This window comes from Mchenga conophoros, linkage group LG16 (genome assembly GCF_057382185.1).
Source record: "Mchenga conophoros isolate Kocher_MC1m ecotype Shallow Benthic linkage group LG16, M_conophoros_male_GT1.1, whole genome shotgun sequence".
NCBI lineage: Eukaryota > Metazoa > Chordata > Actinopteri > Cichliformes > Cichlidae > Mchenga > Mchenga conophoros.
In genome coordinates, this window is record NC_140541.1 from 13,483,197 (window position 1) to 13,555,285 (window position 72,089).

Below are 72,089 nucleotides of genomic sequence, written 5' to 3' on the forward strand. Positions count from 1 at the left end.
TTCCCCAGTTTAGGTTTTAATTCAGCATTTGAAGTTTGTTTTGTCACGTTTGTTGTAATAATGGATTGCATTTATATAGCACTTTTCGAGAACCTCAAATAATGTAATGAGTAATGAGGTTTATCCAGCAATAAAGCTGCACCCTAAATTAACTCTCTGTTTCCTTGTCCTGCATTTTGGGTCCTTCATCCTGCCTGCCGCACAGCACAGCCGTGACATCCTGAGCAGCACAGCGATTGTCTCGGGTAAGGGGCCCACAGGCGATCTGCTCCTGGCCGTGCATAGCAGCAAACCCTATGCAGGCAGGGGACCACCGGTGTTGGTGGCCGTGCACCAGGTCTTGGAAATCAGGCAACAGTGGCACCTCCATTCGAGAGCCCTGCAGCTCCATGATATCAAATAGGTCAAACCAATATAGGTCAAACCTAAAGGGAGCCAGCCAGAAGCGGGCCAAGTGGACAGACCCAGCGTCAACATCCTCCTGGTGATATTCACTCTTCACCAGCTCAAGCTCAGACGCGGGGCCAAGGGAGGGGCAAACACCTGTGAGGTAGCCACTCTCCCTGCTTTAGCCTTATGAACGTTAGTGAGTGGGGGGCCGGTGTGCTTAGAGGCAAAAAAACGGCCTCTCTAGTCCATGCTGGCAAAATAAACAGTCTAAGCAGGACTATGGAGCTTCCCTGGCTAATAAGGAATCTTCAGAACCAACGCACAAAATGCATCTATCTTGCCCGTCCTCCAACGGCATGGATATGCTGCACTCGACACCATTATGGCCCATTAGGGTGGCCATACTCTGGTGTAACAAGGGGGCAGGGCCAGCCGAATCCAGAAGGAAAAAACAAACAAAAAAAACACACTCTCCTCCAGCTACCAGATAAGCAACAGCTACAAGCTACAACACTTTTTCCCTCTTGTTATTCTTTATTCGTACTGAACTGTGTGAAGTGCTTTACAGCTAGGAAGCTGGGCTCACTGAGCTACCGAACGGGTCCCTGCTGGCTGCGTAAACTGGCGAAACACAGGCAATGCGCCAGGGGAATACAGCGTGCAGAAGCAACTCTTCCCTGGAGAGAAGGGACCCAATGACTACGTGAACCTGCGAGACCACAGGCAACACGGCAGGTGAACAGCTGGCTGCAGGACCCTAGGTGAGCGCTACGTGTGCAACCCATGAGACCGTGAGACATGGCACCAGCAGCTAGAGCCACACACAAACACTCTCACACAGTACCACACAGAGGCACCACACACAAGCTGTCACACACGCTCACTCTCAAGTGGAGATCAAACGATCACTGGTTTCACGTCTGCACAGCTGATTTATACATACCTGGAGTGTCTTAAAGTAGTAACTACATGCCATGACCAAGGATCATACCCCGCATTGGAAGTGGTGGAAAAGGTAAGTCTGATTTCACGTTAATTTTTGTCGAGCATCAAACATATTTGTGGTCTTCTTTTGCAGCTGGTTCAGTGAATTTTGGTCGGAGCGTGATGAAACTTCCAGTGTTGGAATCTGTGAGATCTCTGCTTTTAGAAAATGTATTGTTCACTTGGTTAGCCATGGTTCTGTGCACATAAGGCTCGGTTGTTTGTGTTTATGGACATTTTGTGAAGTGACATACCTGCTCTTTTAATTGTTGTTATTTTCACTGTGTTTGGTGGTCGTAGAAATGGTTTATATGAGCTTTTAGCTGAGATTCTGAGGTTTCTGTGGATATTGTACATGCCTCCCATACCGAGGGCGCTGGGGCTCAACACCTCAGGGACCAGGAGGCAAAATATGAACTTTAAAGAGCCATGATATACTGTGGGGCTGATCCACATAAATAATAATAAAACCTTTTTGGCCATTTTTAGACATCCACAGTAGAGAGCAGGCAGAGGGGTGGCTTACAGGACTGATCCAAGGCAAATGTACAACATGCAGATCACTGGCTGAACCAACTGAGCTATAGCAACTCCTTGGAGGGGTAAAAATTTTAAATTAGCCCAGTTTCACAGGTGGCCAACTGAGCTAACACAGGAGTGATACCTTAGGGGGCAATTCTCTCTGTAGTAACTTAATGGCTTCTGATTAACTTTCTTTCTTGTGTTCACTCTGTACTTTGTGGGGGTTTTCCATTTTGTCAATCTTGTCAGTCTTAATTTGAAGATTTACTTACTCTGTGCATCTCCATATATTTATTTATTTTTAATTTCAGTTTTTGTTTCCTCTGGTGCAACCCCCTCTCTCCCTCTTTAAATGGTGAAGAGTGTATATACTCCTCAGCAGGAGTACTTCCTGATCTCCCTACAGAAACTTCTAGTTCTTTGTATTTCCCTTGTTTTCTCCAGTGACCAATTTTGGCTTTCCTGTGCCATAGGCCATCTCTCTTGGATGAAAAACTCAGTTCTGAAATATCTACCAGCTCACTCCCCATTTCCCCCAACCTGACATGTTTTCTGTAATAAAACTCTCATCATTGCCTCTTTCGGAGATTTCCCTATCCCATCAGAACGCTCAGTTACAGACTGCAGATAAGTCAGCTGGCTTTACAGTCCTCTCCCATCTTCATGTGAGGGGATTCTTTTGAGTCCAAAAGGAAAACTTCTTTAGAAAGAGGATGGTCTTGTTTTGAAAGTTTTGAGCTGCACTTTTTCACTTTCAGCAAGATGAGGTCTGGAAAGCAGATGATAGGGTGCAAAGAGAGGAACTGTGCTACTGTATGAGGAAGTCAGGAGTGGCAGAGAAGCATGTTAATATGGTGCAGGACATGTATGAGGACAGTGTTGAGGTGTAGGAGTAACAGATGGTTTTATGGTGGGAGTGAGATTACATCAGAAATTGGCTTCAAGCTCCTTGTTTGCCGTGTGATGAACAGGTTGACTGATGATGTTACGCAGGAGTCTCTGAACTGTGATGTTTGCAGATGACATTGTGATCTGTAGTGTACTGTAGTGAGACCTGCTATGATGCATGGTTTAGAGACGTGGACAGGAATTTAAAAGATCTTCATTGGGAGTGACCAGGCTGGACAGGATTAGAAATGAGGACATCAAAGAGACAGTTCAGCCTGAGAAGTTTGGAGACAAAGTTAAAGACAAGGCTGAGATGTTTGGACATGTGCAGAGGAGGCTTAGTGGATATATTGGACAGAGGATGTTAAATATGGAGCAGCCAGGCAGGAGGAAAAGAGAAAAATCTCAGAGGAGGTTCATGGATGCAACGAAGGAGGCATGCAGAGGATAGGCGTAACAGAAGAGGATGCTAGAGACAAGGTGAGATAGAGGCAGACTATCCACTGTGGCAACACCTAAAGACAGCAGCCGAAAGAAGTAGAAGTTGATGAAAGGTGGTCTGGAGGCAGGCAGGGGTGGAAGATGTATTTCAGGTTCAGGTTCAGAACAAACAACAGGGTTGATCAAAGTCCTTAACAATCAGCAAAAAAACAGCAAGAGATTAAAAGTTAACAAACAAACAACAAACACACCAACAAACATCAAAGGTCACAGACATAAAACAGGCCTGATGATAGTTAAAACTAATTTGATCCAAAAGCCAAAGTAAAAAAAATGAGTTTTAAAATAATGTATAGACTCAGAAGTGCGAATAGAAGCGGGGAGACTATTCCAGAGTCTAGGTGATGCAATTGCAAAGGCCCGATCACCTCTGGACTTCAGCCAGGATCTAAGTTGTTCTAAGAGCATCTGACAAAATGATCTTAGTGCCCTCCTGGGGTTATACAAGCGGAGGAGTTCAGTCAGGTAACTGCTAAATTAGTGCAAATTAGCCAATGCAAATTAGCTAGAACTGGGGTGATATGATCATACTTTCTAGTATCTGTCAGAAAGCGTGCAGCAGCATTTTGAACTAACTGCAAGCGGTAGAGGGAGGATTGTTGGAGGCCCAGGTATAGAGAGTTACAATAGTCCAGTCTAGAGGTGACAAATGCATGAATAAGTTTTTCAAGTACTTTTAAAGGAATATAGGGCTTCGCCTTTGATATTGTGGTATTATAATATTATTTTATGCCATGTTAGACCCTTAATTAAAGATTGTGAATTATTATGTAGTTTTGGTTTGCATTATTCTCCTGAATTAGAAGAAGCGGATAACTATTGCATTTGTTAAACTGATTTGCATTACATTAGACTGCTGATTTATTGTGAATGAATGATATTGTTTTATGATGCATTATACTGCTGAGTTATAAGAAATACTGTTCGCAGAAAGTCATCGCCTTATTTGTCTGATTGGAAGAGAACAGAACATACTGGAGTTTTCTGCCCCATCTCAGCAGGAGCAGATAAAGAAGGAGCCAAGGTCGTAGCTTAGGCGCCGTGTGAGAGAAAGCATGTGAATGTTTAGGTTTTTATGATAAGGTGGGGGCCACTAGAGGCTATAAGAGTTTGATCAATGCTCCACCATTTCGAGATCTGATGCTGTCTGCGTACGGTGTCCATCTCCCACGCGTGTGATCATTAAAATCATCGTTTGACTCAACCCGGCCGGACCAGTGTTGTTATTGTGGTTTTTCCTCTTGTATCCATCTCCAATATTTGAATCCGTAACAATATCAAACGCAACTGATAAAAGCTAGTTTTTACCACTGAGGACACTTGCTTCTCCAATTTAAGAGAGCTATCCAAAAACACTCCAAGGTTTCTTACCGTGCGAGAGAGATGGCTGGCAAGAGGACCAAGGGTGTCTGTTAACTGACCCAGAGGGGTATGACTATCAAAGACAATTACTTCAGTTTTATTTTCATTCAAAGTGAGAAAGTTTTGTGATAGCCAAACTTTAACATCATGAAGACAATTGAACAAAGGTTGTAGTGGGTCAGAGACATCCAAGGTCAAGGGGAAGTAAATTTGGATGTCGTCGGCATAGCAGTGGAAGGAGATGTTATATTTGTTGAAAATAGAGCCCAAAGGCAGCATATACAGGGAGAACAAAGTAGGACCAAGAACAGACCCCTGAGGCACACCACAGTGGATAGGGGCAGAAGAAGAAAATTACTGGCCCATAGCAACAGAGAAAGTCCTCTCTGAAAATATGATTTAAACCAAGCTCCAGCCTTGATAATAATATCAAGAATTATTATAGAAGAAGGGAAGAATATCATGCGGGGAGTTCGAAATTCTAAGGTGACCAATTATCTCCTTTAAGGTGGAGAAAGACACTGGCTCAAACTGCTGAAAAACAATCTGAACTTGAGAAGCAGGAACTTGGCCAGCCAATGTCGGCAAATATGGAGCCCTTAGGACTAAGATTTTATCAGTGAAATACCTAGGAAGTTATCACAGAGTGCGGGGGACGCATCTCTATGAGTAATGACATCAGGGTTAATCATAGAGTTTAAAAAGGACTCGAGGCTTGGGACTGTTTTTTGTAATTATACCTGACAGGAAGGCAGACTTGGCAGGAGGGAGGGAGAAGTTCCGAGAAGGAGAAGAACTCACCAGGACGAAGCCAGGTTTCCGCCAGGAAAAAGTAATCCAACTCCGATGAGAGAAAAAGGTCGTTTAAGACAAAAGTTTTATTTGCCAGTGATCTTGTGTTTAGCAGGGCCATCCGGAGAGGGGTCGCATTATTGCTGGCTGGAACATATCTCAGTTGACGAAGGTTGCTGTGGTTCACACCGCCTCTGGAAGACCGTACCCAACTCTGAACAGGTGGAGCCTCAGCCGGCAGGTCCACGGGAGCATGAGCTCCAACATGGCGAATCCAGCGATGACAGAACAATCTGTGGCTTGAGTGATCCCAGTGAGCATGGGAAGGTGGCAGGGTATCCATGAAAGCACTGCGAGTAGCCACATTATGAAAATTTAGAAAAGCCTTGATTAACACGGAGACCGCCTCGTTTACCCCGTCTCCTAGATCGCTTCTTGTGTGGAGGAGAAAAAGGTAAGCGGCATAGGCAGTTAGAAAAGTCCGGCAGAAGCAGGGGAAAATTTTCTGAATTCCACTTCAGAGCAGGTGTTTGGTGATGCAAAGGCCTAAGATTCAGAAGAGTTTGATATGTGAAACCCGCGTACACATCAAGACAACACAAAAAAGAACAAATAACAAACAGCAAACAGAAGTTGAAGAGACGCTCCGCCGTGTGTTTCGTAAGTAAACTGTGTATTTGCTTAAGAAGTCCAGTCACTTTTCTTTCCAAGCTCCCTACATTACCATGACCATGACTGAGAACCTTACAGACGATGTACTTGCTTGTTTTACTTAAAGCCAAAAGCCAATTTAGAGATGTTTTCCAATTTGAAGGAAACCCTGCAGGATCACTCTGGTTTGCCTTCTGCCAATCAGCCTCTCTTCTCTGTGCTTTCCATCCCAGTGCTATTCTGTAGTGAGGTGACGTTCTGTATCGAGGCTTCGAAGCTTGTGTCGAGTAATTGAGGGGCGTTTCCGCGATGCGCATATCGAGGCTTGCTTCATTTATGGGAGCTGCCCGGCTGTACCACGTGACTGGTTCATGAAGTGGTTCGAAATTTGCCACGAGCTATGACAGCAATATAAACCCCTCAGACTTCATTCAAAATGTGGGTGTTTGATGGAGAGTTGCGGTTAGTGAGAGTTTGGAGACAGTTTGGAGGTTTATGAGAGTGAGGAAAGTCAGGAGAGAATGGAGGCAGCTAAGAAGAGGAGGATGTCCTCCCCTGTGTGGGAACATTTTGATCTTATTCCTCCCAACAAGGTATGTAAATTTCTACAGAAGATGTATTTTCATAATACTGATGGTGCAATAAAACTTATGTTAAGCAGCTTTTACTTTTGTACAAGGTGAAGTGTTTGCTATGTGCCAGGGAGCTGGGATATAACAACAACACCTCATCCATGCTTAGGCACTACAGAGCTTTGCATGAGAATAGGGGGAACACCGATTGTGGAGCAAGACCAGGTGAGCCATCAAATGCAATGATAATATAGCATGCAGTAATGTTACTAAATGATATAACAATATTATACAACTGTAATAAGTTACGTGTGTGATATTTATATTTGTGCTTTGTCTTTATTGTCTTTCCTCAGGAGAACAATCTCAAATAGATGAAGACCTGGTCAGCATGGTGATTGAGGACTCCCAGCCATTTAGCATTGTGGAGGACAAAGGATTCAAAAGATTTGTTAAATCGTTAAATCCTAGCTATGTTCTCCCCACTAAAAAGGTCATAAAAGCAGTGAAAATTTGGTTTTTACAGAATAAAATGTGAACAGGCAGGACAAAGCCTCAGTGTGTAGCTGTCCATACCTCAACGTTACTAAAGCACAACCACTGTCCACACCCCAACCACACCTCACCTCACAGTAAATGATCGTTTCCATTTTAAGCATTTCCAAATGATCATTGTCCATACTGCCAGTGTAAATATACACAGTATACTGCCATCACTACAATATAGATGTTTTACACACTCCTTTTGTTGTTGACATTTACAGGCTGTGTGCAAAAGGCCACACTCTTCAAATTCATGCCAACTAATATTTTTACGTCCAGTAGGTGTCCTGCTAGAGCAAATGAAGCTTCAAGACGCTTTGCGCTGGGGTGAACCAAATGGATGAAAAGCTTCAGTGCTTCATGAAGCTTCATCTGCCCATCACTACTATTCTGTCTCTCAGTCCTTCAGACATGTTTGTGGTGAACCGCTTCCTCACCATTTCCATCTCAACCTGGTCACTCACAAAGCCTCCAATCCAAGTCTCCAGCTGTCAGCTGCGTGCGTCACTACCACCAGCAGTGCCCAGAATCAGGGGCTCTTCTATTACAACCATCCATTGTTGGGACACCACACTGTTGCTACATCTGACTCTAATCGCCAAACTGATTATTTCTCAAACTTCAGTACATGTTATGTTCTTTCTTTCAAGTAATCTTTCCTTAGGGAAATGCAGCTGGAAAGTTTAATTATATTATGCTGTGATTTATTGTGGACTGCAGAGAAAAACAACCACAGCTGTAAAATAACTGTAATGAGCTCAAAAGTATTATATTTTCCTTCCTTGAAATGCAGGGAAAATATAAAGCAGCATAAAAAAAATTACCCACATCCTTCAAATATGTATTTTAAATGACTTGTTAAAGAAGACTTTGACTTAAATGTGAAAACTGTCAAGAACATCTCATCTGCTAACCTTGTGACAGCCACTAGGTCACCTGTGGCCATTTAGGGTTAGGATTTAACAGGTTTCTGCATGTTTTCAACACATGCATGGAAAATATTTTAATATTCAAAATCCAGAATGTAACTGACAGTATTTGAAGTGTAGTCTTCTGAAAAACGGTCTATTTAGCATGAGGACAAAACGTCTTCTTTCTTTTTTTCCCCAACTGTACTAACATGGTTCTACTCACTAGAGGGCAGCAGAAGTCTGGATATTGGGGACTGATCTGCTGTGACTGTACTATGAGCACAGATACACAGGCACTAATAATCTACATACATGTCAACAGCCCACATTTCTGCTGCTCAGTCTTCTATGTGGACCCAACTTTATTATCTTCAGACAGGAATTTCTGTTGTCCTGCTGCAAACAAGTGATTCTTATATGCTGTAGCAAATTCCTTTAGTGGAAACAAGGAGCCATGCCAAAACCACAAAAAATAAAAACAGCCACAGACCATAAACCATACAAAAACTCTTTTGAGAATGAAAGACGGCAATAGACTTAAAGTTTTAGAGAGAGATGCAACAGCACACTGGGCGTACATTCAGCCTGTAATACATTGAATAAATCATTGAGAGGAAGCACAGCTGACAGTGCAGCGTGCGCGTCATACAGTAGATGAGAAGATGGTGTTACCTTTTGTTTTGCCTGTCACAAGCCTCTTGCTAGTTAAACAGTATACTGTAATGTATGAAAAATATGCAGCTTTGCATCAAAAGCTAAATCTCACCTAAGTCTCAGATTGGCTGACAATGACAGTCTTCAGGAGTGGAGGTCAGAGGTCTCTGATATTTTCCCACTTGGTTCACACAGTTTCACTGAAGCACGTGGACAACAACAAAGAAGAGTGCTGACGAGTGAGCTGCTTACTCCCACTCATACGATCTACCACCCACTGAACTGTCTCAGCATCCAGACACAGATCTAAACTAAACTCAGCAGTTTACACAAAACATTTACATTAGAGACAGATTAACGCTCCAAGGAAGGCACACACAACGCACTTGTTCTTTTTTTAGTGTTAAGGGAAAGATACATTTGTGTGTGCAGAAGGAGAAACCTGTGGCATAACTTAGTCTGGGAATCTCTGACAAGGCTAGCTGTTACCAGCATTACTGAGGCATAAAAAAAAAACCCAACTGATTCAAATATCAATGCAATAGCACTTCAGTGTGAACCGTTATTGCCAAAACATCGAGCACTCAAACATTATCAAGAGAATAAATCCAGTCTGGACCATACCTGCATGAAACATTTGGGTCATTAGCCCTTAAATGGGCCACTTTTCAAGACACGGCTGCTTAAAGGAATACTAGAATTAACTATTTGTGGAGTTGTGAGGTGCTCATGGTTGTTTAAGGATGGAGTCTAGCTGATGATGCCTCTAGTAAGATTGTGCCCAACGGATTTACTTTACCAAATTGACCATCCCAGGCTTGCCGTAATGGTCCATTTGATTCACCTTTTGTTTATTTTATTTTCACTTGCTGAATATGGGACAGACTTGGTACATTCACTTTGTATGTCCAGCTTTACTCTTTATTGTAAGTGTGGGATTTTATTCCCCCCGTTTTTCTTTTTTAAATGACTAAGCATACAACATGAAACAAAAGCAGTTACACTTTTCCAGCTGCAGCAGATCTCCAAGCTGTAGGTGTCAGTCTGAGAAGGACAGTGAAATGATGCAGGGCGAGCACAAACACAATGTTTTGTGGCAATAAAGCAGAAGGAAGCTTGTTTTTCATACAGGAAAGATGGCAAAAAAGGAAGTGAAATATTCAAATATGACCTCGGTTAGCTGTCCATTATATCAGTGCATTAAAGCCATATTAAAGCAAACGCTTCCATAAAGGCCTGTCAGAAAATGCTGGACGGTTTAAAAACCACATGGATCCTGCTTCACAAATATAACCAGTGGGATGCGCCAGGGATCACCATACTTAAAAATGATAAAATGTCAGTTTAACAGAACTGGAGTAAATAGACCATCTATCCCCCCGAGCTGTAGTTCATCAGAACATGAAGTCAGACGTCTGTTCAGCAGTAATTAGCCTCCATTATCATCTTCCAGCTGTTAACACTTTATTTTCCCATGTTTACTCTTTTTGTTATCTACACTAAAGTTCCCCCTCCCTCCGTCCTCTGGCAGCCATGCTGAACCTAAGCTCTGTGACTCCACGAGTGTCTCACTGGCCGGACTGGATGGAGCTGAGAAAGACTCACCTACATACAGACAACACTGTATCAACACCGACAACACTACACTGTCCTCTGTATTATCGACAAGGATATCAGCCCTTTGTAAAACTCTGTCCCAGGAGCATGGAGGTAATCGTGAAAATATGAAAAAAAAAAACCTCAAAAGAAAAAAAGTATTTTCTTTTGTTGCATTTTAAGATTTTTTTCTGGTGTGTGTACATACAGCATATCACAGACACTTCTGGGGACGGGGATAAACTGAGGACAATGCAAAAGCAGTGGAGATTAACAGCTTTGTTAAAGGGGTTCCCCTAAAGTACAAAGTGTCTTCAATCCCTTTGTAAAATTTTTAAACACATTTCACTTTATTGTGAGAGACAAAACTGTCATTTATAAGATCTTTTATAATCATTTATCATTAACATAAAAATAACAAATCAAAAAATACTGACTGTTACATGCGAATGTTCACATCTCTGTATGGATTCTGATGTGTGGACATGTAATTAACTCTGCACAAATGTGTAGTGCAACATTTAGTGACATATTAAACAGAGAATGAACTAAATTAGCTGCTGTTCTTTAAAAATGAAAAAAAAAAAAGTTAATTTGAAGCACATGGAATAAACCTAATTACAGAGTCATTATGATAATGTGTGGGAGGAGTTTAACCAAGTGTAAATTACAGCATCAGAGAAGCAGTCCTGTCTGAGCAATTACACATCAAACATGTAAGAGCAGAGTTAGTGGTGCAAACAGATGTTTTACCAAACTTTGAAGTGTGCACACACGCATGTGCGATGTCCTGGAATAGAACTCGGATTCACAACGTTCGTCCTAAAATAGCCTTTGAGAAAATTCAACAATGGACTGAAGCAAACACAAGAGACTGACGGAGTTTTGACAAAAGCAGATTTATTGTTTTGCTGTGTGTGCGTGCAGTGTTACAGGGAGTGCTGCGAGTCCTGTTTTTCCATGTGTAAATGTTCAGGGCTGTACAAAGAGGAGGAGCTGGAAAAGGTAGTGGTGGGAGAACTTCAGTCAGCTGTGCCAAGAAGCACACCCGAGCCAAGTGAAAACTGCAAGGCACTTTTAGCCTCGCATGCCCACATGTAATATTATTAACATTCATCACTCACTCACGCCAACTCCAAGTTCCTGCCACTTACACTTAAGATTGTTACCAAAAAGCCCACAGAGCACCTTCTTCCCCCAGGCTCACCCCTCCCTACACGTCCTGCTTTCCCTCTGACGGTTCAGACAGAGCTTCTTCCTGTGGGAACAACGACTGCTGATTTATGACCCTGGACACTTTGCTTCCACCCACTCCCACAGCTGGCAGGGCGAATACAGAGTCATATTATAAGCCAGTCATATTATGTGCCCAAATAACATTAACACAGCACCGCACATGTCACAGTCACACTGATCTGTGTCTCCACTGCACGTGAACGTAACCGTTGAGAACGTCATTACCACAGTGCTGGCTATTTCACACAGCGCAGACCCCTAACCCTGTGTTTGGGAGCTGGTTTTAGAGAATCAGAGGCTGGTGATGTTTGAGATTTTCCTTACTGTCAATACATTTAAAAAGACACTGTTGATTATAATTAATGTTTTTTTTCTGCATATATACATTTTATTCAACTCAGCGGCATATTCATAGACTGAAAAATTAAACAAAAGTGAAAGGACCAAACTAGATAATGGGTGAAAAATGTATCCTATTTAACTTATCTATTTGGATTTTGTTAAGGCTTTTCAGTAAAATTATCTCACAATATTTCCAAGAAGATTGTGCTTCATATTTGGTGAATGGAATTCTAGCACTTTATTAGTTCTGTCACTTTGTAACAGTGACATCATCATATTGCTTGTTTTGTCTAAACAGTCAAAAAGATAATTGTGTAAGAAACACTTTATCCAAATTATCTGCAGGAGGTTGGATTTGGCGGCATGGCTCTGGTACCTCCCACCCTCTCGTTGTCATACATGGAAAGCCTAAATAGAAGGACGTTGCAGAAGCAAGATACTGAACCAGGTATGTCTGTGAAGGTTCTCAGTCATCCAGGTCAGTGTAGACTAAGGAGCTTGGAAAGAAAAGCGTCTGGACTTCTTTAAGCTGCTTGAAGAGGTTTAACCTCTCATCAGAGTAGCTTCTTCAGTTCTAAGAGTCCCAGATTTAAGCCCTATGGGAGTGTCCCCCCCAAGAGGGACAATGGACCCCCTAATGATCCTCTACATGAGCCAAGGTGTGAAAATGGGTGTAGGTCACAATCAGCCAAGGTTTCGGGTGAACTCACTGTGAGACCTAGCCCCACCCTTTCATGCGATGTCCTGAGGTCAAATGGCCCAGGATGTGTGTGGGCGTTAAGGCGTCTGGGAAGGGATCTCAAAACTGGATTATAGATGGCAGACAGTTGGTGTCGTAAGCCACCGCCTCTATTCAAAGATGGCCGCTCACAGTGCACATAGATGGCTTCTTTTACTCCTCTTTCAAACCATCTGTCTTCTCTGTCCAAAATGTGACCGGGTACAAATGACATACATGATAAAGAGGAGCTGAGGTGAGTTGCAAAAACAGCTTTTGCAGTGGCAGCAGCAACTCAGATTGGCCAATAAAATACACAGATGGGTATGAACTGATCTGGACTGGCATTACCGTCAGGCGATAGCTGACTGACCTTGACCTGTGACCTCCCAATACTAAGCTTATTAATTTATTAACACTCATTTATTTTACAACATAAAATAAACTGGGCAGGCTAATGGTGACCAGGGGCCAAATCTGGCCACTCAGCCTCCCCGACACAAGATAAGGTTTAATAGTCGTGTTTAAAAATATTAACACTGGGCTTATATCAATAAACATAACCACATTAAATCCAGTCCTGCCTATATTCAAGGAAGTTAATAAATGAACCCATAATATATACTGTATATAAATATACTAAAGAGCCCATGATTGAATACTTGCTGACCCCTGCTGAATGTGTTTTAACGTATAGAATGTAATGCATGTTATTTATTTAGTTGTACATTTAAAGAAAGCTAAATGTTTGGGAATGGGTTTTTTTAGCAGTGTCTTAGAGGTGGTAAGGAGGCCAGAGCAGCTCTAGAAACAGACCAAAATGTTGCCAGATTTGTTCTTTTCTTGTTACAGAGCAACACCAGACTGAAACGTCAGTGTTCAGATGCTGAAGGGTGAGTTTGTACCCTGCAACTGAGTGCAACTGGAGCACAAACACACACACACACACACACACACACACACACACACACACACACACACACACTTAAGACATTAAAAAAAAACTATGTAAATCTTTCCAAGACTTGACTCAATAACTTCTGTGCAAAATGAAGGTAAGAAAAGTTGCTTAGTAAAAGTTAGTAGTACCAAACATTTTAATAGCCCCGGCCCCCTCAGAAATATGTGCTTTTTAAGAATCATGTGAATTGGAATCATCTGCAGTTCAGAGTCGTGCTGGGTGCGCAGTCTGTGCTAAAAATGCATCTTCAACACCTACAAAAATATACAAAGAGAAGCCAATATCTTGCCTGATCTGTACAGAATGAGCAGTGCTTTTATGTGGCTGGAGTTATGGTTTCCATAAGTTGGTCTATGATGAATAACTGCAGACGAGCTCACTTCTAACCCTAATCACTCTGTATCCCGATCACGACGAGGGTGGTGTTAATTTGTTCGGTGAAGCACAGACACAGGTGGTTTGAATCTCCTGGGTGAAAATAAAACAAAAAAAGGCCACAGACTTCTCTTTGAACACACTAAGTCATTTCTCTTCTGCCATCGCCGTGGGTGTGCACTGTGCAGACGGGTGAGTGTGCTCAGTCCACCATCCACCTCAGGCACGTCTCCTTGATCTACTTGTTGGACCGGTCCCGCCGCGCCCTGTACTGAGGGATCAGTGGAGCCCTCCATTGTAGGACTTACTGTACATGCTGAAATCTGTTTCCACAAAATGTGTAGAGATGGGGTGCTTGTACAGAGGGTTAGAGGCCTGAGGGGGAGAGAGATGAGACTTTTAATACCTGAAGGGCCCATTTTACTTGACTGGCTTGGTTTATCTCACCTACATAGAAGGTGCTGAGGTTTTTCAGCCTCAAACTATGAGCCTCAGTTTATTGCTAGTATACATGATGGGGCTGTAATACTCATGAGTTAGGCTCATCCTTACCATTTCATATCGGGCACGCGAGCGGGCGCTCTGGAAGCGGGCAAACTCACGCCGGTCGTGGATAGTGATGACCAGCTTCCAGGCAGCGAGCAGCAACAGTCCTACCAACAAGATGCTCCCAACCACTGCCACCAGCACCATCAGGGCATCTGGTCCCCTGACGCACTCTGAAGCAGGCACAGGAAACAACATTTAACACAAGCTCACTTAACTTAAGTCACAGCTAAGGCGGCACTGAAAACACAGCAAGAGGGCCAGGGTGTCACTCTGCCCACTTAAAAATAGACGTGTGGACTTTCTGGAGCCAGTGTGTAAATGGAGACAGCGAACTCAGGTAACATGAAACAGTTGACATCCCCCACTGCAGTCAGTCTTTTATTTTGAGTAACAGTAATGTTAACAAATGTTTGTATTGAATATGACCGTTTTAATCCACCTGTACAGCCTGAAAATTTCTAGTTGTTTTTGGTTCAATTTGTAAAAACAAATTAGACCAAAAATAATAAATTCGACACCCCTGACTCTGGACATAGAATGACAGTCACTCAGTACTACACTCTTAAGCTTCCTTTGTAGTGACAGGTTCATTGTCTGTAACCACTGAGGGGGAATAATGTGAGGTAAGGTTGGGAGCAATGAACCCAGAATCTTTAAAGATGGTGGTGAAAATCAAGCAGCTGATACCTACGTACAATCCAAAAGCACCTGATCATTACCAGCTGTCAAATTTACCAACAAGTGCTGCTAAAAAACAAAACAAAAAACCCAGGAAAGACAACATTATGTATTGTTGTTTGTAGCACTGACCTGGCTCTTTAAGAGCTGAGAGTATAGATTGTCCGCTGGCGTGCTCAGAATATGTGAACTTCATGACACAATCGTCGTCTGTCTTGTACAAACAAAGCACAGCGCCGGGCTCGTCAGTTTCTAAGCACGACAGAGAGAGATGGGAGGTGGGAGAAAACACAGACACATTTTTCAATAAATGCAAGTTTCTCACTTTCTACTGCTGTTCTAACAAAGCGAGACTTTGATATTATAAAAAACTATTAAGGTTTGGCTTCAGATACTGGAACAAAAGACATCCAAGAGGAATCTCACGCTCAGGGGCAAACGGAACCACTTATGAATGTTTAACACATCGGTCAATGTCTCTGCTGTGAAGTCACAATTTAAAAACAACAACAACAAAAAAGACAGCCTTGACTGAAATGCTGACATTCTGTTTGCCATTGTTTGCATTCGATCATCATTATCTGACCAGATTCAAAACCTCACAAGGGAGGATGAGGTCACTCCGTCCTGGTCCACCCCTCCCATCAGCCCCTGCTCCTCTAGTTCATGCACAAAGTATCTGGAATGTACATGTGGAGACCATTAAGGGCAGTCAGATGGCTGAACTAGCAGAGAATGCTATGAAACACATCAGACCTGGGCCAGGGCCATGCTGGGCCAATATGGAATGCTAATATAATAGTCTCTATGGCTAAACACAGACTCAGGCCATGCAGTGTCACAGTCCCACTTAAAACATTTCACATTTCCCCCGAGTGTTCAGCACCAGGCTGTGAGGAAAAAAAAAGATGCACTGCCAAACATTTTGGATGGTGTCCCCTGGCTTTTTACAATGAACCACGAGACAGGCAGTGCACTGCAGGTTTGGTTTGTTTAGCGGGTGGATTCTCCCTGTAGAGAAGGTAGGTGTCAGCGGAGGATTGGATTCTAAAATAGACTGAACTCTGAACCAAATGAGGGGTTGTAGACGAGATGGTGTAGCTGCCTGCTGTGTGGAGCTGCGACAGGTCCAGACCGCCGTCTTCCACATAATAACATAAACACGAGGCCAAGCCTGACCGCTGAGCACTGGGTGTACTTTCATTAGCAATCACAGAGGTGTGAAAAAAGAAAGGGTGCAAGCAGCAAAGCCTCAAACAACCACAGAGAGTGGAACAGAGGTGACAGCCATACTAGAAAAGAAACTCAGAGGCTGTAGCACCTGTAGATGCTAACAGGGGATTTCTGTGTTAAGCTACTGGAACCAGAAAGCTCCAAAACCCTGCCACATAATATGATGTAAGCTGACGTGGAAAAGTAACTACACTGTTTTTAAATTTATCAGTAAAAGAATAACGGCTATCGTCCTAGTACAGGAAGAACAATCACAGCCTCGATAAAAGAATTCCCAGTGGTCGGCATATTCCTCGAGGGAGATTGCTGAAACGATCAGAATGCACCTGAGGGAAGTACAAATGTGTCTGTCTCTGAAAATGAAAAAGAGCCAAACCAAAACAACAACAAAGAGTGGGAACCAAACATTTTATTTGTTTCTTATCGAGGCTGCACCACACATGAAACAACACGCACAAGCATGAATGCTGGTAACAAAGTTGGCTACTTTTACAGGTTATTGCATAGAGTCAGAGACTCACAGCACAAATCTAAATCAGCTGTGACATGTCACATGTCCATCCAAAGTACCTGGAACTAAAAACGTTACTTTAGACAATCCCGTAAACACCTGTCAGGACTCGACATGTACTATACTTCATCTGTCCATGCCGAATGCACTCTTGGCTGAAATAAAATACTGTAGGTCCAATCAAACAGTCCAGTCCCCCCATTTGCTAAAATGGTCACTTCTGTTGCCAAAATACAAACTTGAATTTTCCTATAATTTGTTTTTAAAATAGACTGTATATAAAAGATGGCCAACTATTTCACTTTCAGCTAATCAGTTAAGCCGCTTCAAGCTCTGCTGCTTCAGTCGTTTCTGTCTGGTGTATGTATCCTGCTTCTCATGAAAGCTTAAAGGTAGAAGATCACTTCGAGCTGTTCTTCTATGTATTGATATTTAAAATATCGTTTTTCCTGGAATGGAAAAGTCCTTGCGCGTGCATTCAGGCTGTTGAGCATCTGAATGTACTTTATTACATCAGGTGTTAATAGTGCCTCATTAGTGGGAGTCAGACAATTACTTTAGCAAAGTCCCACAGTAACAACAATAAACGGTATGCAGAATGTGAAAAATGAAACTTTTGCAGATGCTACAGATGTGAATACTTTTCTCTGCCAGCAAGTTGGTCTCTGTGTTAGCGTGTGTGTGTGTGTATTTGTGTTTACTCACTGAGAGTCTCCACAGGGATGATGTGATCCTTGCACTGTCGCTGGCAAGTCTCATTGTCCGCAAGCCTTCCAGAATTGAAAAGCCGGCACTCAATGCACTCCCTGAATCAGAGAAGGGCAAAGACACGCTAAACATATGCATACATTTTTATATCTACATTCAGGAGGCAGAGATCACTCAACCCAAAAGCCAATCATATGACATTGTTACTGTGCTTCAGTTTGTTATTTTTGCTCTGCTACATCAGCTGTCGAAAGTGCCCCACTGTGCTCTGCTAAAACACTGGAACTGTCTCTACTACAAACTGCGACTAAACAGCAAGTGAGCCGTGCAGCACACAGAACAAAGAACCTGATGAGTGCATGAACTGTTGCTGGTGCAGGTTACAGGAACCTTTCACAGATGCTTCAAGTTTGTTAAACGCTGCTTTTAAACTTGATTTGGTTCTTAAAAGAAATGGTTTTCTATTCTGAGAGCTCAAAGCGCTTTCTTACTACAAGACACCCATTCACAAAGAGATCGATACAACACTATTCTTATATGCCTCTAAGCATTATGCCCAGCAGGCTCCAGTGGATGGCTCCAGTGGATGGATTAGGCAAAACTTGTTCTATGTATCATGTCAGAAGATGCTTCGACACAGAGGTTGAAAGAAGCAGGGATTGGACCACTGATTGTCCAGTTATAGAAATGTCATCAATTCTCTGGCACAGCAAATGCACAGTGATGCCTTTGACTTCCACTATGGAAGCAAAAATCCTGTTTTTAAATCAGTTCTGACCAGCACTTGCGCTTTTGCACAATAAAAACAACATTAGTTTGTCAACTGAACTTTATCTCTCACAGGAAGCCCGTTGAGAGGAAACTGTAGTTCCATCAAAAGCTCGAGCTGCTACACGGAGTGATCCGAGTTCAAACAGCAGACAAATGGTTTCATGTCTTCAGGTCACAAATGACAAGAGAGTTAGCTTTGAAGGCATGGGAAGAGTTTTCTGATCAGTCTTCAAGTGAGAGAGGTATGTGAGGTCTTGGTTTTAGACTACTTAGAGCTTTTCCTGGAGCTTACAGTTGCAGACAGCCTGAAGGTTTCAATTTTCCACCTTATTTCTCATCTATCAGCGGATATTAGCAACCCAAACAAGCAGGTAAAGCTCCAACTTGGACTGTGTAAACCACAGGTATAAACCGCAGCACGGCACTTACCTCTTTGTGCCGCAGGCATCGGGGCAAGTGGGGCATTTTTCACAGGTTTCTCCAAAGGCTCCGGGCTCAGTGCACTGACAGCGGCCGCACACACAGCTGCCTCGCCCGCTGCACATCTGCCCGTCATCTGAAATGCAGCCCGATGTCTCCGTCGAGCAGTTGCAGTTGTCGCCAATGTAACCGGCATGGCATTTACACTCCCCACAGTGACACTCACCATGACCTGCCGTGAGAGGAACACACAGCAGGTCAGCAGAGAAACAATGTTACAGCGAGGCAGCTCGGACACTGTATGTGATAAGAGATATTTTTAGCAGATGCTCTGAGTTTGAAACACCTAGGTCACATTCAATTTTGGGCGTCCATACCACCTGAACGCCCAGCAGGGTGATGACAACACCCCATTGGCCTCTTAGAGCTGTGGGGTAAAAGGTTTTCTGGACATAGATCCCTATAATTAGCAACCCTCATAAAAAGCAAAAATTGGAGTTTTATGCGATTCATTTCATGGCTTTGGAAATATATTGAGATGCTTTTGTTGGCAAACTTGAATATCATTGAAGAGTGGATTACTGGCTAAGTCTAAGAACTGAAGGACTTAGATTTAGCTAGAAGCCGCTGGCTAAACTTCACGTGTGACATGAGATTGAGCAACATATACAGAGTCTAGCTGACAGTTCATAGAGGTGGTTTTGCTTCTCCTTTGCAACAGTGGGAAACTGAAACATCTGGAGTATTGCAGTGTTGATCATGCTCTTCTCCTACCAGCACTGAGCAAACTGCCCTGTTTGTACTGCACTCATTGACTTATCAACACTGGAATGAGTCCGAGAACGGGCTCTAGCTCTTGCTATAACTCTGATTTGGTTTGGTTGTCTAAGAACAGCCTGTGGTAAAGAGAGAGCAGTCAGAGACAAGAAGACTCCTTGATATAAGGAGGACAGCAGCTGCAATCAAAGAAGCCTTACTGACAAGCTGATTTCACACCCGCTGTTCCAAGACCCTCCACAAAGACCAAATTCATGAATCTGCTCCCAGAGAATGATAAGAAAGAGGAAGGACATACTGTAGGCAAACTATACCAATACAGACTTTATCAACAGAAAAGGAATGGACTGGTTCTTATGTAGCACGTTAATCGAGTAGGCTGGTACATTAAACACTTGACTTTTCCAGTCCTCCTATTTCAAAGCCGTTAAAATGGAAAAAACACTGAAGACAGTTATTTGTGGAGACTAAGAAATAACTGGGTCACTAACAAATGAAATCACTGTAGGAGTGGTTCCTACTTCTGTCAAAGGGGCTCTCCTGGCAGTCAAGAAAGACAATCGCAGTATACTGCCAGTCAACATCAGACACTACCAGGAGGAAAAACTGAGCCTCTGATTGCAGCCAGATCCTGAAAGAGGACACAGAGACTTCTCAAAACCAAGAGGAAACATTTTTTCTAATCATCAAGCAAGTGGTCAGGGTTGTGCAACACACTGTCTGGAATCACAGACATGCAGTAAATTCTTCCTATTCTTGTCTAAACACTTCCTAATTATTCAGTGCATGCTGCAGAACTGTGCATGTTTTTTTCTCTCAAGGTTGAAAACCTGAGACCAGTCAAATGAAATTTGTTTAGAGCACCACTCCTAGCCCTCAGTCACTGGAGGCTACCACGATGAGTGGCATGTGGCTGACTCACAGTACCAACACTGGGAACGTGTCCTTAGATGACTGCGCTGCTTTGTGGGCATTCAGAGGGCACGAACTGGGATCTTTTCCTGACAGTATGGGGAGGATAAAAGAAGTGTAGCTGTGTTCTCATTCAACATGTCCTGGCGAGCTGCTAATAGATCTGCTGTGTGCAAATACTCCTCTAATATTTATGTGAAATATTCATGTCTGTGCTCTTTCCCAGCGCTTATGACTGAGCTTTTGGAATTTCCTGTTGTATACAAATGTTGTTTTCTGCATCACACTGCATGGCTGCAATTTTTTTCTTTAAATAAATAAAGAAAAGAAGAAGATCAGCTATGTGGGGATCTTTTTATAAAAGTCTATGCAACAAGACAAATTCATGCTAGGAGATGTTCATGCTCAACTTAAACAAGCTTAAAATTGGCCAAACTCCAAGTTAAAGATGTCTTTGTTTCGTCATATGTTAGGCACCGCTTCTTTTCCTAGATGCTGACAGTCTTTAAACCACTGCACCAATCGTGACATGAACTGGCGTGCCGACAGAAGAAAATACCAGCGATCAACACTTCACGAGTCTACAACAGCTAACCGTCACCATATGCCTTGAACCAGATGTTTGGAGCAAGTGCACATGCTCTTTATCCTGCCATTCCGTCTTGTGATTTAGCTGGTAAGTTGTTTCACTTCTTCTTCTCTGCTGTGAGATTAAGCAGTACTCACAATAAACACAGCTGTAGCGGAGGAGGGAACATGGAAAGTGTTCAGATCCTTCAGAGCTGTGACCTTCCCCTTTAGCTTGCAACTTTTCCATGACGTTTCTCGAGACATTCTGTCAGCCTGGAACAGCAGCCAAGATGAGTTAAAATGAGGAAGAGGAAGGAGTTGTTCTGGAGACATCCAAGACTTTTCATTTCTGACATTAGGCTGCTTTCTGTTTCGTTACCACCATCTCAGGCCGTCAAATACTTATTACTTATACTCCCTTATGTTGCTCGATTCCCATAAGAAGATTAGAGGAAATTCAAAATGGAAAGGAAAAACAAAAAATGGAAAGAATAGTGTTCTAGTCTTCACACTACTGACTATGAATACCACATGAATGAATGAAGCATGAACGCATACTACATATGTCTATATCTTGCTCACTGTAATGCACTAGCCTAAAATCTACCATACATCTTTATTTTCACAATTTTACCCATCTTTGCAGTCAACTGCTGCAGTAAAATCAGCGAAAGCGTCTGCTTTTCAACATTTCTCAGGTCCAGCTCTAACCAGTGGTTAGTGAAGGCATATTACAAAGGATCTAAGTTTTTTTCTCTTTTTGTGAACTGACAGGAAAGCTGGGGAAGCTGCAGATTGGCACCTGGGCCTTATTTCTGTCTACATCTAGGTGTGTTTTGTCTTCTAACATTCAGTCTCTGACGAATGTGTAGCCCAGCTAGAAAAAAAGAGCAGTGGAAAGTAGTTTTTTTTCATGTATAATGTAAACAATTTAGTCATTTCTTTTTTTCTTTTATGTTTAAAGGAAGATGTGGACCAATAAGATTATCTGTTGTCATTTAACTTGGCCAATCAGCAATGAGCTCCCAGTGACCCTTGCTGTTGACCTTGATCACATGATTTCCTGTGTTGCCATTTTCGTTCCTGTTCATATAATGCCATGTGCCAGAGAAACTAATGTTCCCGAAGTCGAATCGCTAGGAGTTAAAAGCAAGTCTGCTGCAGTTGTTTTTGGTTGTTCAGAGTTTCACCCTGTCAACGGATGACTCGACAGACGGACCCAGTCTGAAGCAAGCCCCATCGAGGAGCAGTGATTCCACAGTTCCAGTTAACTGGATGGCGAGCCAACCCGAAATTGAAAAGGATTTGCCAAGGTTTTATTGAAGCCAAAGTTTCGTTCCCATTGAAGCTTCAGATACCTGCAGGACTACGAACTTTCTTCCTTCATCGGAGTGTGGTAGGACAAACGTTAAACAAACTGAACGGGCCCCAACGATCCATCAGTTACCAGACATTGTCCATTCATACAATTGACTCAGAGAAAGCTGTATGCGCGCACTTTTATTTAGTTTGTTATTTTGAGGGAAATATTTTGTATTTTATTTTATTGTTTTTTCATTACATTGTTGCAGCTGCTGTGTGTCAAATATAATAAATTTGTGAACAGTCTATTGTGGTGTGGTCTCTCCTTATTGGTGTTTATACCTTGGACTCCTGCCGATCCTAGATCTTCTGCTACTGGCTAGTGGAGTTCGGTCATTCTTAATGATAAGTCGTAAGTCCGGTTACAAATGCATTGGGAGCAACTCAGGCTTCATTATCTTGCCCAATGATACTTTGGTCTCCAAGCTTTGGATTAGTACAGGACGCACTCTACCTCCTGATCCACAGCCATTTAAAAAAAAAAAAAAAAAAGGAATGTGTTGATTTGTGTTCTATTCTGCAAGACTTGAAACTGGTGATTGAGACTATAAACTCATCAGAAAAGTGTTCACTGAGCTCAGAAATCAAGGGCTGTTCTCCAATATTTCCCATGTTTTCCTATATTTCTATACAACAGTGAGTCACCTCCTTCTGGCCTTTTGCTTCAGCCTCACCAAAGCAAACCAACAACGTAAGTTCATCTTTTATGTAAATGCAAAGTGTTTGAGGTCTGAACAGATCCGCATAGCATGGTAATAACACTGCCATCTAGTATTGTATAGATATACTTGCAGAGTGGTGCAGAGACATAAGCTAATGTAGCATGGCCTAAGACTCACTCGAATTTATACAAAAATGCTATTACAGTTCTTAGTAAAATATTAGACAGGTAAGAAAGAAAAAAAAAAGCGCACCTATAATTATTCTTTAGAAATCCTCAAAAACAGGAGTATACGATCATCTCACACCACAATACGCTGCATTACATATTCTCATAACACTGGAGCATATAATATGCAGTATAAACATCAGGGGGATATCTTTGGAAGGATTACAAAGGCTGAAAACAAGCAAATAAAATAAATAATTAGTCCCTTCTGTCAGACTGGTGGCTTTTATAGGCATGACAGGATCAAGAGTAGATCCTAACATTGCATGTAGCCTGTGAGGGCCTGTGCATATTATTTTTGCTGTGAGAGAGTGACATCACATTGTAAACGAGCTTAAATAAATATTTGGAGATTATATAAACGGAAATGAGCTTCTGGGGTATTTTTAGAAGGATAATTCTTCCATCATATCATACAGACAACAGGAGCTTTGGGCTTTAAACGGGAGCTCAACTAATGTTTCTCAATAAAAGCATCACAGACAAATAAAAAGTCCACAGAGTGAATTGTTTGGCCATCTGGAGAACTGTTGTGCATGTCTGTGCAAACCAGAGTGTACAAAGAAGGATTTGACACATCAGCCTCTCCCTCCCTGTGCGTGTTTTGTGGGTGGAAAACAGGAGAGAGAGAGAAAACGATGGACTCGACACAGATGTACAATTCATGAGATGGTTGCAGTTGTAGTTCCAGTTGTTTTTGAACAGCTGGACATTATTTCTAGATCTGTGAGCTGGAATTACTCAATACTCTGACACTTTGAACATTTGGCTGAAAATGAAAGCCTTCAAATGATGCCCTAAGCTCTGAAGATGAAACCAAACAGTTTATGACAGCAGCAGCAACATCAAGCAGCAATTAGCTGTCCCATTAAGTGGAAAGCATCAGCTTTACATCGAGCCAAGATTCTTTTTCTAGTCTGGAGGTCAACAAACTGAACTCAGTAACCCTCGGCAGGAATGCAGTGAATGTGTGATATGGTGTGGCAGCCTACAGCAGGAGTGGAGGAAGACTGAAACACTCCCTCTGGTTCCCACTGCAGAGAGAGAAACAGTCACTTCCTGCAGCGGTGGCCAAAGAGGAGCCTGTGTCCCAGAGGCTGTGATGTTTGGAAGGAAAACGAAGCCGGCAACCTCCAACGTCTCCAGTTGCAGTCTGAATCTATATTGTGGTCTTGTGCAAAGGCTTCACCAAATATCGGAAATGTTTGTGGTAGAAAGCTATTTTGCCTTGAAAAAGAAAAGTGGAGGTAAAAAGTGTCCTTCTGGAGAGGCTCCATTTCCTGTGGGATATCCTGCAGTACATAATTGGCATAGTTGAGTTCAAATGTTCTAAATAAAGTTGATACAAAAATATGAATTAAAGTAAAGATAGAACCAAAAAATCCACAGTGTGAAACATCTTTTCAAAGCATGTTATCCATTCATGTGCTATAAATCTGCACAGTACAGGATGTCAAAAAAATAGCCTCCTCTGGCACTATTTCTTGATTTTAAATACAGACGTAGACACTTCCTTTTTATTAAACAACAAAAACAGAAGAAGCAAGCTGCTAAAGAGGATATGTACCAGTGAAGCGCTTATTGTTGTGAGATGAGATACTGTCCAAAAAAGACGAACACAGAAAGCCAAAGGAGACAAAAGCTAGTAAGAAGTCTTTGTAAAAACAAAACTCATTCATATCCCAGCAACATCTCCACCAGGTAAAGCTGCCACAACCAGTCAACGGAGGGTAATTTGGGCCCAGTTCCCAGTGTCGGCATGCACTCCGCTCACCGCTGAGTTCAGCGCAGTGTTTTAGGATACTGCAGGGGACAGCGCAGAAGAGTTTTAAAAACTGCATGCTGGAGAGAGGAGAAGGTTAATGTTTGACATACCTATTCGTCATTTTTGGAAAAAAAATGGTGACCCACACACGTCCTTTCCTTCAAAAACATCAGTCAAATTCCAGCATTAGGTTTTCCCCATCTTCCCAAATGACCTTCAAATCACCCACGAGCCCACACTTAGATCTGATGGGTGATGATGAGTACTGCCACGAGCAGGTAGTGCCAGTCATTTTTCTTTAATTTCTCCAATCATGACTCAGCCACTCATTCTTAGGTGGAAACCCTGGCAGCGATTCACGGCTGCTCCGCACAGAACTTCCAGTGCTCCTCACTCAGGATCCCCAAAGCTGGATACCAGAATAGTACTGTCCCCAAAGATTCATCCACCTACACTATATCTAGTCGTTACCACGCAGGATCCTACCCCTTTATCCCCAACAGCACCTGATAGGTGACTGTCCAAAAAACACCTGATCCTGCTGGGAGGTGTCAGACCTTGAAGGACTGCTCTGCTAGTTATCTGCCAGTATACTGGCATTGGTATTTTTAATGGCCGATCATTGAAAAATAAAAAATAAAAAGTAAAGAAGACCCTAAAGAAACACCCTTCAAACATGTGTTGATATTGTATAGTTTGCAGACTGGACGCCACTCGAAAACAACAAAACACACATAAAATAAACTGGATATGTAGGATTTTGAATGACCAAATATCAGTCTGGGTGTAGTCCTGTCTTCCACGTTTGATCTAAAGTATTATTTATTCTAAAACCAGAGGACCCACAAAAGTAGTTCTGGGTCAATTCTTTTCGGCTTACAGTGAATACAAAGTACTAAAAGAAATACAATCTATGCATAACAACATTTAAGTTGATAACTATCTTACATGATGCCTGTGGTGGCACTTCTTTTGTTTGACATCATTTGAAGAAGCAAATGACAGAGTGCTCTGTACACTCATTTCAGAGACGAGACAAATCCATCACAGCAAGGCAGCACCTCCCTGACCCTGGGAAGGAACCTCAAAATATGAGTGTACCACTTTAAATGAGTGCTCTGACAGGAGAACAATATCTCTGTAAACCATTCATCTTAATGACACAGTAGGCTGTAGGATAAGATTACTGTTTAGTCACAGGCTCAGACTGGCCTCGGAATGTGTCTTATTTTAAACAGAAGCTGCTCGTGTTGTGAGTTCAAGGTTTCAATGTGCTGAAAGGAATATTCCCAAGGGTTCTTTGACTGTACTCTAAAACGGGCTTACAAGAACACACGGTTATTGTTTAGAGGATGGGCCTGGTAGACGTTTCTCCCCATTTATGGTTCATTGAAACCAAGCCACATCAATTACACGTCAGCAAATGTCGCCCTGCCAGACACAAAATGGCAGTAGTGATGATTTCATGACAGTAACAAAAACTGTAAAGTATCACCAGCAGACAAATCCTCTAAGAGGGTCCTGCGAAACATCTGGAGTGACTGCAGGGAGTCGGTGAGCAGCAAAAGTGCCGACGAGGCTTCAGTTTGTGTCCCCAGTGAGTAGAAATGAAAACATGTTATCACTTATCACTGCTGTCACGGTTTAAACACCCTCAGTGACATTTTTAATCCTCTGTCATGGCTAGGATCTGGGAGACACACTGTTCTCACAAGATAAGAGGAAAAGATCAAACACACCAAGTTACTTCTGTCTATATGTGGAAATTTGGAGCAGGAGGAATGAAATACTTCCAGAGACCAACAAATATTAAAGGCTGAAACTGTCAGTGGGTTCCATGAATTTAAGTCATATGCAGTGACATGAAAGAACTGTTAAACTCAAGAGTACTTGATGATTTATAAGCCTAAACAGTGACAACCTCAGCCTTGTGCAGTGTGACTGCAGCAGCAAAACACAAGAGCAGGTGGGATATGACGTTATTTTTGTGCCACTATTCTGAGCACACGTAAAAAGAATTTACAGGTGAAACTGTTGTATTCTGAGGAGAAATTTATTTTGAGCGAAGAAAAGCTAAATTTGAGTGAACAAAATTAATTTCTGCGTGCAAAATATGTATTTCAGTGTTTGCTATTATCCATACACACACACACACACACACACACACACACACACACACACACACACACACACACACACTAGCAGCCCCTCTCACTCAGTTTTTGCGCTTGCCCGCAATGTGTTGCTCGCGCTCTCAACATTTGTGCCCGTGCGCGTTCTACTCTTTCTGTACACCGTTATATTTGTGCCACAAAACCAGCCAAACACAGACTTGGATGCAAAAAAACCATCTGATTGGCTGTTTTGGTCTTCAATCAGCTCGAAATGACGAAATGCAATATCCCAGAATCCATTTCGTTCAAAACTCAAACGAGGCAGTGGCGGAGGAACATAGAGTGGCGGAGTTTGAAATATTACTCTTTATGGGTCACAAAATAAACTTTTAAGATATTTTCATACGAGAATGGTGCTGTGTTAACTTCAAATATCTGCTCGATTTATCAAGACATCACATATTTGCAAAAGTGCTCTAACGTTTTCGGAGATGCCTGTTACCCACCAGCTGGTCACTCGGGTTAAACATAATATATAAGGCTGAACTGACGACAAAAAAAAAAAAAATAAGACAAAAATAAAAAAATAAAAAAATAAAAAAATCTGCCGGCTACACCACCAGGTAATACAGGAAAAACCATAAAGCCTTTGAACTAAAATAAATGCTGTTGTCACAGTGATGTACACTGTCTTGTTGTTCTTGACGAAATGGATTCTGGGATATTGCATTTCGTCATTTCGAGCTGATTGAAGACCAAAACAGCCAATCAGATTTTTCTTTTTGCATCCAAGTCTGTGATTGGCTGGTTTTGTGGCACAAACATAACGGTGTACAGAAAGAGTAGAACGCGCACGGGCAGAAATGTTGAGAGCGCGAGCAACACATTGCGAGCAAGCGCAAATGCAAAAACTGAGCGAGATGGGCTGCTACTGTGTGTGGATAATAGCAAACACTGAAATACATTTTTTGCACGCAGCAATGAATTTTGTTCACTCAAATTTAGCTTTTCTTCGCTCAAAATACATTTCTCCTCAAAATGCAACACTTGCACCTGCAATTTTTTTTTTAAGTCCGCTCAAATTTTTTTTTACGTGCGCTCAGAATAGTGGCACAAAAATAACGCCATAGTGGGAGACATGAAACTATCCTGAGAGAACAGGCGTCTTCCCGTGGCAGACCAACGCACAGACCGACCAACTGACAGTCTGACTATCCATCCCTGTTTTTCCCCTTGTCTCTCTCTGCTCTCTTCAATATCACCTCACCTCCAACTGGTTGTGACTGCCTGGGTTTTTCCTTCACACTTTCACTAAGTGCTTCCTCACAAGGGATTGTGCAATTCTTTCTAAAATTATAGGGTGAGTGTTATTCAGAACTGTTGCTGTATAAATAAAATTGAATTGAATTCAAGGAACACTTGGTGTGCATACGGAATAAGGATACAAGTACTGCACTTTATCTGGGCAGCATGTCTGCTGCTGGCTTGTCACAATCACTGTGACAATATACAGTACAGCACACTCCAGGCAGTCACTCGGCCTACAGCACTACTACTCACACCAGAGACTGGTATCAACACTTCCATCCATCTCCTAGAAACACAACAGAATAAGCACACGTCAAACTTTAAGTCAGCAAAATGAGCTTTACAGGTGTCACAGGCCACACTACTGTCAGAGCACAGTTATTCTCTCTCAGATTCAACCATCTGATACATCTTTACTTCAGTATGGGATCCATTTTCTAGTCAATATGCCTTCTATTTAAAAGGCAGTTTAAACAATGTTGCTAGCGTATCTTTGTGTGAGTGTTTGAGTGAGCGGGTCAAACAGCTAAAATATGTATGCTATTAACCCTTTAAGACCTACCATAGAACCAAGTCCGCCAGAGCTTAGATTATATTTTTACATGCTGTGGAGCCATTTTTGGGAGCATTTCAAGTTGCTATACATCAATACAACCATTATAGCCCAAACTTTAATAATATGTCTGCATTAGGTGCATAGTAATTACATAAATTGCAAAAAAGTGTAATAAACTACAAAAAATTGAAAATCGTTTTTGTTTTTTTAACATATATTTCTAGTTAGAGAAATTTAAGAGGCTTATCCCTCAAAACTGTAAATACAAAAAAGTTGCAGAAACTAGTTTCCCACCACAGGAAATTTATTTTAAGTGTCTTCATAGTTTTATTTTTGAAATATACCAATTTTTATATACTGCAGGAAAAACGAAAATAAATATTATAGTGCAAATTTGCAAAATAACAGCATATGCATCACAATAAACTATTTCCAGCAGTGGAATATGAGTCCTAAGCATCCCAGAAACGACACAGAAAGTCATGAAATCAAACATAACTTTTAAAAACACAAGTATAAGCTCATGAGGTACGATGGTAAAAAAAACTACATTTCCGCAAAATGACATCACTTCCGGTTTCGGGCAGGTCATGCGGTCATGTGATAGTTCACTGATGGAGTAGGAAGTGTTACAAACAGCTGATTGGATCGGCGAAGCGTGTTTCTGGAATATCATGTTTTTGTTGCTGCAAGTGATTTTTATGCAGTTTTTGCAAAGCTATATGTGGAAGGAAACTGTGACCTAGGACAAGCTGATGGCATAAGATGTAAGTACAACTCCTCCAGTTTCATATGCAAAAAAAATTATTGCGCTAGCTTACATGGTTGCAGAGCTACCGGGATTTAAAAATAGTTACGCAAAACAGAGCGTGCCCGCTCCGATCGGCTGTAAAGGGTTAAAATGTGCAGGCCAAGACAAGCTCTCTCATGTATGCTGAGCTAAGCAAAGTTCATCAACAGGAATAAACAGAGTATTTGGTCTCTATGAGATGTGGGGGAGTAAAAACCTTAGGAGACCAAACTTCCTCTTTCGTGAGGCTGTTTTAAGAGTTCCAGTAAAAGAAGAATAAAGGTAACGTAAGACATGCAGCCTGTTGCAGAGCTCGCTAAAACTATCAGAGCATGCAGCAATTACAGATAGCTGGGATTATTATGTGAATAACAGCACACAGATGACAACAATCATTATCAACCATGAAAACAGTCTTTACTTTTCTTCTCCTCAGACTGCAAGTCATAGAATGACTCTGCATCGATCAACATTACTCACACTAAGACACAACATAGACACGGAAAGAAAAAGACAGACCGGCTTCTTCTTTTTCTTATTATCAGTCACGTATATGTGGCTCCAGTGTAGGAAGATCATGAGAAAAGGTATACACATCTCTCATCACACACACCTAAAAAATGTGATGCTTTTAAACAGTGAATAAAATACTACATGAACTTTAAAAGTTGGGCCGTTATGCATGAGAAAATGCATTATTTAAAAAACAAAAACAAACCAAAAAAACCCCATTAGCACATTTTAAATTTGATGGTAGCAACATGTCATGTTTGCCACTGTGCAGCATTTAAAAACAACAGCACCCAGGCTCTTCAAAAACTATTTCAAGATTTGAATTCAGCTGATCTTTGCACGGTAGAACTTTAAGCTGGATTTGAAGATAACACAGTAAGTGGTGTGAGTCAGTGCACTGACTTCCATGACAGAATCACGGCTGATTTCACGTATAGTGCCGTATGAGGTTCCGGAGCTCAGGGGAGATTGAGCTCTGTCCTCTCTCCAAAATCTCTGAATCTTGATATCTCATGTACTGTTGGTGATGAGATATTCAGAGTTGTATTTTTATATTGAGGAACATTATTTTGAAATTGTTCCACAACTCGTGAATGTATTTTTTGTAGAATCATTGCATTCTGTTTTTATTTACTTTCACTTGGCATACTCTAGCACTGCCTCCAGCCCTGGAGGTCCTCCTGTCATTCATTTGTCGTGTGTGAGAATACATATCAGCAACAGATCACCTTCTAATCAGCATCAGAAGGCTCCAGTTACTGGAATCTGCCGGACACAAATCTGAATTCAGAAGCTGCTCTGTGGTTATTTTCTCCTCCGCCCAGCACTGTGTGGATGGCACAGCATGCACCCAGCAACAACCAAGCTGATTTCTTGTATTCATCCCACACTCAGCTGTTTAGCTTAAGGATATTAACCCAGGGGCTGAAGCAGTGACCTCTAACTGACAAACCACCCAAGAGGCTGAGCTAGCTTTACCCCTGCCAGACTTCAGAGTGAGCCCCAAACACAGCTGGAAAATCTTCCTCCGTGTTTGTGTGTTATTTTCCCACATGATCACTCAAAATGAAAAATAACACAGATCCAGTGCTGTCATACGTAAGAAAATTTTTGCTAGTGACTTTTACTCTGGTTTTATCTGGGTTTTTTTTGGACTAGTATTTAACACGTGAAGAGCATATAAATCTGAAAACTGCACTTCAATAAAAGCTTTTTTTTTACCTTTTAGTTAATAACCTTTTAGTTATTGCACACAGATCATTTTGGATATCAACACTTGGTTAAAGGACTTAATCTATAAGTCCATCCTGTAGCTGTGTTCTTCCAGCTACAGCCACAGAGTGTGTGATCCTGTGCATCTGTGTTATAGTAGTTCAGAGCAGAAATCTGAGGTCTTCGTCTGCAGCGGTCAAGTTCAGTCAAGTCTCAAAGAAGAGGGAGGAGTCGTCCGGTGTTTGTTTTACCTCAGAGTGTGAGAAATGAGAGCAGGTTCCCAGGTGCAGGGTATGTAGCTTTGATCAGTCAGACACAGAACAGTTCACAGAGAATTAACTCAAATGTTGGCATAAATTCAGCGCATGATAAAAATGTTGCTCCTAGTCAATAGTCGAATGGATACTAGCATTTCGCTAACACTCAAACTGACATCAAAGTGTCAGAAATATGTACAGTAGCATTACTTTTAATCATTTCTTTGTAGCCATGAGACTGGTGTTGCTTGTGACCCTTTAACTGGTGGTATGGCTGCTGGCCCAGCTTTAATGAACACCAGGCACACTAATTGCAGCATGTTCAAGTACTGACACATAAAACATTAATGAGAAACACAGCCACTGAATTAAACTGTCTTTGCAGGACAGATATTAGTCATCCTACTGTTATTTTTTTTTCTTCCACGTCCACATTTGCATTCTTATACTCTGCTATAGCTACAGACTAAAACTCTGATTACATGTCCAAAATAATCCTGATTTATCTGGTGGCAGAACTTCAGTTCATCTTTTGTCTGAAACAAAGTGTTTCAATTAGAATCAGCATACTTTATTAATCTCTAAGGAAATTATGTGGGTTACAGTTGCTACAGTATAAATAACAGTAACAGACTAAACTATTTAGCAACACAACATGTTACAAATTTAAGAAATTTAAGAAATAGCACAATTCACTTGTGTCCCTTTAATACCACTGTCACTGCCTATTCAGAAATCAGTTCGTTCTATGCCTTTCACAATAAAAAGGCATATGCACTGCTGTTGAAATGATGTTGAAAATATGCAAAAGGAATTACGAATTGGACTCTAAATAAAATCTTACAAAATAAAAGATAAAAAAGGGAGAAACATATCTAATATATGGCAGAAATTAAATACATGACTGAATGTATCGGTTTTTCCATTTTAGTAACAAATATAAGTTAATTATCCATGAAAAAACTTATTTAAAAGCCTTCATCATCCATTACATTATGAAGAAACAATATGATGAATGAATACAATGTACTACATATAACATTTATATTATGTTGGTTGCGTTGTTAAAGTCTCACTAAACTTGTTTTTAAGTATTTAGCATATTTAATTCTAGTGTTCCTTTTCTCTATTCTGTATTTAAGCAGAAACACGTGCACAAACAGAGCGAGTGAGAGAGAACAGAACATTTTCTAATACAAAGCTCAGGTCATCAACTTCACCATTAGCTCAGTTACATTAAAGTAAAAGCACCAACCTCTCTGCAAATTGGAAAAGTCCATCTTTCCCCAGTGATTGTGCTCATTTTTTCCCTTTTCTTTGGCAGTTGGAGACTGACTGCAAGTCGTTGCCCAGAGGCTGAGCATGAAACACCCTCAACAACACTTTGATCACAGGGTGATGGCTCAGGTTATCTGATGGCAAGCTACTGCTCTCAAAACAATAGCTGTCAGACTCAGACCGACTGTAATCACTCTCAGACAGATTGATGGAATTTTGCAAATAACTGCCATCTAATTTATGAATGATGACAGATGGCCAACACGTTACAGTCGATCTAAATGATTAGAGAAAATCCAAAATAAATTAATGTGCGTCCAGTTCTTGTGTTTGTCAGGCATTAACGACGTGTGCTGTACAATCTGTACAAAAAAACAGTTCAAAGAAATCATTAAAAGACCAAAATTACCGTGATATCCACGCCCATGATGAGTACACAAACTTCTGATCACAACTGTAGCTGACAGAAGATAAGTCCAATAGTTCGTTTTAGAGCCACAGCTGCATGCTTCTGCTCCACAGATGGTGTTTGAGACAAGCTACTGGTTTTGATGAGCTACTCTGATCCATCACTGATCAGAGGAAAAATATATCATAACAGGATCTGAGGATTTTATCTTTGACACAGCTGACCTGGGACAAGGCTTTTCTTATTACAACAACATGTAATTAGTATCAAATATTTTTGGCCACTGTGCATATTTTAGCAAGGTGTTCCAGGACTGTTAGAGCCGTTTCAACATGTATTTTCTGCAGCTGGGACAACATCAATCACACTTGCAGTCCTATTGTGTCAAACTGGTCTGTTTTCAGCGCAGCACAAAGAAAAGTCAATCTCTTGCTTTTAACCAAACAGCTCTGTGACAAAACAAATAGACCAATTAAGGCTGAAGAGAACTGTTTTCTATATTCAAGCACAGTTCCAGTAATGCTCTGCACGAGAGTGAATAAACACACATGTTTCCGTTTACTCCATAAGGAGACACAGTCCTCCGAGTGAATACACATGGTGTGTATGCACGCTTTTATTTATGAGGTAAAAGATGGCCTGTCCAAGTCTGGAAAAAAGACCCACGCTATTTCTGGCTCCTGCAGCCTGCTGAGTGCTGAGATCATTATTTAGAACCAGCTGCAGAGTCGGCAGAGGAGATGTGGGTCAGAGGGGCAGGAGGACGACCAAGTCTTCATGAATCCCTGTTACCTTGGAACAGAGGCGGAGCAGCACAGGCGCTCTAAGACGTATAATGATGTCACTGTTCCAGTGGTTTTGACTGCCTCGTGCCACCACAGCACATACACGCCCACACAACACACAATTACAGCTCAACCAAACAGCCGGTCTGCCCAGCAGGTGTGAACTCCAGCTGGATGTACAGTGCAGCCCGATTCTGTGTCCTCACGTTCAGCTGTGAGAGGATTAGCAGCAGCTTTCCAAGAGTGACCAAACCACTGGTATTAACTGAAAACTTTGTTTCACTGGAAAAAAATGGTGGTTAAAAACAGTCCAGAGCATGATTACCATTGATTGTGTCGACACTGGGTCACCAGGCCATATTTCCTATTACATTCCTAAACAAATCGTTAACAATGTTTTATCATTTCCTGGAGTAAACGTGTTCAGATTTAAACTTGGCTCATCTCAAAATCTCACACATGTCCAGCACTACTGCAGTTTTGCTTTTGCAGAGGATGTAATCCAGCTTGACACATTTCTTCTTTAACGAACTGGATTATTTTGTATAAAGATCAAGGAAACATACTGACAGTACAAAGTAACACGGAAGTGCTGACTGCAGGTCTCTGGAGAATCAGCCATCATAATACTAAAGTGGAAGCAGCTCTGTGGGTGTGACTCTTACCCAGGGACGTTTCACTGTCGAGCATGTCTGAGTGAGAGAGAGCTGCCACTTTAACCTGCTGACGAAGCCACTTGACGTGATGTTAGTGGCTTCATCAGCATGGCTGCAATGACAGCAACATTAACACACTTGTCTGGTCAATATTTCAATCCCAACATTCACATGCTGACATAGCCCAACAGCACAACTGTAAAATCAATAATAAGTGATAAAAACTTTACAGCAATATAGTGAATAAGACGCCACAAACACAATCTGGTTGCCTTTGACTGAAGTTAAATACTGATGGTAACCAAGAACACAGGCTGACTATAAGGTAGACCGGTCGGGATTATAGCCTCCACACTGCAGAGCAGCAATAATCTAATAAACATCACAAGTTATATCAACTGAAATCAAACCTCTATCACCACATTCTTCAAACTACATGTCAGATTAACTCGCTGATAGCTCCAGCTCTCTCAAATGTGGATCTAATATGCAAATTTTCTTGCAGCCTCACATGCAGGAATAACTGTTCCAAATAAATATTTTTTTAATCTTGTACCGGGTCTCACTGAAGCCATTCAACTAATCTTCTCCGAAACAAACCGTTTCAGCTCCCTTCACCCTTCACTGGAGCCAGATTTCTTCTGAATGGCTGTCCCTTACAAACAAAGTTTGTACAGCAAGTGGATGGGTCTTCTGTGCTCACGACCAGAGCTGTGTGTCTAAGAAGACCTTGAAGACCTTCCACTTGTCAGTGACATCACACAGAGGCAAAACGTTCTGAAATTGAGTATTTAAAGCAGTCTGAAGCCTGAGCTTTAGACTCACAGAGATTACTTTTAAATAAACTGACTTCATTATTCAAAATGGTCAAAAACTTTGATATGAGCATCCACAGAAAAAATGAGCTATCAGCCTGATTTTCCCAGGTGTCAGACTGAGCAGCTCACTCTCTGTGATGAATCTCAGTGAAACAAGAGCTGAGGGGCTCAAAGCACCCCTTAGCAGTATTCCAGTGGTCACCTAATGGTGTTATATTAACATTGTTATTATTATTGTAATTCTTGTGTCTTACACAAGGTCCACAATAATTAACTGACACATTTAGAGGAGTGCAAGGAGCAAAGCATGGAGGAGGTGTCCTGTTTAGAATCATTAGGACCTCATTACAGTTTAACACAGGGAGAAAGGCAGGAGAGAGGAGGAGAGGGACAGAAGGTAGTGGACTGTTAACATTTAATGACTGCTTATGGACGATCAGTACAAACAAACAGCCATTATGCATCTGTGTATTGAGCGTGTCCAGCCTCGCCACTGACTGAACGAAAGACTTCTGTTTCTACTGACTGTAGACAAATAGAGGCAGGCATTGTGTAACAGGATCGCGCCAAAGCCGGCCCCACTGGCACAAAGCGCTCTCTGTGGTTTCACAGGAACAGCCGTTGGCTTGGGGATGAGCCAGTGGGTCTCCTTCAGCCAGGAGGTCTCACATCAGAACTCAAAGTCTTGGACCGAGTGTTTTGGGAACACAACGGCAGATACACCCTGAGCCAAACCTGGATTTTCATACCAAGTCTTGGTTCTCTCTGGGCATCAGATTACAGCTGGGACAGTCAATGAGAGGACAAGAGATCTTTCTTATATAGTCTGAATACTTAGCTAAGATTTGATTGCAACTAAATGATGTCACAGTGCATTGGTTTCTGGATACCACATTTAACTCTTTACCCCTTGGACACCTACCAGAGGACCACTGGTCCTCTTTTCTAAACTCAGATGTTTCTGTCATATTTCAGGCCTGCGGCCAGAATAAGCATCAGATGTTAGTGAGGGTGATCTCTGTCTACACAGTTTAATAGGGCTTGGAAAAAGCCTGGAACTTATTCTATTTAATGATGTATACAGAGGTTTCAAAACTTCCTATTATGGCTACAGGTGAGATGATCACCAAATGGGAGCAAGAGTAATTTTTCTGGGGTCAAAAGTAACTATATCTGGACAAAAGCATGGTTACCAAATTATCAGCTAAGGATAGCAAGGCTGGTTAGTAGGCTGTAGTCATTAACTGTTAGGTAGGTAGATATAGAAAATTCACATGGCCATCGTAACATCACCAATATCCCCCTTTTTGAATGGTTTGTACCACAAAGTGGTCACCCCAGATAATTACATTAAAAATGCTCCAAAAGGCACCAACACTGGAAATCAATGAGAGGTCCAGGTTCACTCACGTCAATAATGGTGGCCCAAGTTGGGCATTTTAACAAAGTAGTCTACGGTAGTTGACTTGGTTTCCTTTATGTGGCTACTACAGGAACTGCTGTTTTGTTGCACGCATTGGTTTCCTTTTTCCACACCAACAGAAAACATGTACTGAATCTTTTCAACAGACATGCCCCCAGAGGCAGACGGCAAAGAAAACAGGAGATGAACATTAGACCCATTACTTTTGCAGCTGCTCCTTTGATCTAGTTTGGTGAGTAAAGAGAGCAGCTCTGCAGGTGACTGTTTGAGTTTACCCAGAAAAGCTGGGTTGGTTTCAATGCAGTCAGGACAAGGTCAAATCACCAAGACACACCCAGAGCAGGCATGGGACGTGACTCACTATTGTTAATGTGGATTACCCAACCCACAACAAGCATCTCAGATCTAAAGAGTCTTGATGTGTTCCTGTTCAGTGCCCTCTGAGGTGTGGTCTCTCGCCAGCTTTAGCTCAAACTACTCCTTCATGACAAGTACAGAAACTCCACAGAATCACATACAAGAATTACCCTAACATCACCCTGCAAGCACGATCCTCGAAGGAATATGTCGGAGGTCTTCCTACCTGAGCAGAGGATGCCTTTGTGTCGAGCACAGGAGAAGTCGTCGCACTCGCAGAAGCTGCCGTAGATCTTTCCGAACTCCGATTCATAGCACAGGCACTGGTTGCAGCTGCACTCGCCTCGTCCACTGCAGATCTGTTTGCCCTCGGATTCCCGGCAGGCGCTGAGAAACATGTTGCTTGTCTCACCCTCCTGGCATTCACAGCGGGCACCCAGGTAGCCGGGCTCACATTGGCAAGTCCCACAGTTATAAGTACCTGCAAGGAAAAGGTTTCTTTAACTTCACTTTTCCTTCATTTCTGTTACACACACACAGTTACAGTCATGACTGCTCATATTAAACATAGTCAGATTCAAATAATGAGGTCAGCATATGTACAACCAAAAGCTAAGACGGCTCCACACACTGAGACTCCGAGTTCTTTTCTACTCTTGCTCTGTATAAGGTCAGTGAGAGCAGAAGTTTTTAATGGTGTACCCCATGGTCATCTCAGGCACACGGCTTTGGCTGTGAGAGCAGAAGCGCCACCGACCTGCTGTTGAAATGCACTGTGTGCGAGGAGCTACTGCTAATCAGAGAAAGGTTAAAATTAAAGGAAAGTTTAAAAGCTAAAACAGCTTGTTTCAGAAAAAGAATGAACAGAACAAGATATCTTAGGTATTACTTATATTAGTGAATGCAAAGCTACTAAAAATATGGAGCTGGAAATGAGCTTAAAGGGTCTACTTTTAAGTTATACTGAGGAATTATTTTGTCACATTTGAATGTTCGCTTAGATTTCCATTGATGTTCTTTGTTAGCTTACAGGCATTAGCATAAAGCAAACAATATATCAGAAACAACCAATTGGTCCCTGTGTTTTAACACCTGACATGCCTGACATCTGGGACCATCTTTACTGGTGTAACTGTCATAACAATAACCAGTTACTCCCAAACATGCTAATGACAACTCACAATGTGTATAAACCAGGCTAGCCAAATCTGGTTTGGCCAAGCTAGCCACTGTAACTGTGTTCTCCAAAATCCTCAACTCACCTTCAGTTGCAAAGATTTGAGACTTCAGGAAGAATTGCTGCATCTAATGGGGACCGTAATAATTGTTTTTAAAATTAATAACAAGCTTTTCAAAAAACTGCTTCATTCTCTGGATTTTCATAGCCCAGTTTGATTGGCTAATGACAGAAGTTAGCACATTCAAATAAACTTTATTTGCCTCATGCTTGTGATTGAAATGTTGAACATTTCTCACCTTCTCACCTATTTTTTGTGTTGTTCTGCAGATTATACGGGTTGGAGCAGGCAGTTCTGTAAGATGTATGCCAGATTAAGTTTGAGAGCCATTTGGATGAATGGCTTTAACCTCCTAACAGTGTTTCAGAAAGCAGCGCAGCAGTGGTTTCTCTGCATTTCGTGTTTTTTAATCTAACTAAAGAAAAGGCAGGACTGAATGTAAAAAGGGGTCATGTCATTTTGGACTGATTCCCACATGTTCCTTCAAGCTTTAGTTTCCTGCAGCACGAATATGTTGGCCTGTACACTTTAGTTTACAATAAACAACACTATCAGTCAAATTTCCAAGTGGAGTAAGGGGAAGAAAAGATGAGCAGTTATTCTTCTTGGAAGTTCGGGAAAAAAAACAAAAAAAACATGAAAACTCTTACATGATCATAAATGAAGATTATAAATGAAGATTTAAAAGTAGTAAATAAATATGAATTGTTAAAGTTATACCTATGGAGCTGCAGATGACGCTATTGTTTTGTGCATTCCGGCTGCAGCCGCAGTCACACTCGTAATCCACGGCCACTTCCAGGCGGTCTTTAAAGCCCACCGGCTTGATTGTGAATCTGCGGTCAGTCCCACGGGGAGGACAGCTCCTCGCCTCCACACTGACGTTGAACGAGACCTTAAAAAACAGAGTGATGTTCTCAGAAAGGAAAGATACCAATACTGACAAACTGACCTCCTGTTCACTCGCTGGAAGTTCATGTCAGGTTCAAATGGTCAAATGTGCTTTTTTTAAAAAGTAGCAGCCTCATGAGGCCTTATTTATCTCTGATATCTCTGCTCAGCTTTTGTTTCCTTACTCCCAAATGACCTGATCCCACCCTGCATCAAACACAGTGAGTTGCCAGCCAGCCAGCACATGACCCCGTGGTGTCACATTTACATCAGTGGGCTTGTTTCACTCCAGAGACTAATTTACATAGCTCAGTTGCAGAGAAACTGGGACAGGAGATCTACACCCATTTGATTGCTCTGAGGAAGGAAGTTATGACAAGAGAAACCAAACCCCAGGCATGCCTTTATCATCAAACATAAGTCTGTTTTTCTGGCACTCTCCTGACAGTCGGCTCAGTGTAAAGTTCAATTTTCTCTGCGATTAAAATTGTCCTGTTGACAAGAGTTTTTTTGGACTTAAATGATCCAGAGACTGTACAAGTGTATGACAGAGTCTCATAAAGAGAAGCACAAAGTGGACAGTGATACGTGTTCCAGTGGTTTGGCTCTGTCCTTGAGTTCTGTGGAGCAGAAATAAAAACAAAAGTTATGAAGTTAAACAGCCAGAGGAGCTTGCAAAGAAAAGAGTCTGGACTTCTTTAAGTTACTTGAAGACGTTTCACCTCTCATCCGAGAAGCTTCTTCAGTTCTAAGGTCAAATGGTGGAGAGTCCCAGATATAAACCTACGTCTTCAAGTAACTTAAAGAAGTCCAGACGCTTTTCTTTGCAAGCTCCTTTGACTACGATGACCTGGATAACTGAGAACCTTCACAGACTTAAACAGCCAGAGTTCAACAGTAATTGGCAGGTGTTCACATCCATATCTGATAAACACACCCTGCTGACTTTTACACTGATAGGCTAAGAGATTAGTGAGTCTGAAGTGCACGCAGCTGGCAAAGAGAGAAGAGGGTTGGAAATTCTTAACTATTTTGTTTTTAAGATGAAAACTGACCAGAGGGGATGCAACATTTTCTGCTTCAAAGCTCTAACTAGAAGCACCTGAAAATTTGATGTCTCGCACAAAGAGAAATGCACCAATCCTTTGCTCTGTCAGGCATGGGGGGAGCAAAGCGGTTGGGAGACTTAGGGAGGCATTCAAGGCATGCTACACCAGCAAGTGCTGTTTGCTTGCAGCAGCTTTGAGCAAACTGTGGTCAAGTGAGATGATGTCACGCTTGATGTTGCCTCGAAAGAATGATTCCTCTTCCTCAAAAGGGACAAATCTGTATCATGATATTAGTATCATGACTCAATAAGTTGGATCATCTCATCCTGAGACCTATCCTGTTGCATATGTGCTAGAGAAACTGAGACATGATGGTGGTGGTTGTTGGTGTTGTTTTGGTGTGAAGGGATGAGGCTTGGGGGGGGTACAACCATCTTTAGCAACCACAAATCAAGCAGTCCAGGGCTATGTAAACTTGCAATCAATGTAAAGTTTCTCATCTCGTCTGTATAATAAGCTACAAGCTAATCTTTGGGTTAGCATCTTGCCCAAGGCCTAAAGCTTTAAACATCAACAAATTCCAAATGGATGTGATGAAAAAACAAAACAGACTCTTCATAGAGTTGTTATGAAGGCATAAACCATTTACAGAGGCAACCAATGTATGTGATAACCATACAGTTTTGGTTTTGTTTTGTTTTTTAAATGTACACTTTTTATTATTATTTAGTATTATGTTGCGTTTTAGCGAGCAAATAATTAGTGTAGAAAGAAACAAGTGAAAACAGCTCTTCATATTAGAGGCAGCAAACTAGATTCTGTCCAGAGTTGGCAAACGTTAGTTTTGGTAGTATCATGATGTTGAACGAAAAAGGATGACATTAGTGACATCTGCTACAGATAGCTACATAGCCAGTTCTGTGTGTTCCTTCACTTGTTTATGATGCTTGATAAAAAAGACGATATGACGCAGTACCATTGGGGAATGCACCAGAGGAACGCTTGTCACATTAGTCCAGCATACAGGAAGAGAATACATCACATGTTGCCCAAAAAGCCCCTCTACTCTAACATTAACAAGTTAATGAGGAACACAATTAAATTTACTGTAAATGTGAGTCGCGAGGAGGCCAGTTCACCCAGTCATGTGGCTTGTTAGGAGAACTATGAAGCTGAAACGGAAATGGGCAAAAATGTGAGAGGAAGTCGTAGTAGGGCACTTTAGGAGAGATGGGTGCAGAAAGACCGAGCTCACTGAGAAAACTATGTAGTTGATCGTTTAATCCAATTCAAGGAGAGATGCAGGGAGTCAGAATGGGGAAGTGACAAAATTGTATCCAACAGTTTCACCAAGAATTTCTTCCTGGCAGAAAAACACAGCAGCGTTGCTGTGGATAGCTCTGTTTTGATGATGGAATTCTTATGACTGCCTGAATTCAGTTAAGTGGGATAAAAACAGTGGTTATGGTCAAACAAAACCACACATAACCAGGTTCAAATGCTTCTGCCTCATTTGGAAAACCCGTGGTATGTTAGCACAGACTTTCATTCATATGCATGAGCCCTTTCAGTCCTGCAGTTGTGTGAATGAAACAGTGAAAACCATGCTCCTTTAACTATACTCCAGCTAGCATTTCTCCTGCTGCCAGCTTCGCTCTTTCATGCTGTGCAGTTTCACAGGCCTCCTCATGCCTACTTTTGTGCAAAGTCATTGAGATGCGACGACAAGCTCCGTCACAGACTCACAGGGTCCCAGTGACTGACACCTGGGCACTGCAATGGCCCATTCCCTCAGTAAAGACTGGGAAACGTAGCCCCAAGCAGAATAAGCTGCTACCCTTCATCTCCTTTCACTGCAAAGGACAAAAGACATGAGCAAGCCCCATCACCCAAGAGCTCCCTTACATTCACTGTTTTGAGTTTTTTTTTTCCCTGACACAATGACCCTAAACTGCTCATTCCCATCCCAAAACTTTCCCAGGAAAATAAAGTGGCCAAGAGAAGAGCACAGGGGGTTTTCAGAGAAGCATTCTACCCTGCTGAAGTCTCGCTGTGTGACGCATGTATCAAACTACCCCTCGCTAACATTTTCAAAAGATTCAGATCTCAATTGAGGCCTGTACAGAATACAAAGTGACTGCCACGAAGAGCCCAGTGCAAAACTCAAAACAATTAAGATGTACTGTAACCACCTGTCACCTGAAAAGACCCCCCAACTGCTAAAGGCAAGGCTGTGAAAAACACATAAGTAACACAAAATGTTAAAGTGTAAGTCCATTAAAATTACTCTGTATGTTGTCACCAAACATACAAAAAAAACTCACCTTGGTTAACTCAGAATAAAAGATGGATGTAAATACTATAATGTCACAAACTGGTTCGTGGACTAACACAATGAAGTATTGAGGTTGGCATAACCAGATAGCTAAGTTTCAGCTAACCCAGAAGGACTGCTCAACAACAACAACAACAATCTTTATTTATAGAGCACATTTAAAAACCAGCGGTATACCAAAGTGCTTAACATAAGAGACAACCTCTCATAGACTATAAAGGTTAAACATACACCAGCTAAAAAAATGCAAAAAATATAGCAATAAATTACTGGAATTTCAAGCCAGGCCTGCTCATGTCTTTTGTCCTTTGCAGTGAAAGGAGATGAAGGGTAGCAGCTTGAAGTGGATCTGACATTGTACTCTGATACTTGGTGAATAAACTCCTGTGCGACGTGAGAACGTAATCAAACTGTTTAACTGAGGGAAAGTATGATTTTTAGGACCCTTGAGCCTAACATTAGCAAGCTTAATGTAAACTTATAACCAGCTGTTATTGTTTAGCTGGTTCTTGTCAGCTGTCCAGAAACCAACAGTTGCATGTTTAATCTGCAGGTAATCATGACATTGTTGGGAATATATGAGCATGTCTGAGGGCACTGAGCGCTCGAGTATAAAAGCTCTATATAAAAACCTTCCCTGCCACTGTATTTAAATATATATAATAATATAAATATATAGGGAAACTGTTTGCAGTTTCCACAAACCAGTGCTCAAAGGCATTGATTTATGAGTATGCATGAGTTTGTTGGAAGATTTAATTACACTCTATTCTTTGTATATTTATCAATATAATATCTTCTTTTTATATTAAATAGTCTTAAAATTGCTGAAAGTCTTAACTTTAAGATGAGTTAAGACTGAAAATAAAACTTCTCAATCTTAACAAACTTTTCAGTCTAGTACCTGCTACAGGGCATGCTGCAGCAGGTACTACTAGCAGGTAGGAAGAAAATCCAGAAAGTCCAGTTTGAGTAAGGGACTGGTGAGCTGGGTTTTTGTTTCAGTACTACTGTTGGTCTGAACACAGGATAGAGACGGGGATGAACCATAATGTGTTTCCCACAGCTATATCCACTGTGAACTGAATCCAGTCTCAATTCCAACTCACAGGAAGTCACCCCAAGAGGGTCCCACTGTGCGTTTTCTTGTTTGCTTAGGTGTTGACAGGAATTATTAATATCACTTTGGCCAGAATAGAATACGTTTGCCATAACTTGGCATTGCTGTGTACTCAGATTTATTATTATTTCAGCAAGTAACCGTCAACAATCACCTGATATCACTAACTGAACTGCAGTGCACCTGCTGAAGTTTAAACTAAAGGCAGAGGCCGTAGGTGTTAAGACGTCTGCAGTGGAACCTGAGAAGGAACTACCAGGTAGGACGCAAAGAGTGAGCAGATGCTGCCTCTGGCTGAACGCATTCAGGCAGGAACTCAGTGCAAGTATGACCCATCAAGTATTAAATATGATGATTTTAGGGTGACTGGGTCCTCTATTTTGAAAAGAATTCGATTTTTTAATTGACAAAAAACATAAAAATACAATACTGGCACTTGAAACCTTAACATAACATCCACTATTTTGTTTCAGGCTGAGTACCAAAAACCATTAAGAACCAAAACATGCACACGATCCTAGACAGCCTCCTAGATACTATACCACACACTGGAAATGATATACTTCAACAAACAAACAAACAAACAAATTTGCCAGCAGTGACCTTTTCCAATACATGAACCAAAATGAATGTTTTCCATTCCATCAGAGCTGCATGTTGCTGCACATAATTCGATCCCTGGCAGAAGCAGTCAGGGACTTTTTTTAGGTTGTGTTTAACTTTGTGAACTGTGTCACATTAAGCTGAAGTGTGCTGAAAACAAGTATACTTTCGTAGATGGCATTTTTAATGTAGTTGTTTGCGGTTTGTCGATTTTATTTTGGAAAATCTTAAATTGGGCTATGACCTACTTTCAACAAAAATAACAGTACTCAGTCATTTTAAGTGGCTCGGGACAGTTAACTACATGCTGTAGCTCAGGAGCGAGAGCAGGTCATCTACTGATCTGGTGGTTCAATCCCTGGCTCCACCTAGTCTGCATGCCAAATATCCTTGCATCCATTGGAGTATGAGAGTGTGTGAATGGGTTAGTTAGAAAGCACTTTGAAAAAAGAAAAGAAAAGCATAGAAGATAGTGCTTGTGTGAATGTGGCGTGCTGTATAAGAATCAGTCCATTTACCTGTCCATGCAGATAAATACCAGTCAAAACTGAACAAAACAAAAAAAATAAGAAATATAAAGTTTATTAACTTTGACCCTAAAATATGTTTTGCAAGCTTTTTCCCCTCTTGAACCTCCATCTTTGCCGTTGCTGAACTCTCCCATTGATTTCAGTTCAGGACTGACTGATGTGTCTCTCTCTATAATACTCTGACACCAGCAACTTTAAATACTTCGAAAATCATTATTTTTTGTGCAATGTCTTACATTCTCAAACACTGTTTCCATCCATCCTGCCTTTTGCTACAAGCTCCACAGATTAGGAATCACGTTTGTGCACAAATATGGACATTCTTGCAGTTTTTTCATGTGGACGATATTAACCTCCCAAGACCCGAACTCTTTCATGGCATGCATTTTTAATTTCTCTTTGCTATTTGGTCTGACTGGGACCAGATGAATGTAAAAATTATCTTTTTACCTGATTTTGCTCTACAAGGGTCTGATATCTACATATGAGGACATTTGTTTAAAATTTCAATAGAACAGTGGCAGTATAATGTCCTCGTAAGAGATATCAGGCCCTTGTAGAGCAAAATTTTGTATTGTAGTCTAGACAACCCAAAATGTGATGTCCATATATGCTGACGCCAGGTCCTAGGAGGTTAAAGTTCATTTGCCATATGATATGCACAATCAATGTCAATAACATCGCTGTTTAAACTCTCCTCCTCCCTACTTTTGTCATTTGCTTTCAAGTAATTTTGGTGCTGTAAACATCACTTTCCCAGCTGAGATAGTAATCGGCACTTCCCGACTGAACTTCCAGAATAAAACAAAAATGAAAACAGGATGTGAGTCGTGAGTTTGTGCCTGTGCCTAGACTGAAAGATATAGATTAGGTGTGCCATGATATGTACACCCAATCATGTGACCGCAACTTCTAGATGTTTACGCCCAACAGCAGCAGAGATGCTTTAAAAACCAAACAAACAAACAAACAAACAAAAAACAAATTCAGATAGAGCAAAAGCAGCTCAGAGATCTAAATCAAAACCTTCATTTGTTTGACAATCCGCTATATTCAGAGCACCACTCAGTATGTACACTGATCTAAAGACCTGGCTGAATTGTGAAGGGCCGACACAACAGCAAGCAAGTGGTGAAACACTTATCTGCAACTTCACCTTCAAAATAAGACTAAGGGCTTTGCAGTTTTTTTGGTTCCCATAGATGGAAAAAATAAAAAGACTTGAAATGTCTGAATGATTTGCGTTATTGTTGTAACTGTGCAGCTCTGCCCAAGTAACATCTACACATTGGGAAATCTTCAAAAACAGGCATCCAATGGAGAAAAAGCAATCGCTTCTCTCTTTAAACTCTTAAAATCACAGACTGAATTTCATAATCCAAGAGAATAAAAGCGTGTGAGCGAGCACTCAGACATTTTCTGGGCCAGCAGGACACATGAAACATTTATAACATGAGGTAAGCGTGGAGAAGAACTCACAGTGTCTCCTATCTTCAGGTCAGCACACTTCCTGAGGCCTGGCAGTGGGTTTCCATCCTGACAGGTGGCAGTGAAGGAAAGGCTGAGGTCCTCTGGGTGGTCCCACACTGACAGTTCTACTTTAGAACGGATGTTCTAAGGAGAACACAGCCAGGAGAGTTCAGTCATATGTGGTAATAAACCCAGGGTTTAAAACAGAAACGTTTAAGGTCAAGTAAAATACGCCATCAACAGCAGGACTTTTTGCACTTTTAACAGTAGTTGAGCATCTAAGTGGAAAACCGAGTGAAACAGGAGGAGAGCATTTCTCTGGTTAGACACTGTTTTATAGCCAATCTCACCACAACCTCAAGTGCTGTGCATGGATGCAGGTGGCTTGTGTGGGGACAAGAAATACCACAGCTGCCTGCTCAGTTTGCAGTTGTTCATTCAGCGCTGCAATGCAAAAGTGCCAGGAACAAATCAGGAGAGTTCTTTGGTGCACATGGATAAGCATGACTTCATTCGACCCTTCGCTTTCTCTCTTTCTCGCACACTTGCACTTTCATCACCCTTAACACAATCACAGCATGAAGCAGCTTTGTCCCTCAGTCAGACCTGAGGAGGAACCTCACGGTGCTTGGAAAAGCCCGTCCATCGATCAAACCTCAGAGGTGGATATAACGTGGCAGCTGGAATGTTAACAGGCCCCGAGTTAAAAGCGCTTCATTCAGCATTGCTTCTACACACTGAGCATGTCAAGTGTGCATTTGACACAACTTTCTGCCACTAAAGGAACTACAACTTTCTGCAATTTAGGTTGGTTTCACTCGTCTGCCTCAGAGGTCGCTGCTTACTCGACACTTGATGTAGATCTAAGGCTGACTAACTTTCATTAGAGGAGAGGGGAGACTGAACTGTCACGTAATTCACAAAAAATAATTCAAAGACTAGAGGAAAGTATTAAACATATAAGCAGAGATGGGCAGCAAAGGATCATCCAACTACTTTTTTCAAGTAACGAGTAAAGTAAGGGATTACTATTGCAAAAAAAGTAATTGGATTACTGTTACTTTTCCGAAACACACTGCGTTACTAAACCGTGATTTTGTTCGTGAGAGTGTCTAATGACAATGACGCAAGTGCGTGTGATGTCCATGGTAACAGATGTGTGCAGATCAACAATGGATAAGATGGAGTGGGGGAGAGAGTACGACCATGCAGCGTTTAAAGCATGGAAGTACCATAAATCCCGGAATACAGAGCACACCTGATTAAAAGCCGCATGCTCTAATTTTAGAAAGAAAATCAATTTTGTACTTGTACAGGCCGCACCGGATTTTAAGCCGTATGCGTTTCACTTGTAATATGAGATATTTACACAGAAACATTACACGTGAGGATTTTTAACGTTTAATTTAATCCGTAAGGTAACATAAACATGGTAACATAAACGTTATGGTAACATACAAAAATACATACTGCAAAAGCTTTTTCCCCCTCGAACAGCGCCTGTAACACGGCTACCTTTAAGTATACGTACGTATCGGTAACACACAAATTACGTTGCTTATGGTTTTTTTACGGTATGGTTTATGGTTTCTCACTCCCACCAGCGGGAAAGCAGATGCTCAGCTGCACAGATTTGCATTACTCACATTGTAGGCTGCGATAATCAGCTGGATGACATTCTTGGAATCCTGATCAAGGATTTCTACTGTGGTCCCTGGGATGAGTGCAGTAAAATTCTTTGGGGAAAAAAAAACAGGAGGCACCACTGATGGTTTAAGATTTTAAATACTGTTAGAATGTGTGATCTTTAGCTTGTATAGACAAACATTCAGAGTACCTTGTAGATCACGTACAGCCTTTTTGTCACAGCAAAGTTGAGGAAGATGTTGTTTTCTGCCAGTTTCTCCCCGAGAAGCGCCAGAGAAGGATAGTCCTGGAATAAGAGAGAAGGATTTGGAGTGTGCAAGGCAACTCTATATGTACAGAGTATAGTTCACCATGAAACAGCATCAAAAAGTCTTAAGGGGTCAATAAACCAGAGCTACAAATAAATGATTTCCACTTTAAATGGAAGCGAGTGCCTTTCACATGATTTTGATCCATGTTTACATCATTATTCTTCTGGCATCTACAGAAATCCTTAATGAACTTGTGTCTGAAAGCCTGTCTTTGTGCAGTTTTACCGAATATAAGAAACGAATCCACTGATGTCAGAAGGATAACGCATCTCATACCAATACTGCTCTTCATCAGCTGTTATTTGAACAAGGATGCTTAAAATCCAACAAACAAAAACAACAACAACAACACACATCTCTGCATGCTCCTGTAAAACCTTCCAGGTTTGTTTGTGTATTTGGACCATTCACGGGCTCTTGTCATTAATAAGCATTTTATTGTGATTACCTGCTTACCTGAGAACTTAGTGAATTACTTATTTACTGAATTAGTTAGAAAAAAAAGAAGTACTCAAATCTAGTAATGTAGTGTGGCTAAAAGCTGGGTGGAGACAGAAGGCCATGAAAAGGGAAGCAAACTATCCTAAAAGCCTTGAAAGTATGCAGGATGTTCATCATGTCATATTTTTTTGCCTTTCAGTGACCAAATGCTGCAAATTCCAGCATCTGTTCACGGGTGGGCTTTGCAGTGAAAAGCACCTGACGTTTACTGAACACCAGCAATATGAACCACAGTACAGAAAATTCCTGAACCCTGAATACTACTTTGTATTTTCAGTCTTCTTACCATCTTTGTGGAAGCGCTGTACTCGTTGTTGTCATTGAGGTGACACTGTCCATCGTGGGGATGGACAAGTCCACCGAGCCTGCCGTCCAGAGCGAGGTGAGGTACATCGTCTGTGGCGAACACCAGCAGGTGAAGGGCCTCTTTCCTCCAGCCTATTTTTTCCTGTAAATGGGAGGAGTAAGTTAATGGAGCTAATTCTAGCTACAAAAAACAAATACCAGCATCCAAATCGCCAACATCATTAGAACCAAGCAGCAGCTTCCAAGGCTGAAAAAGAAACCAACCCAGAAATGTTGAAAAGTGCTGTTCCACTAATGGGACTGAGTCCAATGATCCCCACAGACCCCCACGTTAAAATGTGCATCTTTACAGAGAGGTACAACATGGTTTTAGCTTTTGTGGCTATTTTCCTACTTAATAATAACTGCTTTTTGAGACTACACAGCCCTGAGGAGGCTTCAGCAGACAGTGTTTTTCCTATTTCTTAAAAACATGATTTTCAGATAGTGCTCATTTGCTCTAGATTGTTTTGACCTTCAGTCAGCTTCTTTTGCTTCTTTTTTTTTTTAAAGGACACATTGCAAAACATGCCGAGATATACCAAGCTGCCAATTGCAGCCATAATATGGTCATTATGCCTCTAAGCTACAGCTGAAAAGGGCCTCCCTTGAGTTAGATGCCTTTTTATGCTTCAGTGATTCTTATTTAAGTGTTGGTGCAGAGAAATTAGAAAAACGTCAGAGGAGTTTTGAGCTGGATGTCAGTTTTCACTCCGCATCTTCCAACTCCATTGTCACGAAGAACAAGTGACCCACGTCTGAATCACATGATGCTGACTCTTTGATAGACTGGTAAAGCTTAGCAATGATACACAGCTCATGTGCTCCCAAGTCCACTACTGTACAACAAGCCAGACTTTTCTCTGCTTTTATCAACAGAAAACAACAGGCGGGGGCACCGAGAACGCTGACAGAGTGCTGACTGATGCGTGACAACAGCTTTTCAGCCAATGACAAAAGAGGGCTCGGCATTTTTTTGCCCTGTGCAGTGCACAATAGAACCGTGGATGCACCTATCAGAGGCCTCTCTGAAGATGAACCACAGCTGTGTCATAAGACTGATATCTACATCTAGGTGTGTGATGGGTGGCCTTTCCTGTTATTGTGGATGTACTGTAGAAGAGGAAGCATTTATGCTGCTTGTAAATAAAAACCTAAATAAAAAACTGCCTCAGTGAGTGAGACTGATAAATGACCAGTAGTGGCCTAAAACAGTGCAAATTAAGTAAATTACAACAGAGGAGCCAACTGGAAGGAGTCATGGTCGTCCTTTAGAAGTAATTAAACTGGAAGAGGAACATGGGGATATGACTGGGCCCGCAAGATACTCATCCTCATGTTTAACCAGCTGCACCAGACTGTACTTCCTGTCATCTCCACCCCCGATGTTTTTAATTAACAAGCACATAGGCAGGATGCCTGTCACAGGGGCTGCTCTCACAGGAGCTGTCCCTCAGACCTGTTACCAACTGTGAACAAATAAATCTTCAAAGGGTGCAATAGAAGACTACACAAACATACTTTATGAAACTTTTTTCTATGTATTGAACACTGAGCTGGTTGTAGTGCAACTCCGCAACATTTGACCTCCCTGACTCTCAGTAGCATCTAAACGCCTGTGGACTAATGTGTGAAGGACAACTTTTTCTTCCCCTCAGAATACAAACAATGTGATGTTTATGCTAACTCACAAGTGCATAGCCTACATGTGTTTCTTTCACTGCCAAAGTCAACAATTGCAAGACTAGCTACAGTAAAACAGAAACTGAGTTCACTAATATCACTAACATCGGGATTGACTCCCAGCCAAGCTCAGAGACTTCTCTGCGCGGAGAGCCCACACAGGCATGCTCTCCCCATGCCTGTGTGGGCTCTCTCCAGGTACATCAGCTTCACACAGAACAAAGACACGGTTGGATTTTGCTACTAAAAAAGGGCCCCATTCACAAACAGTACACATGCAATCTTAGCGTAAACAGTTCACACATGTGGGGTTCATTAATTATTTCATATTCTACAAACAACCTCTGAGCACATGTACAAAAGAAATGATGAAGTCCTGGATAAATCTCCTAATACTGCTCAATAATAATAATAATAATAATAATAATAATAATAATAATAATAATAATCCTCTCTTCCTTCAGGTTATTGCATACAGTTTACACCATAAGCCAAATGAATACAAGCAAATCATTTAACTGCATGTAAAGGAAAGCTTACGTGTAAGCTAGGCCAATAATAAAAGTATGAAGTCATAAATGAACAGAAGGGGCGGGCGAATGGAAACATCTACAAGAAAAAAAAGATCATCACCTTACAAACAGCAGCCTGAAGGATGGCGTCAAAGCCGCCCTCCGGTGCGTCTCTATTGCGAGATACCATCTGCTTCTGCACCTCCTCGTTAAAACGGTCCACTTTGTCAGTCAGCGAGAGGATGTGGCGGAAACCAAAGCTGGGGACACAGTTGGGAAACAGCTTGTACCTGTGCAGGGTGACAGACACACTGCATGTTAAGATTTTATTTACATTTTTGGAAATTAAAAAACACAATAAGTGTCTTTAAAGGCATAAATCCTGGCTCTGACGGTTTGTTTGTGTTGAAGAGAAGCTTAAATGTTAAATATGGCGTATCTTATGATTCACTTCATATACAGTACTTGTAGACTCTTTCTAATGTAGTGAATGGGATAGCTATGAAAGAAGGGAGATCTTTTAGCAGGAATCGCTTTAGTTTTTCCCTAAAGTGCCTTATTGTTTTGTGACTGATGCACAAACACACACTCACAAAAATATCTAAACATGGCACACACACACAGCCCAGGCCATAACCTAAATGGGAAGTGATGCGCACAGAGTTAGCCGCACCTCCAGGGCAAACATTGTGTACCACAGCTTTCTCTACTCTTTCACTTCTGCTCCCTTTCAGTTTGCCTGCATCACCAGCCCCAGGGGACCGTGGGAGTACTAGGGCCATTTTTAAGAACTACATTATTCCATCTGCCTTCTAAATATGAAGAAAAAAGATGCAGAGTACAGGATTCAGAAAGGTGCAAAAACAGAGTGTGGCCACAGAGTAAATCTCTTTCACCTACAGCTATAGAGCTCGATTCCTTTTGCCACCACTTACCCATTGCATGGGTTCTCCTGGTACTTTGGTGCCATGTAGGAGAACGGGGACATGTTTTTGTCCACAAATGAGCCGAAGCCTAGCCTGAAATTGCTGGTGAGCTTGCCCATCTCGTGGGCTAGCTTAGTGCCCAGGTTGCGAATGGTGTCCAGATCATCTTTCATTGAAAGAGAGAGGTCCATCAGGTAGTAGAGATCCACCGGGTAGTCCTCCACCTGCCGCACCTGCAGGCTGAACCACGTCTGGTCTCCTGCATGAAAAAAATCAGTGAGCTTTGCATTATTTATAAGAGATGCTTTTATTACTTTTTTTTTTTTTTTAATGTTCCAAGGTTATCTCGTATCCTAAATATGAAATGTTTATGATTCTTACCGGGTCGCAGGCTGAGAGAGATCTTCTGTGGCATAATCTGGACCACATCATACTGGGTTGACCCAGACCCTTTTGAACTTAGGGGTATGTTCTGCAGGACGTTGATGCTGCTGGTTGGGTATTCAATGAAGTGTTCGTCACAGCCTCTCTTCAACAGGTTTTGACTAAAGTCACACCGTGATGTCAGACTGCGCCCCCTTCCAAAATCCTGCATATAGAAAGCAACAAATCTCAGATTCCTGATTACTCATACTGCTTCCAAAAGGTCCAAAAAAAAAAAAAAAGTGCTGAATGCATCCCACACTTCACTGGACCTGTACAAGTAAATGTACATGATGAAAATAATCGATCAACTAAGCCATACCTCTTGTGCGCACCAGGCGCAACTGGGGTGAATCAGGAGGCATTCTTCACAGGAAGTAGCACTGCCACTCATGCACATGTTGAGACCTGAGGGGGGACGGGAACAGAGCAGAGGCTAGATTTCTACTTTCATCCCTATCACGGTTGCACTTCTATTTCAAATTAATGACCAAGGAAACAGACCCTCAACAGATGCTCATTTCCATCTTTTCCGTATTTATTAGAATAACTCTGAGTACAGAATTTGGAGGCTGATGCAAACATTGATTTTTGGGGATGTAACAAAAAAAAAAAAAAAAAAAAAAAGAACTGATATGAAAATCTCAGCCAATATTCTTAACATGCTGCTTGTTCATATGAAATCATGGAGGCTCTGATTTAGCAGCTGAACATCAGTTGGAGTGATCATGGCCTTTGTGAGCTCTTAATTAAATTTATCAATAGTTTCAAACATTTGTCTGACTGACTGTGTGGCCATTTAAAGGTAAGCGTGACATAAGGTTGATTTCCTTGGCACTGAATGGGGAATAAATAACAAAAAATCTTATCTTGCTCCAATCTTATTTCCACAATAGCTTTGCATGATTCACAGTTAAAAATAATCCTTATCTATCCGAGGGCCTGTAGTCCTTTCATTTATCACTGTCAGAGGCTTCGAAGTGTTTTTTCGAGGAGCTCCAGCTCCGCGTGTGTGATCCAAACACAACCCAACGGCCGCTGCAAAAACAGGCAGTGATTTGTGCTGAGAAGAAGACAGTCCTGCGTCCTACCTCTGGCACTGGGCAGCACTGTTTGCAGAAGCACGCAGCACAGAGCCGCCTGCAACATCCACGTCCCGAGGCTCCACATGGTGTCCCTGTGGGTGTTTTTAAAGGCTTAGGGAAACACCGGCTTCGTATCTCTTCGGGAACCGATGGCACCGTGTTACTCTCCCATCGGCGCGCTCACCAGAATAAGTCCAGCTGATCCGTGCAAATCAAAACAGTGTGGCGTGTTTAGACCATTTCACATCCACAGACACGCGGGTTTGGGGCTCATCACAGTGAATGATCCGTGTGAGGTGAGGGACAGCAGTTCCATTGTCTTCGAGTGTGAGAGTCAGCGCTCTGCACCGTCCTGTTGATCTGCTCTCTTAACTCAGGCTTCGGTGTCTGACGCCTCTGCAGCCTTCCACGTCTACTCTACCCTCAGCTGACAACTGCTCTCACACTTCAGCTTCATAGCACCTCTCGTTTCAAATCCACTCAAAGATCGCTAAAAGAGGAAAAAATCCCGTCCCAAATTACATGAACAAAAACTGCGCTCAACTGTGATTTTCCTTTCCAGATTTGAGCGTTGCTTTCTCGGTTTGCTTCCAGCTGGAATCTCCGCCCACTTGCTTTAACCCGTTCACTGCCTTATGGAGTTGTCGGCACCACATTATGTCGACCACGTGGGGACATCTAGCGGTGAATGCACAGAAAGCCTCAGCTGGGAGGCATGGACAAGGAAAGGCTGCTCTGGTCATAATCCTCTTCTCACGTATGTGAGAATGCTGTTTGTAGATTACAGCTCAGCATTCAATACCATCGTTCCCTCGAAGTTGGACAGGAAACTTCTCCTCACTGAACGACTGGCGACCTGTAGCCCTGACCCCCATCGTAAGCAAATGCTTCGAGAAGCTGGTCAGGGACTTCATCTGCTCTGCACTACCCGACTCACTGGACCCTCTACAGTTTGCATACCGCCACAACAGGTCCACTGATGATGCCATAGCCCTGACACTACACACTGCCCTGTCACACCTGGAGAAGAGAGACACGTATGTGAGAATGCTGTTTGTAGATTACAGCTCAGCATTCAATACCATCGTTCCCTCGAAGCTGGACAGGAAACTGCAGGATCTAGGACTGAGCAGCTCCCTCTGCAGCTGGATCCTTAGCTTCCTGTCTGACAGATGCCAAGTGGTCAGACTGGGCAGCATCACCTCATCCCCCATCACACTGAACACTGGTGCTCCACAGGGGTGTGTACTGAGCCCTCTCCTGTACTCACTCTACACCTACGACTGCACAGCCACTAACAGCTCCAACATCATTGTGAAGTTTGCGGACGACACTACAGTGGTGGGTCTTATCACCAATGGTGATGAGACGGCTTACAGGGAGGAGGTCAGCGCCCTGACCCACTGGTGTCAAGACAACCATCTCACCCTCAACGTCGCAAAGACAAAGGAGTTGATAGTGGACTTCCGGAGGTGCAGAGAAGTACACACCCCCATCACCATCAACGGCGCTGCTGTGGAGAGAGTGAGCAGCTTCCGGTTCCTTGGTGTACATCTGGCTGAGGATCTTACGTGGTCAGTACACACAAACAAAACAGTGAAGAAGGCGCAGCAGCGCCTCTTCTTTCTCAGGAGACTGAAAAGATTCGGCATGAGCCCCCGCATCCTCAGGACCTTCTATCACTGTGCCATTGAGAGCATCCTCACTGGATGCATCACCACCTGGTATGGCAACAGCACCGCCTACAACTGCAAAGCTCTCCAGCGAGTAGTGCGGTGCTCTGAACGGATAATTGGAGGTGAGCTTCCCTCCCTCCAAGACATCTACAGGAAGCGGTGCCTGAGGAAAGCGGGGAGGATCATCAAGGACTCCAGTCACCCCAGCCATAAACTGTTCAGACTACTTCCATCAGGAAGGAGGTTCTGCAGCATCCGGTCCCGAACCAGCAGACTGAGAGACAGCTTTTTCCATCAGGCCATCAGACTGCTGAACACGTCATAGACACCTCAGCTTCACTACTGGAACTTTAACATTATGCACTCCATACTGTATATAAATGCCACTTGTTTTGCACATATTCAACTCTGTATATTTTATATATTTTATTATTATTATTTTTTTTACTATTTAATTTGTAAAAATGTGTATACACACACACACACACACGTAGGAAAATATTTAGTATACACATCCAGAAATGCATACACTATTATATATTGTACATATATTTATTAGTTTCAGGTTGGCCATTCTTGTATTTTGCTCGTTTGTGTTGTTGTGTTTGCACATCTCTGTTGCTTGTGGGGCTCGCACACAAGAATTTCACTCGCATGTGCTGTGCCAGTGTGCCTGCACATGTGATGTGACAATAAAAGTGATTTGATTGATTTGATTCTTCCAGGGGTTCCCAAAGTGTGGGGCGCGCTCCCTAGGCGAGCGCAGAGCAATTAATGAATTAAAAACAAACAAACAAACAAAACGCTTGGACACTGCTACCATAAAGGACAGGTTTTTGATGGGGCTCCCACACAAACTCAAAGCAGAAGATAAAGCATCGTCAAATATGTTTCCAAACCAACTTCCTTCCAAGCCAAATACTAGAAAATATGGTGAAGCATATCTTTCCTTTGGCTTCACCTGCACAAGTGCCAAGGTAGGTCTCCCCGGCAGAATTGGTTTTCCCCTGTGTCGGGAGCACGCGCTGGGCTGTCCAAATCCTGACAAACAGTATCCCAACATTCTGGATTTTTTGTTCACAAACACTTTTTAGTTCTTGACTAACTACTCCTGACATTTTCAAGATGTTAGCTCTTTATGCCGTAAGGTTACAGTGGGATACAAATAATATCAGGCTGATCCTGCCACAATTTGTTCCCCCGGTTCAAATCACGGACAAACAGTATCCCACAATTCTTTATGTTTTTAAACCCATTTTTCACAGAGAGGCATTTTTTGAAAAATGTATCGATAGCAATGTTGAATATTATTACACAGGAAAAAAACAACTACACGTAAAATAATTGCACCGTGACGCCTCTGCCTTTTTAAATAGAGGGACATTAATGTAGTATGTAAGCGTGTAAACCTGCAGTTAGAGACAAAATACTGTTAATCTGAATATCTGCCATTCTGCAATTCATCTCATGTAAACAATAACGTGGCGCACAGCGTGACATGGCACATACCTTTCACGTTGAGTGACCAACTCTGTATTCCTGGTCCACACGTTAACGCAAAAAAGGAGTTTTAAAAAATGTCAGTTTTCGGTGATTCGAAAAGCCGTTTACATGTGGACAAAAGGTCCAAACACATAGAAACAGCTGCGTCCGTCAGATACACACCAAAGCACATTTTTTGGTAGCGCATGCAAGCGGGCCATTGTTATTACCAAACTGATTTTATGTGGTACACGGCGCTCAAAAATCTGTCAAAAAATGTTTTAGTATGACTTTGCTAAGCTATGAAGCTGCACCGCTTGATGGATTGTCGGAGCATTACAGCTAGGGATGGGTACCAACGGTACCTGTCATAAACTGTAGTAACCAGACCGAAAAGCAGTGCACATTTCGGTGCTTTTTTTTTTTCCTGAGCTGTGATACACTTTAGATTCTAGCCAATCATTTTACGTTTCCGAGGATAGTAGGCGGGGCCAGGTACTTGCGTTCTTTTAGAGCAGAGCTACAGATTAAAAACTCCCAAGCCGAAGCGGTCAAAAGTCTGGCTGTACTTCGCAGCAAAATATGCAAACTCAGCAGCAACAAGTGCTTTAAGCTGATACTGTGATACTGTCAAAGGAGGTAACACCTCAAATCCGATGAAACACCTGGCGACGCATAGCGTTTTTTTTTTTTAAAAGCCGAGAAATGTGCCGTATTTGATAGCTTGCTGTGAGACCTCACACCGAGCGCATCTACTGCGGGTGTGGTGCCTGTTATCAGACCCGGAGTTAGCAACATCCCCCAAAAACCCGAAGAGGAGAGTCCTGGCCCCTAGCCCTGCCAGTGCAGCAGAAATGATGACGGATGATGATGCAGCAGCAGCCGTTCTACTCTGCGTGAGTAGCTTAATGTTGTTCGTGTGTAATTTCCGTTGAGTAGGCTAACCACGTTATTACATTAATGCATGTAAGGTGAACTAGCAAACATCATCATAGCTACATGATGCTGTCTTCTTGTTTGATGGCAGATACTCCCTTCACCCTGGCCAAAAAGGCTAAAATGACCAAAGAAAAAGTGGAAAACAGTTAAACATGAGAGGTTTTTGGACAAAGTTTGTGTTTATTCCATTGTTTAAGCACTGCTTCCAGCCAAGAGTGATACCATATATGCCCCATAGCTGCAGAAAAGGCTAACATTGTTATCTTTTTACAAAAAACCAGCTGAACATGAGAGGTTTTTGGACCAATTTTGTGTTCTCCATTCTTTAAGCACCGGTTTAAGCACCGGCACCGTTTCAAAAGTACCGGTTTGGCACCGGTATCGGATAAAACCTAAACGATACCCATCCCTAATTACAGCTACTGTAGTCAGGAGCCTCGCGGAGTGATATGTACTGTGCTTCAACATAATACTACCGCATTGTGTGTATAACCTCTTTTTAAGTTCTGTGGATATTATACATGGTTATGCTCAGGATATGTCGGCCAATATCCACTGGAAATTCCAAACTGTCATCAAGGAATTTGCATTTGCACTGTTAGATTGTTATATAACTTTAATGCACATAAAAAAACAGCAGCTTGTTTGAGTGAAAATAGATTGATGGATTTTTTTCCCCCACTAATAAAGTTGTGGAGTTGTAAAGTATTTTGTCTCCCGTCAATTATATCGTTATCGCACATTTTCAAATATATATCGTGATAAATATTTTTGGCCATATTGCCCTGCCCTACCAATAAGTATAAAATCCAGAAAGCAACCCAACATGGGGCAGTTGATTTACAAACACAGGTCTAACTTAAGTTTCACTTTTTTGTTAGAAAAAAATCAGATTGGTACATGCTTGAATTCACACAAATTTACACTGTCATGAACAAAAATGAAAACCTTATTTTTCACGATTTGTTGGGATTATATTTTGGACTCTGAGGTGCAAAATATAATTGGCCATTTTTGACTACTTTTGATTTTACATTTGTATTTCACCTTCAAATGGTTTTATTTGATTTGATTTTTTACCTTGCCTTGCTTGGTATCATTCTTTTCAGCACAACCTCATGTGTCTGAATCTACAGTAATTTTTTTCATTGACATTCTGTATTAACACAACTGATCTGAAATCACACAAAAAACATGAAATCCTAGTACCGTAGTATTTTTTTTTACTGTGAAACCCACAGACATATTTTGTAAATTACTTTCAGAACTTGAAATGGAAATATAAATAGTAATTTTTGTAAAGTTATGCATACATTTTGTAAACAAAGTTATATGCAACTATTTATCTAGTAATTCAGCCCACGCATCTCATGGTTTTTTTTTTTTTGTTGTTGTTGTTGTTTTTTTTAATTTTGTACAACAACTGAAAAATACTACTATAACTATAACAATCAGGTGTCACAATAAGATGTCCCACAAATTATTTGTGCCAATAAAAACACAATACAGAAGAGACCACCACAGGGATAAACCCTGCAGGCCTGACAACAGGAGGTGTATCACTCTTCTGGTTTTCCACCTGGAGACAGCGTTTACATTGCAATCTGCCTTTGTGACATTCATTAGTGCCCTCACTGCTACGCAAAACAAAAAAACAACGACTACACAAGACAACACAGTGCACTAACTATACGCTAAACGTCACAAATCTCTCACATCTCAAAACTTGCTGTCTCTCTCTTTCTAGTGATGTGTCGGTCGCGAGTGAACGACGCAAGCCTGCTCCTTATTGGGAGCCATGGGTTTTTTTTGTTTTGTTTTTTCCTTTCTCTCAGTATGGAAGAAATATAGTATCATCAGAATTCAAGTATTTTTAGACATTGAATTTATGACACTGAATTTTTATCCTCCAAATTTCCCTGCAAAAATATTCACCTGCAAAAATTCACCTGCAAAAAATTCACCTGCAAAAATTCACCTGAAAAAAATTCACCTGCAAAAAATTCACCTGCAAAAATTCACCTGAAAAAAATTCACCTGCAAAAATTCACCTGCAAAAGTGATGAACTTTAATGACCCAAGCCAGAGCAATCAGCACCAGATCGAGTCGAGTGGCTCTCAGCCAATTAAATTACGCTGTTTGATCACATGACACCGTTAGCCAGCAGTGTGTCTCCTAAAAGAGAGCTGTTTAAAGGTGAGTGATTAAGTTTTTCTCCTAAATAGAGATCATTACAGAACGCCTAGTCCTACTTAAAATCCCATTTATTATTATTATTTTTTTTTATCATCTACTCGAACTAAGGAAAACGTTTGACTAACTCAAAGACAATTTCCACGCCTCCCCTGCCTGACTGCAGAGGCAGTTTTGAATTTAGGAGCGCCAAGATGGCAGCGGCAAACCCTGGCGGCTCTCCGGTGAGTATATATATTTTTTTATCTTCAAGTTTGTCTTTTGAAACCTTAATTTTATTTAAATCCGTTGCTCACGTATAAAGTACACAGATGGGGTCTTTGCTCAACTCGTCTGAGGCGTGTCTCACTAAGCGCTACATGCTAGCATCCTGCTAACCGAGCTACCCTTTACATGCTGTGCTTTAGAAAATAGGATACTCGTTAAAAAAAATACTCCGCAGATATTGATAGATAGACGAACACTGCAAATATAATGTTGGAAACGAGAACGGCCTTTGGTGAAGGGGTAAAATACACCATGAATAAAGCCATAGAGTGAATGGCTGCCATGGTTGCAGAACAGCCTGATTTAATGACAAGAATGGGGAAGAGTGAGGTGAAGTGAACCACAGCCACAAAACACGGTCAGACAAGGCGGCAAAAGGGCAGTGATCTGTCCGTCAGTATGAAGTTGGTGTGTGCTTTGGTGAACAAAAACTCCAGACTGGTAGCAGGAAGATGGGAGACTCGTGTTTCACTGGAATAGTGGTGAATTAAAACATCCTTTGTTGGGGACATTTCGGTGTAAATGCATCCATACAGGCAAGACAGAGGCAGACTAGACAGTGAAGAAAACAAGGCAAACATTAGAAATATAAAAACGGAAATATAGGATGAGTCGGGGATGAGTTCCTGCCCCAAGTGGAGGAGTTCAAGTATCTCGGGGTCTTGTTCGCAAGTGATGGGAGAAGGGAGCCGGAGATCGACAGACGGATTGGGGCTGCAGCTGCAGTAATGCGGACGCTGCACCGGTCCGTCGTGGTGAAGAGGGAGCTGAGTGTAAAAGCGAAGCTCTCAATTTACCGGTCGATCTACGTCCCTACCCTCACCTATGGCCACGAGCTGTGGGTAGTGACCGAAAGAACGAGATCGCGGATACAAGCGGCAGAAATGAGCTTCCTCCGAAGGGTGGCTGGCCTCTCCCTTAGAGATGGGGTGAGAAGGTCGGCCATCCGGGAGGGGCTCAGAGTAGAGCAGCTGCTGCTCCACATCGAAAGGAGCCAGCTGAGGTGGTTCGGGCATCTGACAAGGATGCCCCCTGGGCGCCTCCTGGGTGAGGTGTTCCAGGCATGTCCCACCGGGAGGAGGCCCCGGGGCAGACCCAGGACACGCTGGAGAGATTATATCTCTCGGCTGGCCTGGGAACGCCTTGGTATTCCCCCGGATAAGCTGGAGGAGGTGGCTGGGGAGAGGGAGGTCTGGGCCTCTTTGCTTAGGCTGCTGCCCCCGCGACCCGGCCTCGGATAAAGTGGATGAAGATGGATGGATGGAAATATAGGATTAATATAACATACAATTAGGGAAAATGTAAGGAACACAATGTAAATGATATTGTAAAGTCATTAAAACAGCATACTCTGATTAAAAGAAACACATAATTGGGTAGGATAATAACAATAATAATGTTAAAAAACATGTACAAGATGGGTATGTATACTTGTAGCCAGAATACTATAAAGTTGTAGCATGCCAGACCATCTTGATTGAATGTAACTTCACTCCACACAAGTTTTATGGTAGACATATTCATATTGGTATCTAATAAATGATTAATTCTTAGATTTTATCGAACGTTAATTTATAAATTGTTTCTGTCTTTATGTGTTTGTTTCAGATTATGCAAGATGAAATTATTCAGTCAGCAAGACACTTGCTGCAGTTGCTGACATCATCCAACTGAACTGCTGCTGTGATGAATCAGAATACAAGGTTTACTTTAGCAAGACTTATGAGTTAATGCTACATTTAACTAAATTGTTATATATTTTTTGTGTCCAATATTGTCTCCATATGATTTTATCCGAGGCCGGGTCGCGGGGGCAGCAGCCTAAGCAAAGAGGCCCAGACCTCCCTCTCCCCAGCCACCTCCTCCAGCTTATCCGGGGGAATACCAAGGCGTTCCCAGGCCAGCCGAGAGATATAATCTCTCCAGCGTGTCCTGGGTCTGCCCCGGGGCCTCCTCCCGGTGGGACATGCCTGGAACACCTCACCCAGGAGGCGCCCAGGGGGCATCCTTGTCAGATGCCCGAACCACCTCAGCTGGCTCCTTTCGATGTGGAGCAGCAGCTGCTCTACTCTGAGCCCCTCCCGGATGGCCGACCTTCTCACCCTATCTCTAAGGGAGAGGCCAGCCACCCTTCGGAGGAAGCTCATTTCTGCCGCTTGTATCCGCGATCTCGTTCTTTCGGTCACTACCCACAGCTCGTGGCCATAGGTGAGGGTAGGGACGTAGATCGACCGGTAAATTGAGAGCTTCGCTTTTACACTCAGCTCCCTCTTCACCACGACGGACCGGTGCAGCGTCCGCATTACTGCAGCTGCAGCCCCAATCCGTCTGTCGATCTCCGGCTCCCTTCTCCCATCACTCGCGAACAAGACCCCGAGATACTTGAACTCCTCCACTTGGGGCAGGAACTCATCCCCGACTCATCCTATATTTCCGTTTTTATATTTCTAATGTTTGCCTTGTTTCCTTCACTGTCTGGTCTGCCTCTGTCTTGCCTGTATGGATGCATTTACACCGAAATGTCCCCAACAAAGGATGTTTTAATTCACCACTATTCCAGTGAAACACGAGTCTCCCATCTTCCTGCTACCAGTCTGGAGTTTTTGTTCACCAAAGCACACACCAACTTCATACTGACGGACAGATCACTGCCCTTTTGCCGCCTTGTCTGACCGTGTTTTGTGGCTGTGGTTCACTTCACCTCACTCTTCCCCATTCTTGTCATTAAATCAGGCTGTTCTGCAACCATGGCAGCCATTCACTCTATGGCTTTACTCATGGTGTATTTTACCACTTCACCAAAGGCCGTTCTCGTTTCCAACATTATATTTGCAGTGTTCGTCTATCTATCAATATCTGCGGAGTATTTTTTTAACGAGTATCCTATTTTCTAAAGCACAGCATGTAAAGGGTAGCTCGGTTAGCAGGATGCTAGCATGTAGCGCTTAGTGAGACACGCCTCAGACGAGTTGAGCAAAGACCCCATCTGTGTACTTTATACGTGAGCAACGGATTTAACTTGAAGATAAAAAAATATATATACTCACCGGAGAGCCGCCAGGGTTTGCCGCTGCCATCTTGGCGCTCCTAAATTCAAAACTGCCTCTGCAGTCAGGCAGGGGAGGCGTGGAAATTGTCTTTGAGTTAGTCAAACGTTTTCCTTAGTTCGAGTAGATGATAAAAAAAAAAAATAATAATAAATGGGATTTTAAGTAGGACTAGGCGTTCTGTAATGATCTCTATTTAGGAGAAAAACTTAATCACTCACCTTCATCCTGCAGCATCTGGACTCCCCAGGAACCTACGCCAGGATCCTGTTTGTGGACTTCAGCTCTGCCTTCAACACCATCCTTCCAGACCATCTCCGAGACAAGCTTTCCCAGATGAATGTGCCTGATCCCATCTGCCGGTGGATCACTGACTTCCTGACGGACAGGAAGCAGCATGTGAGGCTGGGAAAGAATGTCTCGGACTCCCGGACCATCAGCACCGGCTCCCCTCAGGGCTGTGTTCTTTCTCCTCTACCCGCCACTAACACATGACCCTACGCTGTGTCACTGCATCATTCTATGTTTGGCACTGATCACCACCTGCACTCATGTATATATCTTTCAACGTAGCACTCTTAATTCTTATTCTCATGTATATCTCATGCACATATCTTTCCACGTAGCACTTTTAATTCTTATCCCTACTTTTATTTTTTTCCATGTCTATTTAAGTGCTATTTATGACACTATGTTTGCACTGAAGCACCGCAGCAATTTCCTAATGTTGTAAACCTGCTCAACATTTGGCAATAAACCCCTTTCTGATTCTGATTCTTTAAACAGCTCTCTTTTAGGAGACACACTGCTGGCTAACGGTGTCATGTGATCAAACAGCGTAATTTAATTGGCTGAGAGCCACTCGACTCGATCTGGTGCTGATTGCTCTGGCTTGGGTCATTAAAGTTCATCACTTTTGCAGTTGAATTTTTGCAGGTGAATATTTTTGCAGGGAAATTTGGAGGATAAAAATTCAGTGTCATAAATTCAATGTCTAAAAATACTTGAATTCTGATGATACTATATTTCTTCCATATCTCAGTCGCACTTTTTTCCCGCTTCACTCCGCACGCCAGCCTTGTGCTTTGCGCTGGGAAGGGGGGGAGGGGCGGTAGTTACACTCGCAGTAGCACAGGAACATATTTTTTTTTTACCATGACGATAATATTTAGAAAAAGATCATAGCTCAGATATATATTTTTAATCATAACTGTGGACTTAGTGGTCTGTCATTAACATTTTTAAATTTGTGTATACTTTGAACTCCGAACTTTCAACAAGCTGCAGCTTATGTCAGCTTAAATCACTCGTGATTTGGAGGTGCTGGGTGTCCGTGTACCCCAGAAGGTTAAAAACAGACACCTTCATTCCATTTCCAGAGCGTAACAACCAACCACCTGTGTGAAATGCCCAAGGTTTTGATTCAAAATGTGCTCTGACACAATCATAAGCATCGGTTGCTACTGGAAAAAAGAAAAAGAAAGCGGTCAGCGCTATGGGCGGAACCATTTGTTAATATATTACACTATGTAATATATTCAGTTTTAGAATTTATATTCACTGTTAACTTTAGCTAGGTCTTGAGGTCTGCAGTTCACTTGGCTGTCAAGGCAGCTGTTATCAGCTGATAAAAGACCTGGAGTGGAAATTTACGGGTCAACACCAGAAGACAGTCTTAGAAAAAGAACTTCCAGAATTAAAAAGCTGTTTGTTTTTTTTTAGGACAGTCACCTTTTCCATTTGTTAAAAATAAATCAAATTTAAAGTTTGCATATATATATATATATATATATATATATATATATATATATATATATATATATATATATATATATTCTAGACAGTCTTTCAGTTCTGGTGACAGCGGACATTAAAGCTAGTTTAGATACTACTTCAGAATAAGTGCCTTAGTTACAGCCCTTCACATCTACTAAGACGACTGCACAGTGTTGAGCCTCGACATTAGGACTCTGCTAATACTTGGTTAAAGAAAGGCAAAACAAAGAGGATAAGACATTTTTCAAAGGATGCTTTTTTTTTTTTTTAATGACAGAAAACAAACGAATTCACGTGCCAGATAACAGAAGTAGCAGCCTGAACATGCCTCTAACTTTAAGGCAGCAACATTGAGAGATTCATAAATTCTCTTCGATCAAAAATTATATTCTTTATAGCAGGCTGATTAATAGCTTTTCCCTCTTCTTAAAAATAATATGATGGAATGAACAATCAAAGGTTCTGTCACATAACAAATCAGAGCTGTTGGTTTCTTTATTATGACTGCTTAGCAGTCTGCGGCCTGGTCAGAAGTTCAGATATCATCTCCCTGAGGGGCATGCCACAGAGGACGCCCTGATGCTTTGCCCTCAGCTCAAGCATAGCATCCACAATCCTCTGCCTCCCCACCTCTGGGTGGAGCTGTGTCAGCTCTGCTATCAGAGTATCAAAGCTGCTCATGGTGCCATAGTGTTGTGGCACAAAGGTTCCCTTTGCTGTAGGGGAGATGCACACCACCTTCCTGTTCCTGATGCTGGGCTTAACAGGAGGCGGGGTTATCAGCTGGAGAGAACAGAGGAGCACACATTTCCATATTAATGCACTCAAAAAACAAAAACAAACAAAACAAACAAGCATAGATCCAGTCCCGATCAAAGGTTTAAGACTTGAAAAATGGCAAACAAGCCAGCTGACAGAAAATGACAATGAATAGACATTTTTGCACAGATTTAGCCTTGCACAGGGTATGTGGTCCCAAACTTTTGCTCAGCTTTAAAACAGCCCGTTTCAGTTTAAGTGTTGTTTTCAATGAATTGCATGCTTTCAAAAAAATAAAAATAAAAAAAAATAAAAAAAGTTGTGTCCCACTCCCAGCTCTTCTTGTTGCATGCTGAAGCTCTACTTGGAACCTTGTTAAGATCCAACCATGCAAAATCAGATTTTTTCCCCCCCATTTTTCAAGTGGTCTTAAACTTTTGATCGGGACTGTATGTTCTGCTTCTAACAAAGATCTGAATGCACACTTAAAGTTTGATTGTTTTAGAATGCCTAATGCTCGTCTGCTCACCTCAGTGCTGCTGGAGTCAGTCTTGGAGGTTTGTGGTTTGGCAGCGTCCTGTGAGGAATCAGGTTCAGAGGCCGAGTTCTGGCTGTTGTTCGTGGGTCTGCTGACGTGCTCCAAATGTAAAACGCGACCTTGCATTCTGCATCCATTTAGCTCTTTCACTGCAGTCTCAGCAGACTGGGGGCCACTTAACATAACTATGGCAAATCTTCAGAACATAGTGAGTTGTTAAACTGGCATGCGTGTGCTGATTTGTGAAGCATTAGAATTCGCTGCTACAACCACACATAAGTAAACCTTCTAGAATTGTGTAGAAATGTAACATTTTACAGTTTTGTATAAAATTACAGCCCAGGACTTAATTCTAATCTCAGTGTCATTTAATGTTGGATAAACACTAGCATGACATTGCTACTGGACTTTTACATTACAAGCAATACATTAACATCTGCTTTTGACCAGGTAGATGATTTACTGTATCACTTTGCACACCACTGTGACTCCAGCGATTACATGGAGCAGGGTGAGTACTGCCAGTCTAACAAGAATAGAAATCCCACATGGCAAAACATAATTCCCTAAAGAAAACTGGTGGCCCAAGAGTAAACAGACCTGCTGCAGGTGGAGTGGACACAAGGGTAAAGTAATGTGTTGACAGCAGTACACAAAAAATATGACAGGATAATATCACAGATCACCTGGAATCAGCCAAACACATGCAGGTTTACTTTGATGCAGTTAAAGCATTCATACTCAGGATTGGAGTCACGATTTAAAGCCAAAAACACAGGGAAACTGGGCCCATAATAATGTTTTCCTTAAGGAAAGAATTGATATAAAGACCTGAATGTGTGACTACTTAATAAAACAAGCATAAGCCTGAATAGTGGGGAAAAAAGGACCTCACCTCAAATCCTTTAAAGCAGAAATGCTGACTTCAGTGGGATGGTATTTCTCAAAGAACAGCATCATGTCACTCTGACAGGGACAAACTTTCAATTAAAGTCTACACTGCCCTCTGCTGGCAATCACACTGCAGTACAATGGTTTTACATAAAAGGATCATTACACAATTTAACTTGTCAATTAAAATTTCCAATGCGAAAAAAAACAATGAATTTTAAATGACTACTCAAACAACATTGATGAGTAAATGTTCACCTCCGTCACATTGCTGGGCAGCTTGGAAACACACAGTACGGAGCTCATGGCCTCCTGACTGGCTGATTCTGGAATGAAAACAACTTAACTGCAGCTACTTAGAATTTTAATTCTCCAAACGTTCAGCCCTAATGCACTGTTTGCTCTCTCACCATCAGACACATGTGCCGTCACCGGTGTGGGGTCCTGTCTCACAGCAGTAGCTACATCATCTTCTGGAAGCTCCAGCTCTTCCTCAGCATCATACCATTTCTCACCTGTGTTCACCTCTTGACCCGCAGACCCTGTCCACAAAAAGAATTCCTCAGATAACCAGTATTCATAAATTGGTTACAGACGCTTCTGCGCATTATGGTTCGAACCTCCATCTTGAGGGATGAGGGTAGGAGCTCTCCTTGTACTGTCATTTTTATTTTTGAGCCGTTTTTCCTTTTCCTGACCAACCTGAGAAAAGAGGGGGAAAAGTTGACTTGTTCATGGTAATGAGGCCCAAATACAGGAAATAAAAAAAAAAAAAAAAAAAAAAAAAAAAAAAAAAAAAACCCACACACACAAAAACAAAACACCAAGCTGAAAAAAAGGACGTGAAAAACAACAATGTGAAGAACCTTTCCGCCTTGAGCATCAGGACGTCCACCATCTCCACTTGGTGCATCCAGCTTCTCCTGGGAGCTGCTTTGGATTAGAAAACATTTGTCATTATTTTGGGGGGGGGGGGGGGGGGGGGGGAGTCTCATCTACTCAATAGCTGAAGCAAAATAACATACAACTACACCGCGTTCCAATTATGCAAATGATATTTTCCCCTTATTTTTTGTAAATAGTCGATTCAAATGACAGTCAGCATAATTTTCGAGTCAACCATTAGAGTACAACTCAAATGTTACTCAACAAAACTGCCAATGAAAAAGTGTTTTTCAAAAATAAACTTAAAATGCACTGTTCCAAATTATTACGCACAGAGTTTCAAAACATTTTATAGATAGTAGAGAATTGAAAATGGTCATTTGTTGAATTTGCAGCATTAGATCAATTTTACTGAAATCAAAAACATCTTAACAGGTCAAAGCTACATATTAACATAGGACCCCTTATTTGATAGCAGTTTTACAATTCTTGCATCCATGGAACTTGTGAGTTTTTGGAAAGTTTCTTCTTGAATGTCTTTGCAGGATGTCAGAATAGCCTCCCAGAGGTGCTGTTTGGATGTGAACTGCCTCCCACCCTCTTATTTTTTGGTTTGAGGATGCTCCAAAGGTTCTCAATAGGATTGAGGTCAGGGAGGAATGGGGACCACACCATGAGTTTCTCTCCTTTTATGCCGATAGCAGCCAATGATGCAGAGGTGTTCGCTGTAGCATAAGATGGTGCATTGTCTTGCATGAAGATGGTTTTGTTGCAGAAGGCACAGTTCTTCTCTTTCTACCATGGAAGAAAGTGGTCAGTCAGAAACTCCACATACTTTGCAGAGGTCATTTTCACACCTTCAGGGACCCAAAAGAGGCCAACGAGCTTTCTCCCCGTGATTCCAGCTCAAAACATGACTCCACCACGTCCTTGCTGACGTTGCAGCCCTGTTGAGACATGGTGGTTGTCCACCATCCACCACTGCATCCATCTGGACCATCCAGGGTTGCATTGCACTCATCAGTGAACAGGACTGTTTGAAAATTAGTCTTCATGTAGTTCTGGGCCCACTGCAGCCGTTTCTGCTTGTGAGCACTGGTTAGGGGTGGCCAAATATAAGGTTTATGCACAACTGCAAGTCTCTGGAGGATCCTACACCTTGATGTTCGCAGGGCTCCAGAGGCACCAGCAGCTTCAAATATGTGTTTGCTGCTTTGTTAGCAGCTGCTCTCTTAGTTTGATGCATTTGTCTGGCAGAAACAGTCCTCATTGTGCCTTTATCTGCACGAACCCACTCAGCCACAAATTTCTTACATTATGGTGATCATGCTTAAGTTTTCGTGAAATATCTAAGGTTTTCATTACGTGTCCAAGGCATTCAACCATTTCACGCTTTTCAGCAGCAGAGAGATCATTTTTCCTTCCTATATTGCTTGAAAATGGTGGTCTGCTTAATAATGTGGAACATCCTTCTTCAGTAGTTTTTCCTTTAATTGGGCTCACCTGGCAAACTAATGATCACAGGTGTCCAAGATTGATTTCAGTCATCCAAAGAGCCCTGAGACACAATTTCATCCATGGGTTTAATTGAAAAACGATCATTATGACACTTAAACACAATTCGCATAATAATTTGGAACGCGGTGTAAGTGCGTGTACCTGTTTAGACCTCTTTGTGGGGGCCCAAAATTGACATGTTACTATACTTGTGGGAAGCCACGGTCACTTTATGAAGACAAAAGTGCCCGTCCCCACAAGTTTGAAGGCATTTTTGAGACTCAAAATGCCGTTTTAGTGTCAGGGTTACAATTAAAAAATTAATGCCAAACCATAACCTATGTTTAGGGTAAGCAGCTAGGGAAAGCATTCTGTCAATTAGATGTCCTCACTAAGATAGCAAAATGATAGCGTGTGTGCGCGTGCACATGTGTTTTAATGTACCAAGATGAGATTTCTCCCAAAACTTCACGAATGATCTAGACAGGAAGACAGAAAAAGAAGTTATTTCCAAATAAAGTCCAATTCATCACCCAGCCCCACCACAGAGCTGGCAGATGTTTACTAGGGGTGCAACAATACATGTATCGATATTGAACCGTTCGATACAGTGCTTTCGGTTCTGTACGCATATGTATCGAACACTACAACATGTTTAATTTATTTTATCAACTTTTCTTCTGACGATGTCGTCTGTGTTGAGCGCTCAGTGGACAAAACAAAAAGCATGCATACTACAAACTTTACGAGTCATTTAGACAGCCGTTAGCACATGATTCTCCTTATGGGGACCTGATATGTTTAATATGCTGCTGAGAATATAGCCCAGAAGAAGCGTATAGTATAGCTTTTATTTTGGAAAGAGCCATTTCTCTGTAATAAACTCTTTTCCAAAGATGAGCGATTTCTCGATCAGATAGATTTATTTTCTTTATTATTTTGTTGTTTCAGAAACATTAAATTTAAAAACTGTACTTTTGAGAGAAAATATTTATAATTTTAATAAATGACAAATTAAAAAAGGCATGAACATTTTTTTGTATCAAAAAAATATCGAACTGTGACACCAAAGTATCGAACCGAAACGTGAATTTTGTGTATCATTGCACCCCTAATGTTTACCTGTGCAGGGATGTAACTTGATCCTGTGAGTATCTCGCCAGAGTCAACAGATAAAGGCTTCAGTTGCTGCAGGGGAAGCCCTGCCTGGATCTTACTCTTCATCTCATTATAGTCCAACTCCAGTTTTTGGAGAGCAGATATAATGTTTGAAGGAGGATTCTTTGCCCTGCAGTGAGATTCAGGACAAAAACTCTTGTCTCAGACAGAGGCTTATAGGCTCAGACACATATTGTAACTTGGTGCATACTTACACTAGGGTGAGCTGGTTTCCCTCAGTAGAGGTGTAGTATAGTCTCCAGCAGTGCTGTCTGCATATGCTGTACTGCAGTGCCAGGAGGGCTAGCTCTGCTTGCTGAGCACGGTCCATACACTCACACTCTTTTCTCAACTTGCCGCCAACACTGAGGGGGGGGGGGTTTACATACACACATTATACTATACAGATCATGCATAAACAGGTCATGCGTGCGTATACTAGGGCTGCTCGATTATGGCAAAAATGATAATCACGATTATTTTCACTGAAATTGAGATCACGATTATTTGACGATATTTATTTAACCCTTTAAGACCTACCATAGAACCAAGTCCACCAGAGCTTATATTATTTTTTTTTACATGTTGTAGTGCCATTTGTGGGAGCATTTCAAGTTGCTATACATCAATACAACTGTTATAGCCCATATTTTAATAATATGTATGCATTAAGTCCATAGTAATTACATTAA

At 41.9% G+C, this 72,089-nt stretch overlaps 2 protein-coding genes and 1 long non-coding RNA gene across 5 annotated transcripts in view; 1 reads left to right on the forward strand and 2 right to left on the reverse strand.

Moving 5' to 3' along the window:
* Positions 1-11,246: 11,246 nt before the first annotated feature.
* itgb5 (integrin, beta 5) lies at positions 11,247-54,899 on the reverse strand. Its single transcript, XM_085248675.1, has 16 exons — positions 54,295-54,899; positions 53,526-53,611; positions 53,162-53,369; positions 52,790-53,039; positions 51,976-52,144; positions 49,601-49,762; positions 48,693-48,788; positions 48,502-48,591; positions 46,865-46,999; positions 39,578-39,752; positions 37,846-38,100; positions 18,878-19,100; positions 17,675-17,775; positions 15,358-15,477; positions 14,551-14,717; positions 11,247-14,373 (listed from the first exon to the last, which is right to left on the reverse strand). The coding sequence occupies exons 1-16, from the start codon at positions 54,371-54,373 to the stop codon at positions 14,278-14,280; spliced, it is 2,412 nt and encodes an 803-aa protein (XP_085104801.1). The 5' UTR covers positions 54,374-54,899; the 3' UTR covers positions 11,247-14,277.
* A 5,629-nt stretch (positions 54,900-60,528) lies between these two features.
* On the forward strand, positions 60,529-64,388 carry LOC146556397 (uncharacterized). The gene is made up of 3 exons (XR_014889078.1): positions 60,529-60,582; positions 60,746-60,803; positions 64,128-64,388. It is a non-coding gene; the product is annotated as an uncharacterized LOC146556397 (long non-coding RNA).
* Positions 64,389-65,915: 1,527 nt separating this feature from the next.
* The window catches only part of rbm44 (RNA binding motif protein 44), an 18,740-nt gene continuing 12,566 nt past the window's right edge, over positions 65,916-72,089 (reverse strand). For 2 of the 3 annotated variants that reach the window (XM_085249833.1, XM_085249831.1), the window contains exons 12-21: positions 71,613-71,762; positions 71,362-71,527; positions 70,684-70,718; positions 68,724-68,790; positions 68,478-68,559; positions 68,268-68,399; positions 68,116-68,183; positions 67,862-67,932; positions 66,958-67,162; positions 65,916-66,452 (exon numbers count right to left, since the gene is read on the reverse strand). In XM_085249833.1, the coding sequence (XP_085105959.1) occupies positions 66,168-66,452; positions 66,958-67,162; positions 67,862-67,932; positions 68,116-68,183; positions 68,268-68,399; positions 68,478-68,559; positions 68,724-68,790; positions 70,684-70,718; positions 71,362-71,527; positions 71,613-71,762 (1,261 nt within the window). In that variant the 3' untranslated portion in view covers positions 65,916-66,167. The remainder of the gene's footprint in view (positions 66,453-66,957; positions 67,163-67,861; positions 67,933-68,115; positions 68,184-68,267; positions 68,400-68,477; positions 68,560-68,723; positions 68,791-70,683; positions 70,719-71,361; positions 71,528-71,612; positions 71,763-72,089) is intronic. The other variant, XM_085249832.1, reaches the window with a different exon arrangement.

Bases quoted from the DNA above. Each gene is read 5' to 3' on its own strand.
- itgb5 (XM_085248675.1), bottom strand. From the start codon at position 54,373: ATGTGGAGCCTCGGGACGTGGATGTTGCAGGCGGCTCTGTGCTGCGTG. The intron at 38,101-39,577 runs GTATAACTTTAA...TTTTCCTTGCAG, and splicing joins CGTCATCTGCAGCTCCATAG to GTACTTATAACTGTGGGACT. The intron at 19,101-37,845 runs GTAGGAAGACCT...CTCTCACGGCAG, and splicing joins CAAAGGCATCCTCTGCTCAG to GTCATGGTGAGTGTCACTGT.